Source organism: Salvia miltiorrhiza, chromosome 4 (genome assembly GCF_028751815.1).
Source record: "Salvia miltiorrhiza cultivar Shanhuang (shh) chromosome 4, IMPLAD_Smil_shh, whole genome shotgun sequence".
NCBI lineage: Eukaryota > Viridiplantae > Streptophyta > Magnoliopsida > Lamiales > Lamiaceae > Salvia > Salvia miltiorrhiza.
In genome coordinates, this window is record NC_080390.1 from 4,312,134 (window position 1) to 4,383,990 (window position 71,857).

The 71,857-nt window shown below is 36.6% G+C and overlaps 5 protein-coding genes and 1 pseudogene across 8 annotated transcripts; 1 reads left to right on the forward strand and 5 right to left on the reverse strand.

Moving 5' to 3' along the window:
- Positions 1–3,876: 3,876 nt before the first annotated feature.
- Positions 3,877–13,391, reverse strand: LOC131022876 (uncharacterized; annotated as a pseudogene).
- Positions 13,392–16,062: 2,671 nt separating this feature from the next.
- On the forward strand, positions 16,063–26,865 carry LOC131022302 (protein SEMI-ROLLED LEAF 2-like). The gene is made up of 19 exons (XM_057951749.1): positions 16,063–16,553; positions 17,297–17,371; positions 17,652–17,767; positions 18,557–18,671; positions 18,748–18,876; positions 19,385–19,432; positions 20,407–20,564; positions 20,673–20,869; positions 20,982–21,274; positions 21,486–21,635; positions 21,732–22,112; positions 22,197–22,346; positions 23,059–23,131; positions 23,726–23,853; positions 23,973–24,179; positions 24,266–24,397; positions 24,484–24,612; positions 25,894–26,124; positions 26,598–26,865. The coding sequence occupies exons 1-19, from the start codon at positions 16,419–16,421 to the stop codon at positions 26,712–26,714; spliced, it is 2,964 nt and encodes a 987-aa protein (XP_057807732.1). The 5' UTR covers positions 16,063–16,418; the 3' UTR covers positions 26,715–26,865.
- Positions 26,866–27,611: 746 nt separating this feature from the next.
- Positions 27,612–27,971, reverse strand: LOC131022877 (uncharacterized). The gene has a single exon (XM_057952421.1). The coding sequence runs from the start codon at positions 27,969–27,971 to the stop codon at positions 27,612–27,614; it is 360 nt and encodes a 119-aa protein (XP_057808404.1).
- Positions 27,972–29,896: 1,925 nt separating this feature from the next.
- On the reverse strand, positions 29,897–34,129 carry LOC131022303 (sugar transporter ERD6-like 5). Of its 4 annotated transcripts, XM_057951751.1 has the most exons (18): positions 33,921–34,129; positions 33,770–33,832; positions 32,556–32,645; positions 32,389–32,448; positions 32,121–32,186; positions 31,978–32,043; positions 31,828–31,903; positions 31,684–31,748; positions 31,504–31,596; positions 31,353–31,433; positions 31,193–31,277; positions 31,064–31,107; positions 30,927–30,989; positions 30,790–30,849; positions 30,660–30,710; positions 30,519–30,578; positions 30,326–30,440; positions 29,897–30,250 (listed from the first exon to the last, which is right to left on the reverse strand). In XM_057951751.1, exons 1-18 carry the CDS (start codon positions 34,041–34,043, stop codon positions 30,129–30,131), a joined length of 1,383 nt encoding a protein of 460 aa, XP_057807734.1. In that variant the 5' UTR covers positions 34,044–34,129; the 3' UTR covers positions 29,897–30,128. The 4 variants fall into 4 exon arrangements, with proteins under 4 accessions (XP_057807734.1, XP_057807736.1, XP_057807733.1 ...); XM_057951753.1 differs by lacking the exon at positions 32,556–32,645; XM_057951750.1 differs by lacking the exon at positions 31,828–31,903 and having other exon boundaries at positions 31,684–31,827.
- A 17,845-nt stretch (positions 34,130–51,974) lies between these two features.
- LOC131022878 (protein FAR1-RELATED SEQUENCE 5-like) lies at positions 51,975–53,354 on the reverse strand. The gene is made up of 2 exons (XM_057952422.1): positions 53,194–53,354; positions 51,975–53,097 (listed from the first exon to the last, which is right to left on the reverse strand). Exons 1-2 carry the CDS (start codon positions 53,352–53,354, stop codon positions 51,975–51,977), a joined length of 1,284 nt encoding a protein of 427 aa, XP_057808405.1.
- Positions 53,355–57,759: 4,405 nt separating this feature from the next.
- Positions 57,760–66,626, reverse strand: LOC131022304 (sugar transporter ERD6-like 5). The gene is made up of 19 exons (XM_057951754.1): positions 66,324–66,626; positions 66,064–66,126; positions 61,408–61,455; positions 60,793–60,834; positions 60,638–60,697; positions 59,952–60,017; positions 59,814–59,879; positions 59,658–59,733; positions 59,503–59,567; positions 59,334–59,426; positions 59,144–59,224; positions 58,976–59,060; positions 58,865–58,908; positions 58,727–58,789; positions 58,591–58,650; positions 58,466–58,516; positions 58,324–58,383; positions 58,136–58,250; positions 57,760–58,054 (listed from the first exon to the last, which is right to left on the reverse strand). Exons 1-19 carry the CDS (start codon positions 66,504–66,506, stop codon positions 57,942–57,944), a joined length of 1,434 nt encoding a protein of 477 aa, XP_057807737.1. The 5' UTR covers positions 66,507–66,626; the 3' UTR covers positions 57,760–57,941.
- Between the last annotated feature and the right edge of the window lie 5,231 nt (positions 66,627–71,857).

Below are 71,857 nucleotides of genomic sequence, written 5' to 3' on the forward strand. Positions count from 1 at the left end.
TAGGATTTCGGGTCTGGAATGCGGGCCGGGTCAGGTCCGCCACCAGCTGTTAAATTAAATATGTGAACATTATAATCATGTAATAATTTAAATTTGGCGCAGACAGATTTTGAGACAAAAATTAGAATAGCATATTTTTTTAATATGTTATTTAACATATACAATATAATAAATCATCTTAAATAAGCTATTGAGACATGAACATATACATATGTTCGATGAACAAAATTTCAGAAAAATATGTTATTTGGTGAATGGTACTGAGTATTGAAGAAGTCCAATGACGTGAGTTAGTGGGTGATTATTAGAGATAAATCTTGTAACATGATTTGGTTAAAATCACAACTTCCTTAATTAAAGGATATGTTTGTGCATGATTTTAGGAAGGTGGCGGTTAGATAAAATGATAAATTGTCTATATGACCCTTTTGTACGAAAATAAAGCATGATTAGATTAACAAATATAGGCCGTTAGATGGAAATGATCTATGGCTGTAATTAGTTCTTAGTTCTAAAAAAATATTGAAGTTTTCACAGGATCATATATATATATATATAGGGTCAGCTTCTATGGAGACCACTTCTTATATAGAGAATGAAGACCAAATCAAGGCCATTCATCTCAATCCAATCAATGATCCAGATTATTTCCTGATTTGATTTTTCATGTAATTAAATATTGGTTAATTACATTTATTTAATCCAAAAAGGGCAAAAACGTCCACTCAAATCCACGAATTATGGCATCTGGTTGAACAAATTTCGAAAATTACTCTCTTCCAATTCTGGGACCTGATCCGTCAATGAACATAATAGGTGAACATTAGTATGTTCATTTGTTTTCCTACGAACATTATCATGTTCATTTATTTTTCAACGAACACAGTACAAAAAAATCGATGAACATTTATTTTTTTTCTACAAACACACTACGAACACACTACAAACATGACAATGAACATTATCATGTTCATTATATTTTTCTACGAACACAGTACATGGAAAAAATCGATGAACAAGGGCGATAGGCGGCGTCCTCACCGGAGGAGCAAGAGCGGCGACGGCGATGTAAGATCTGGAAAATGGAGGCGGCGGCTGGGCGGATTTGCGGTCGTTGCTGCCGCCGGTCGAAGTACAGATGGGTGCATGAACTAGCGGAACAGAGGAGGAGGCGCCCACGACGATTGGGGAGGCGGAGCAGAGAAGGAGGCGGCGGAGCAACAGGAGGAGAGATAGAGGCGATAGGAGAGGCGACGGAGCAGCAGCATGAGAGATGGAGGCGATTGGGAAGGTGGCGGGGAGGGAGACGGCGGAGCAGTAGGAGAGATGGAGGGGATTGGGGAGGCGGCGGGGAGGGGGGAGAGTGATTGAGAGAGAGAGAGGTAGAGAGAGAGGGGGAATTGAGAGAGAGTGAGTGAGATTAGGGTTAAATAGAAAATGACATGCTTAACCTTTTGATTATAAAATAAATGAAAATTAATAAATTTAATCAATTAAATACCACCATTAGATTAAGTTAGATCAAGGAACCAGATTTGGTCTTCATTCTCTATATAAGAAGTGGTCTCTCTCTCTCGCTCTATATATATATATATATATATATATATATATATATATATATATATATATATAGGGTTGGGTTCATGTGGATCCCTATGCTTATAATAGATCCGTAGATCCAAATCTAGACCACACATTTATGACATGTGGCGCATCAAGATGGTGACACGTGACAAGGTATTTCAAGGCAAAATCTGGAGAGGGGAAAAATTGGAATGTAATTTTCGAAATAAAAAAAAAATAGATTTTCTCAAAATAGGTATATTTTAGATGCATAAAGTTTCATACGAGAATGCATAAACTTTCATATAAAAATTCATAAAGTTTCATATAAAAATGCATAAGATTTCACCCCACCCCACCCCAGAACCCCACCCCCTACCACCCCCCACCCCCCCCCAAAATTTTTTTTTTAATTTTTTTAAAAACTGATTTTCTGACCACTGACCCACCCACCCACCCCCCCACCAAATTTTTTTTTTAATTTTTTTATTTTCTCAAAAACTGATTTTCTGACCACTGACCCCCCCAATCACCCCCCCCCCCAATTTTTTTTTTTTGAAAAACTGATTTTTACATGCATAAAAAAATTACATGTTTTACATGCATATACTTTCGCATAGAAATGCATATACTTTCACACAAAAATGCATTATATTTTTTGAAAAAATATACTTTTTTGGGGCTGGAGGGTGGGTGGGGGGTTAGCGGTCAGAAAATCAATTTTCTTTTAAAAAAAAATTTTGGAGTGGGGGGTGGGTGGGTCAGCGACTCAACATTCAGAAAATCAGTTTTGAAAAAAAAATTTGGGGGGGGGGGGGGGGTGGGGATGGGTGAGGGTCAGTGGTCAGAAAATCAGTTTAAAAAAAAAATTGGGTGGGGGGTGGGGTGGCGAAAATACCAGATTTATTAAAATGAAATGCATTTTTTGTATAATTTAATGCATTTTTATGTAAAATCTTTATACACTTTTGTTTGATTTTATATGCATGTGAAACATGACTATTTTGTGGTGTGGTAATGGAGAGGGTTGGGGGGTGGTGTAGGGTGGGTTGGGGGGTGGTGCGGGGTGGGGTGGTGAAAATACCAAAACTGTAAAAATCAAATGCATTTTTCTGTTCAAAGTTATGCATTTCATGTGAAAACTTTATGCATCTTCGTGGGAAACTATATGCATCTAAAATATATCTATTTTGAGAAAATCTAAAAAAAATATATTTTTTTTAATTATTAAATCCGAAAATTACATTCCAATTTTACCCCTCTCCGTATTTTGCCTTGAAATGTTTGGAAACTCCTTGCCACGTGTCACCATCTTGATGCGCCACATGTCATAAATGTGTGGTCTAGATTTGGATCTACGGATCTATTATAAGCATAGGGGATCTACATGATCTCATTCCTATATATATATATATATATATATATATATATATATATATATATATATATATGGTGGTCATCGAAAGTTATTGCATATATGGCCATGAAACACAATTTATATTATATTAAAAAAATTAAGATTTTAATTTGAAATCAATTTCGATTTCAAAATTAAGTGGCTTATAATAAAATTGAAGGTTTATTTGTAAATTATATTCTTTATTTTTACTTTATTTTCATTTATCTTCTTTTTTTGGTTTTATTCTATCTAAATTTTGAAATTCAATTAATTATAATTTTTTTAATATGCATATCAAATTAAAAATCACGATAAGAGTTTTAATTTGATGTATATTTTATATAAATATTTGATTCAAAATGTAAAAGTTATATATATTTAAAGATTATTTTTTTAAAAAAAATCTCTCATTTCTCATCTTTTTTCAATAAATTTATTTTTCAATTCTCTTTTATTTTTATTTTCATTGTTTAACTTATTCTTTTTTACCTTTTCATAATAGTAATTTTTATTATTGTGATTTTTTTTTTCAATATTCAGCTCAAATATATTAAGTTAAAATTAATTATTTATTATATTTATAAATATAATAATTGAGTTGGTATCAATTTTATATAAATATAGAAATATAAAAACGTTTCCATTTAATTATGTCAAAGTATTAAAAAAATAAATCTAAACATGATTACCTCATATTATAATTCTATATAATAGTTTTATTAACAATTATACAAGACTACAAATATTTTACAATCAACTCTCATGATTTGCTAAAAGACCTTTCGTATTAAAAAAATTGTTTCTAACTAAAGTCATTTCCTTAATTTAATTCAAATTAATATGTAAACAAAAATGAAAACTCTTTTTATTTTTTCTGCACGTGATATTTAAAGGAGCATAATTCACCCATCTCATAACAAACAAAACTTCTGGTAAGTTCTGCTCTAGCACCAGACTTTTTAACCCTTGATTGATTCATTGGCCATAAGGTAGAGCCATTTTGCAAATATTCTGGACCTAAAATTTTTACATCCTCAGCTGCATTTCTACAGTAACTGTTTCAACTCAACACACCATTTCTACAGTAAATACATTGCTTATCAGTAGACAAGTAATTGTTCTTGTTCAGTTAGAAGCAGGAACGGAGTAGCGCAGACGGAGGAGAGTGCAGGAAGTCGCGCATTCATCACGCAACTCAAACTACGGGCACAAATGGCTCTTTCTTGCAAAAGGCCTGCTATCTAAACATCGTTTGGCTGAGAAAGGATTCACACGAAAGAGAGAGCAGCTCGAGAATAGGAAGAAGAGAAGAGCTCTTCGCTCTTGCTTGAAGCTTCAGTTACCACACCATGCAATTGTATCATAGAAGCTTAAGCTCAGGGCATATAAGAGTATCCTTTTTCTCCATTACTGCTCCCTTTAGAACTCAAAATCTATTGGAGATCGGAATTAATGCTTTTGCTTCTGAGAAACAAAACGGATTCCTTGCTTACCAAGTTCGAAATTCTTAACCTTTCCATCATCAAGAGAAACAGATACAATTGATGCACCCTCAGCCTCGAAGATATCAACCACGGTTCCCCTATGCCTGAAAAAAGAAAACAGAGAAAGAAAAGAGACATCAAAACCCATAAAACAAGAGTCTACTCCATAAATGGAGCTTTTGATGTAGATAATTAGAATGAGAAGTTGGAAACTATACGAATTATTGGCAGCCAATAAAAAGCTTCTAACACTTCTGAAATAAAGTCCCTAGTGGAAATGGACCTTTTGAGCATGCGCCTTACGAATAAGTTGGAACAGTTACTGTAGAAAATGTGTATTAAAGTCCATAAGTTTGATGGATTTTAGTGAAAATGTGTATTAAAGTCCATCGAAGTGAAGTGAAAGGATACAAATCCAAGATCTACAAATTCAATTCTCCAAAATGGAGTTTTGGGATAAGTAGGTATTTTAAAAGTCCATTTAGAACAACCACCAAAAACACAATATTTTCCATTTAAGATATGTCCCCGAACCAGCTGTAAATCTCACTAATGCATTGCTTGGATATGAGATAATGAGGACTTGAAATAACTCCAAATTCAAAAACAATCCGATTGAATTTGAAATTTAGGCCCCCATTCATATGTTCATATGTATCCAAACACAACTACAATGTATGAAGTCCAAGCCAGATCTCAGCCCTATAGGAATTTATATGTATGTTACTTAAAACCCAAATTTCTGGCAGAAGTGAAGGAAACTTACCAGGTATTGTTGGAAGACTGATGAATCTCAACTCTTTTCCCAGCAGCATCTTTCCCCAATTTTTGAAGTATCCAATTGGCATCGGTAAACTCCTTTATTGTGTTGTCTTCAAGCCGCTGGGATGTGTCTCCATCACCTAGTGCTGGTCTCCTTCGTTTCGACCTTTGACCCCTGGTATAAGTGATATCCTCCTTTCCAGGTAGTCGTAAAGCATTTGCATCACTTGAATTACTTTGATTTCCCGTGTTTGAGTTCTTTGGAATTCTAAATATCAAATGAGGCTTGTGACCCTCTGAAGACGCCTGTGACATGGGCGGAAAGCTACTATTTTCTTCAACCAACTCACTAGACATGGTAGGCACGTCATCTTCACTCTTGATTGAAGAATATTTGTTCCTCCGGCTAACTCGGACTTCTGGTCCCCTCCTTGCTGATGCACAATCTTCAGTACTTTTTTTCCCCAACAAAGAATGTGTAACCTGTGGATTATCAGATTCAAACACCTTCGAAAATCCTCGTGCATGTTTTGAGCTGATTACTTCTGAGTTGACATTTTTAAACTTTATCAGTGGACCCTCTTTTTCTTGAAATTTGGAGCTTTTCGTTTGACCATCATGGTTCATTTTGTGATCTGAAACATATAGAAGGCAACAAAACCTTTTAACAAGAATATATAGAAAATTATTGACTGAAGGATGACTGAGCAGTGAGCAGCATCTCTAAAATTCAGCATGCCTTGCCTTTTTTATCCGCATAATTAGTTGCAGTGCTGGCCTTCTCAACTGCTCTCATGATGTTTCAGTTGACTCGTATCTTCAGTGCCCACTGGAACAACATATTAAATTTGTTTAGTGCACAGTCTAAAATTATCAGTAAAACACATGATGAACAATCATTTCTGTGCAATGTCTTGTTATCATCATGTCCAAAAATACAAAATATAGTTTAATACAAACAACTCTATTTTCAAGTTTCCTTCATCCAAGTACAACAGTGTGCAACCAGTTTTACTCATTCACACATTTAAGTTATAATTCTATAAATGTATTAGAAGTTTCTAAGACTGATAACGTTTGGAAATCAAATAAGGACAGTCAGATCAAACATTAAGATTTCACTTGGTGCATATGGTAAGCAATTAATCTTGAGAAGTTTTCTGCAAGTCATGCAAACTAAAAGTACTGCTTCAATCTTCAAACCATCCCAATTTAGTGTGTCGAAAAGACCAAGTCACTAAGCAGTAACAGGCAAACATCATTTTTCAAGAGGACATATTTGTCAAGCCGTTCAAGGAAACATGTAGAATTGCATATATGCCTAAAATGGACGAATGACGTAAAAATAAATAAATCCAAGTACACAACATATTAACAATTGAACTCGGAATTTATTGAAAATGCTACAAAAGGAAACCTTCTTTACAACTAGCAAGGTTCTTCAACGTGTTAAGCCCATCTTTTTCATGTACCTCTTTACGTAAAACCTTAAAGTTTGAAGCTGGACTTAACTACTCAAAGTCTAAGGCATTTTTCATAGCTCCCAGATTTTTACCATTAAAATTCTCAAGTTTTATAGACCATCCAATATTTTTCTTTTGAATCTAAGAGCAGTAACAGATTTTGAGGATGAAAGTATAGTCCACGAGATACACGCCCTTACATATCACTAACTTGAAAGTCAAGTACCCAACTAAATACAGAGAAATAATTGCTTGTATTAGTCCTCTCTCAGTTCATCTGTATAATAGACCACAGCCCCTTACCATTATTTATGTAACCTCAAAGAAAGTATGCATTCAGAAAAGGTTTACCAGTTGAAGTAAAGTAAAGCAAAAGCATTCATATATAGCTAAGACCATACCATTTGAATATTGCCCCTTTTTAAGACTGGAAGCTTCAGATCTAGGAGGACTACTTGCATTCCTATTTCTTCCACCCAAATGTATGACAAGCTTTGGGCCCTGCCCAGTTTTCAGCTTTCCACTATGACTATCCTCGCTATTAGTCAAACTCTGCGGTTTGTGGTTCTTTATTTTGATAGTCCTTGATGTCTTAGTTCCGTCAGCTGCCATGACCTCACGATCATGTTTGTCATTAGAGATTGCTTCAGTCAAGATTCCAGTACCATATGAAGAATTTGCATGCTCTTCAGAAAATTTAATTTTTTCGTTCTTGTCATCACTGCTTTCGTATCCAGAAAGCTGGCCATCAGTGTGTCTGCCAAAATTCTCTGTGTCGGTTCCATTGGTAAAAGATATTTCATTTCCCTTTTTCTTGCCATACTTCTTCTTTGAAGATTTTTTCCCATATTCTTTAGTCCTTCTTGGTGATTTATCATCCCGCCCTTTGAGGGAAAACTTCAAAGAACGGCTATATTCTTTCTTTGGCAATGCAGGATCGCTGTCTTCATCATCTGAAAAAGGTGAGATGTCAAAAATTTCTTCCTGTGTAGGCAACCCAGCATCTGCTCTCAAGCTGGCTATCAAATCCCTATCAGCTTCATCTCTCCGTTTCCAAAGTTCCTGAACAGCCTCCTCAAGATTCTTAACCTGGATAGACATTGAAGTATAAAAATTAATGATGACAAAAATAGAGCCAATGACAAAGCTTGAAATTCAGTCCCGGGGAGGGGCAACTAATAGTACAATAAAAACAAGTATATTATGAATTACTTTTGCAAAAATCATAATTTCACGATAACATTGATAAATTTGTTATGTAAACCATTTAGCGTTAAACACCTAAGGGGGCGTTTACTTTGAAGGATTAGCCTTGATAGATACAAACAATAAGGCTAATCCCTTGTTTACTTTATTGGATTGAAACTTTGGGATATCCCAAGGCCCTTGATTATTTTTATCATTTAAGTTTGTTTTGCTTGATTCTTATCCCATCAAAAGGGTGGGATTGGAGTAATCCTACTCTTGAGGATAAAAATACCCAATCATCCATTTTATCAATCATGCAAAGTAAACGCCCCTTAATTGTTTAATAAAGTTACTTATAACATTTCATTTATATTCTTCATATTTGACAACTATTACATAATAACTTCACTATTAACACTTATAATATCCTCAATATAGTTATGTGACAAATTACGCAAAAGAAAATCTGCAACCAAAATTATTAGCAAATATGCTCTAATGGTTCACATAATACTTTTTGAACCTTAATTCACAAATCAAAACTTATGTAATATTTGATAATTCAAAACAAATAACAAAGAAATTAAAGTATGTACTAATTCAAAATTTCCAAGGAAACTAAAAATGTCCTACATAAAAAAGAAAAATAAAAAATGCCTAAAATTGCACAAAAAATAATAACCAAAAAATAAGTTAAAAGTGGGTTTATTAAAGAACAATCAAATTTTGGAGACGAATTTTGATCAATAAGAACACAACATTTTCTAAATTTTGAGTAAATATTTGGAAATTACTAAAATACTCCTAATTTTTTTATTTTTATTTATTATTATTATCATTATTTTTTTTTGGGGGGGGGGGGATCCCTAGAGAGAGCAACTTGATGTGTGGGATGCATTACTTGAAACTAATTGTGAAACAAGAAACCACCTGGCAGCTTTCTCCACGGCATGCAGGACAAACATATTGGAGATTTCCATCAACTTGAAATTGCATATATTTTGCATCACTGAGAAATTAACCAATACAATTAAAGAGAAATCAATATCTTGAGTAAGAGTCTCAACGTTACAAGAGGTTAGGGAAAAGTAAATAAGACAAGTTTTATGCAGATCAAAGGCAAACATCTAAAGAATAACTTAAGTTAATATAACAAAATGGTTCGGCTTATCATTTTGTGTTGGCTGTGAGAGTTCAAATTATAAACCTTAATAGTATGATATGGCAACTTAGTACAGGGACCTTAGGCCAATAGAGAAAACACAGTATAAGCTGATACTCGTAAAACCTGGAACTTGAGCTACACATGCAAGGCAAGTACTGAGCTAAGAATGAGACAAGACTCGCGGGGATCAAACAGACATATGCATAATACACAAGGGTAAATTGAACTAGTTGATCAGCCTCAGCAAAAAAAAAAAATTGAACTAGTTGATCAACTTCATGTGTCTACTCATGCAGATTAAGACGGGAACAAGACATTGCAAACCTTCTCCTAATTTCATGAACAAAAATTAACATTGTTCCGGATTTACTATTCCATTTTTCTGGGATTGTTGTATTCATGGTGATAGAAAAATTAAGACTGGAACAAGACATTAATCTCACTGACACAGCACTTCCTCCCCACCAACTTCTAAAATTTCTTCTCATTCTAACGGGCCCTATAACTGTTTACGATTATTCATTTTTCGTCCTCCACTAAGCAAGAATATACTCACATTATCCCATAAATAATTCTGGCCAAAAAAGGGGCCATATTTAACCCAAATTTATAAACCTTGCAACAGATAACATCACTTCTTAACCATATTATTTTTCTTCAAAAGTGTCCTAGATAACAAAATGATGTCACACAACTGATGCATACCCCTCCTCCCTCCTTCACAAAAACTACCTTATGGTGAAAGGGAGTTGTAATGAGTTACAACTTACAATGCCAGAACGAACATAAAGTGTTCTTCATTTTTACAACACATTAGGTAAGGGTGAATACAAATGCTCTACGGTTCAAAAGAACCTAACTTTTTTTTTAAATCACATGAACATTGGTTAAGAAAAGGCATCTCATCGCTCTTGCTTCGGATTCATTGTTTCTTTCCAACATCAATACTGACATGAACCCACATGGTGACTTGATACTTCTTGCAACACAAAATAAAGATGAAACTTTAAGTGGTGAGAGTAATCGTTGCAGGGTATTTGGGACCAAAAAATGATCTTGACTAAAGCACATCAATAGCATTAAAACCAAACGATCATCACATAACACAAAAGGATAGAACTATAATTTTAAGAAGTAAATGACAGAATCAATTACTAGATGAGAAGAAAAAGACCTGATCCCGTCACAAGGACAGTGCACCCAGTGTTGACAGATATCACAACAAACCATTGGAGTTGACTCGGAATCTCTATATACCTACAGTTTTCAGTGGAATCAATATATAATCAACTTGTACTGCTCCAACAGGACTGGCATTTGCTATATCATGTGTTTACTCCAGCATGGAGGCAACTTCACGAAAATGCAAATTGCACACAGAAATAAAATAATAGGTGGGCACTGAATTTTACCTTTAAACAGACAGGGCAATAGTTTCCCTTAACAAACAACCTTCCACAAGCATCGCAACAAGTATACCCCAAAAACCACCTGCAGCGGAATTAATTCACAATGAGAAGTGGAATACTTTAAAAAAATCATCTACCCCCCTTCTCTTCGCGTTGGACTATTTCACTGTAATAACTAACAAGTACTAACATTTTGCTCATCAAGACATCGACTTGTATTTTTTGAACATGAAGATCTCCAGTTCTTGTACATATGGTGATAATACATGAGGAATACAAGAAATCACATATGAAACTATAAGACCAACCCTTGATAATCTTGTAGAAAGTGATCCATGGAACACTACTAATCTACTAAGATGCCAAGTTCAGCTTCCCCAATATACATAGAATTAAATAAAGTGTAATAGCTGCAGTTCCAAACATAAGAAGGGAGTTCAGATTCAGATTCATATCAGGGTACCATTCCATAGTCCAATATCATGTAATATAGAGAATCCCAGAGACCCCAAAAAGAGAAAGAAAAAACATCTAAGAACACACAGAGAACAGAGAGGTACAAATTGGTGCATGAAAATACATACCGCACGCTTAGGCCATTTCCAGGGACAGAAGAACCGCAGCTGTGGCAATTTGTATGTTTCGGGCATAAGTAAGGCCCATGGCCAACATTCTACACAAATTGCGAGTGATATATATAAGCTCATAGGTTGTTCAGAAAAATTGCCAAAATAAGAAATTCAGTGCACCTTATGTGGAGGTTGCTGACAGTAACAGTGATGTGCACCATCACACCTCTTACAGAACATAAACTTATTTGGATCACCAGTTTTTCGGCAGACCTATAGTGATCAAAATACTAAATATAAGAAATATATCAAGGTCAATACAGCATTATTCCACCAACCTCTTAAGTGACTAAAGGCTGCATGGGAATTTTAACCAAATATAAAATAAATAAATAAATAAATAAATAAAAACGTGACATTAATACCTAAATCATCAAGAAATCACAAGCAAGACTTTTAGGTAATAACCAAAGTTCTTGAAATAAAAGATGAGCTAAGTATCCTCTTTATCAGTGCCTAGTAGCATGTCTCAGCATCTTCACCAAGATCCTACTTTAATAATTCCGACAAAAGTACTGAGATCACTATCTTTTAACATCAGAGAATATCAATACCCATTTATCGAGTAAGGATGTCTCCTTGATTAAACTCCTACTTTTAACTGTTAGGCAAGACAACTATTTCCGAAGTTAATTAATGGTCTCCGACAACACTTTATCACAACATCCATGACATGCTTTATCACAAAAGAGTAGAATACTTCTCCATATTGATTTCAAGTGACTGTCAAATATTACAATCTCACAAGTGTATCAAAAGAAATAACTACATGATTTTGTGACAAGGAATCTATATTTACCTCACAAATTCGACAAGAGGGGCAAGTCCACGAACTCCAGTGAAAAAGATCTGCAATAAACAATTGATCATAAAATATACAGGCATATCCCATCAGAAGTTTCTTTCACCATCAAAAGTACCTCTATTCCGAGACCAAGTTTTCAGACAGCTCCTGTGATACTTCTTGCCTGCAACTTTTGCAAGATAACATCTTTCTTTCCCTTTCACTTCCTTCATTTTCACCAGAGAAGCATAACCGGCAAACTACCTTGGAATTGGACTGGCCTTGCTCAGCATCTTTTGCTGAAACCTGCAAGACAACTCGATCAGAAAGTACCTCAATGAAATCAACAGCCTAATAAACTAATATTATTTTCATATTTACATGTCATCCTGGATAGACATGCGCAGCTTAAGAATAATATTGTAAAAATAACAGTATCAACCTTTACGTGGCTTCCAACACCATGAACAAATCTACCTGCTCGGACATGCAGCAGGTGGACATTAACCTTTATATGTATACTACGACAAGATTAATGAAGTCAAAACATGGGCTATGAGAATAATATCCATATACGGCTACACTCGTGGGGTTTAGGTTGGGGACAGTGCAATTGTTGAGTATAATTGACTTCAGGAAAGGCAAGAGAGTGATTTAAGCCATGTCCATCTAGAACATGAAGTGATCACTTACAACAGCATCCGTTATGTATCATCTCTAGGCAAAACAACTCACATGACATGACCAAACCACGGAGATAACGACACCAAATTTCAAAATTCAAATGACAAAACATTGAATCACTAACTTCATTGGCAAATTCGATAGCGAGTAATAGAAAACTCACCACCAAATCACCAGACCCGAACCTCCTCGAGTAATCCTCCCCAATGATCGACACAGCGGCACCTTGCTTCTGCAGTTTCACCCTCTTCACCTGGGATGAAGCAGCGGGCCCCGCCTCCTCGCCTCCAAATTGCGACCGCGAAGGCAGCTTAGCGGGTGAGACCGCCACCTTGGGCACCTCAACCTGCACCGTCGCATTCTCCCTGGCCTTAATCAGCCATGGATCATTCAAGAAACGCTCAATCGCATCAACCTCATGCAAGAATTCGCCCCTCCCCTTGTCGCTCTGCAACCTCCGCGGGAAACCCAGTGCGCAGAAACACACCCGCCGGCTGCATTACACAAAATCTCACATCACACACAAGCTTGCACGACAGTGGCAGAAATATATACAAAAGCGGTGGTATCTATATACGAAATTAGTAAAAAATAAATAAAATAATTATTTGGGCTGAGTCCATGAGATGAGATGTGTACCAGGTAATTGGGCAGGCGACATGAAATGCCATAATAACACGAGGCTGAAAGGGAGGGAAATTTTTGAGTGGTAATTATTTGTAATATGCAAAGGGAAAATAAAAAGAAATTAAAAAAATAAAAGGCGTGATGATGGGGAAAATAAAATTGGGAATTGAAATTCTAGGGTAAGAGAGAGAAGATAAGATTAATGGACATTGACGATTTGGGAATGCTAATGGGGCCTGCCTTGCAAATTTCAGATTTATACCAGCCTACATACTTTCCAGTTTGCACCCCTTCTTTTTCGGAATTTCTGAACTCGACCCTTAGAAACAAATACAGCAGTTTTCATATATTTTGGTTTGGTGTTCGTATTTTGGATTTATCCATTTCTAGACCATTTCAATTCCAAAACTAAGTGTTGATTGTAAATTTATGTTTTAGAATTCGAATTCACGACTAATAATTTTTGTAGTTGTGAATTCAAGTTTTAAAACTTAAATTCATAATCAACACTATTTCTAGTTGTGAATTTAAACTTTAAAGCTTTAATTAATTAGTAATAATAGTGTTTGTTGTGAATTTAAACTTCAAAACTCGAATTCACAACTAAAGCTATTACTCCCTCCGTCCCAATAATGAAGTCCCCTTTCTTTTGGGCACGGGTATTTAGGAGAATTAAAGTAGATGTAAAAACAATAGGGACCACATAATTAGTGTTTTAATTAGTATTATTTTATTTCTTAATTAACACCCACACAAAACACTCAATCGCTAAATCGCTAAGGAGAGAGCCGCCTCCTCCGGCAACTCCGCCGCCAGCCTCCCTCTGAAATTTGGCAGCCGCAGCGGTTAGCAAGGCCAACACAACAAGCTTCGAGTGAATAGCTAGCAATGGTTGAAGCAGAGACACTTGCTTAGGTGTTCGGTACATCTAATCCCTCTTAAACAAATAAAAATAAATTCCCAATGAATAAAACAAATAGATTACAACTCAACTATCAAACACAACGGAAAAAACTTTTCTTTCACAAGCACAAATTATGTGAGGGAGAAAACTACAAAACAAAGACTCAAAAACCACAACCACAACTTCCAGCAATATGTATTTAAGGTTATCTAAAGAAACCCTAGATATATTTCCAAAACCAACTTGCTGCATATCTACATGGCTGTAAATATTCCATATGAACCAGCTCCATGAAACATAAGATAATTTGGAAGGAAAAACATGCACATGCCAGAGATCTCACATGGATCTGCACGATATTTCCTTACCATAAGCAAAAATTCCGCAAAAAGAATGTTTTCATTAGTATCAACTGGAAACAACGAAGTACTCACACTGTCACTTTAGATGTAAAAAGGTCCTCCCAAGAAGTGTCTATTGAATGACAAATATGTGTTAAAACACGTGCCATTACAATCCCCCTCTTTGTCATTTATGTAAATAAAATTATCCACATATTGTTACTAATCAAAACACGTAAAAAATACTCCCTCCGTCCCAATAATGTTGTCCCATTTCTTTTGGGTACGGAGATTAAGGAGTGTGAATTTAGTGTTGTAAATAGAAGGCCCCACATGTTTAAGAAAAAGTAAGTAAAACTTAATTATCTTTGTTTCTCTTTCCTCACAGCTGCTGAAACCTTTCCCCCCCCCCCAACGTCTCTCTCCCTCGGCACTCTCTCCCTCAACATGCACTATGCAGACGCCGCACCGCCGGCGACACCATGCTTCACAGGCGCGACGCCGCCTTCTTTACCCTTCGGCAGCAACCCCCTCTCTCTCTCATCCTCACGCTCAAAACAACACACTTAAACAGACGATGTTGCTCACCTCCCCTCCGAATCACTTTCCTTCTCTCTAATTCCGGCGTCGGCAACAACCTTAATAAGATTTCTACTTTTACAAAGCTTTTGTTTTGAAACATCATGTGTTCTTATTCCCTTAATAAGATCCCTAATTTACGGTGAGCCCTAATTTCTGAAGAAAAAAAATAGACGAGAGGCGGAACAGTGGTGGAAGGGGGGAGGAGCTCAAAGGCGCCGGAACACAAAGGGTAGAGGAGATGGAGCTAGGAAGGTGGCGGATCCCTAATTTCCGATGAGCCCTAATTTCTGAAAAAAAATAGACGAGAGGCGGAACAGAGGGGGAAGGGGGAGGAGCTCAAAGGCGATAGAACACAGAGGGCAGAGGAGAAAGTTGCCGAGAACGGGAAATACACTGCCGATGGCTCACCCCAAGTCGAGATATTCTCCTCCGTGTCTGGAACGTAGGTTCCGCTCAGGAAGCCCTCCCAAGGGTTGACTTACTTTATAACTTAAATAAAATCAGCCCCTAATTAAGTTACTAATTATCCCCTAAAATTTACCCAATTTAGAAATGAGACAAGTTTATTGGGACAACCCAAAGAGAAAAGTGGGACAAGTTTATTGGGACGGAGGGAGTAGAATGTAAAGACATTCAAGCATACAATGTTCCCCCTTATTAATATGAAACATGAGTGGAAAGAAAGACAAACAATGGTTGGGAAAATTGAGATTTTTATTTATTTTTAATGATACGGACATACATGTAAAAAATAAGTGCACAGTATAATTAATGTAAAATCAATGGTTCAATATTTACAAAGATAGTTACTTCGGAATAATTTTTTTGGCATATTATAGACATCAAATTTTAATTTTAAGTGACATTGTTACTTGTTACTTTGTTAGTAGGGTACGAGTCCATTTTGATTATAAAATGCAGTCGTACAACCGCAGCAAGGCTGGATTGGCAAAACTTTAAAAATTAACTAAAATACAGAAGAATAATAAAGTATTAATTCTTTTTTTTTTATAAATGTTTTAACTATAGACCATTTTTGTATTTAACAAACAACAGCATGAATTTGAAGTAGTAGAAATTGAAGAACACAAAAAGTTACTAGCCGTCAACCTGCGTATGTGTTGGCCATGCAGACATATAAAATATACCCAAATAGCCAACAAATTTCTGAATCTCCCACCTTTTACCGTTTGAAGAAGTTGAAGCTCCTTGAAAAACCTCCCACCCTCCCCCCATTTCCTCAAATCAATCCCTAATCTAAAATTCCCCTCAAATCCACACTTTTCTTCTTCTCCATCTACAATTCTCATTCTCATCGGGCCTTAATTTGTATCTCCTAACTTAAATTCGCAATTCCACATCAACTGTTCCGATTCTGCTGTGTGGAGGAGGGATCGGGGGCTATAGTTTTGCTGAAAGGGCTGAGAAGAGGAAATGGGTGGGATGTCGAAGCGCATCATGCCGGTTTGCGACAGCCTCTGCATCTGTTGCCCGGCAATGCGGCCCCGATCGCGCCACCCCGTCAAGCGGTACAAGAACCTTCTGGCAGATATATTTCCTAAAAATTTGGTAAGTTCAATCTTATTCACACACTGGATCGCCGATCTAGTTCTTGTAAGAGGTGATCGTGGATGTTAAGGCTGACTTTGAGTCGATTGCGGTAAATTACATCTTGAATTGACATAGGATGCTAGCTAATTTTGGGATCTTGGATCTTTCATTGCACTGTATGATGGAAGAGTACATTGTGAGTTTTATTCACAATTTAATTAAAATGCAGACTAAGGCCCTGAAGGTTTCTGATGAGCAGAGGTGGAGTGGAAAATTCAGGTCATGGTGTAAAAGAGTTACTATGATGTAGGATTAATTAAGTCCACTTTTGTATTGGTTCATTTGGATTACTTATTTGTTTTATTCTCTTACTTCCTTTTTCGTCTTGAAGTTGTTCATTTGATCTAGACTATTCAAGATTAAGTGGACTGAAAGTGTAATTGAGTTTGTCAGTAACACTCTGAAGAGAATGTGTCTCTGCCTGGACATGAGACCATGTGGTCATGTTATCAAGTTTGATGGTAGGTCTGAATGAGCAACAGACATTTAAGCACATGTATGGAAGTTAAGTTAGAAGAACAAAGATACTTGATTTGATCGGCTTCAGAATAACTTCTGAAGTAAATTTCTTCCGAAGATATAGAGACCAGAAATTTGGAAGAAGTATTTAAACCCTTGAGGATCTCGTGTTACATTTGAAGATATTTATATTTCTCTTCTCAAACTTTTTCTTGCTCACCCCTGGCTCTCTCTTTTCACAGGATGAAGAACCTAATGATCGAAAAATCAGTAAATTGTGTGAATATTGTTCAAAAAACCCTCTACGAGTACCCAAGGTTAGGTTTCTATAATCACATGTACATGATTACTAGTTTCCTATACTTACACTTTATCATTATCTCTTCGGTGTAGTGTTCTCATTCAGTTCTTTTATCATTATCTCCTCAGTATAGTGTTCTCGTTTTTCTTATTTAGTAAAGTTTGTGATACTGATATGCACTGTAGAGTTTATTCCTTATTGTCATGGATCTGTTCACATTTGTCATTTTACAGTTTTAATGCTTTATATTCTCATTGGCTCTAAGAGACTGGAATTGACCGTTTGTGGTTTACCAGATTACAAGTTTACTTGAAGAAAGATGCTATCGGGAACTGAGAAATGAAAACATCAAGTGTGTTAAAGTTGTCATTTGTATCTACCGGAAGTTGATTGTATCTTGCCAACAGCAGATGTGAGTTCAATTATATTCTTCTTCTAGTTGAAATGTTATTATCCAATTTTTAGACTGTACATAATAGATTCTTACATTTGCTAATTGAGCTGAAAATTGAAGTTCTTACTTGACTCAGGTAGTAACAATGAATCAATCTATCATCATATTCCCTGTTGAACAAGTTATATAGAACACAAATTTGGATGACATCCAATCCAACAGTTATAAATGTCAGGGATCACTTTCTTCCAAGTCCCAACCATTTTCCGAGTTTGAAAAACAGAATGAAGTAAAATTCGATATCAGCATTTTCTGCTTCTATGATATTTCGTTTTTCTATTGTAAGAGATAATGTTCTGTAGATATGCCTAGTCTGTCTCCCTTAAAGTTTGTGCTTCAGCTTCTCAAATTGACTAATTGTTTTTTCTATGGTGAAAAGTAAGTCCACTGTCCTATTAGGCTAAAATAAGTTATAGACACAACATAAGGATGTGAGTACCTTAACCTTCAGCCAGCCCTGAAATAATCAATTATGCAATATTATTCATAAGTTTGTCATCAGGTGGTTTTTCTGGCCAGTTATTAAGAATTGCATCTTCATCAAGTATGAAAGAATTTAATCTAATGAGAAATAATATTCACGACCTAAATAAAATCATCTTGAATTGATGCTAGAATTGGAGTGTCTCTAGTTCTTGCTTGTAATTTAGAGTTAATATCTACCTCGTTCAAACATTTATGTTGTACTTTTCTATCCTTTATAAAGACCATTTAGTTTGGATTATAGTGCCATGTATTTTCCTGCAGGCCACTATTCGCTGGTAGTTTCCTCAGTATTATTCACATCCTGCTTGAGCAGACTAGGCAGGATGAAATGCGAATCGTTGGTTGCCAAGCTCTTTTTGACTTTATAAATAACCAGGTGGTATTCATCATTCTTTTGTCGTTGAGATCTGCATTTGTTGACTTAACTGACATGATAAATTTTCTATTTTTAGAAGGATGGTACCTATATGTTTAACTTTGAAGGTCTGATTCCGAAACTCTGCCTTCTAGCTCAAGAAATGGGAGATGGTGAAAGGATATTACAACTACGATGTGCTGGGCTTCAAGCGCTCTCTTCTATGGTAAGTTCACTTTTATTATACATCTCTAATTTCCAATAAAGCGCAGCCAACCAAGAAATGGTTTTTCTTGCAAGAGTTTTATGTTGACTAGGAAATGATCTGCCACCATGCCGCATTCCCGCTTTCTACAGTTCTTTCTTCTCACTAGGGGTATTTCTTGTCAAAGAACTTTCAAAATTCACACCTGTGGCAGCATGAGTTGAAAAATCTCTTGCACTTTTTCCCTCATTTTTGAATTAGCCTGTTTTAATTAGGCAGAATTCCCTATCAGAGTAGCTGCTAGCCTGTTACAAATTAGTGTCATTTACTTTGCATACTTCAGGCAATGAATCCTTGAAAAGTAAATTGCTTTATTGAGAAATCACACATTTTCTTGGAAATGCAAAACATGAAAGAATTAAGGGGATTTTGAAAGTTGGATCTTTTACTCATCTATGCTACTTCTACCCCCCCCCCCCCAAGTAGAATCTAATCATATTGATAACTTTGATGAATTATTTGATGGCAGATTTGGTTCATGGGTGAATTTAGTCACATCTCAACGGAATTTGACAATGTAAGTCTTTTCTAGTTTTAACTATTTTTTTTTTTTATGAAGACCCAATAGACATTATGTATCATACTTCATCTCTTCCACTTGAAATATAAGCCACACATACTAACCCTATTCACAAATATTTCTATGTTTAATTACGTTGCTCGACATCGACAAATTGAGGATACCATTGGAAAGCCCATGATGAGAACTTTCAAACCATATAAACATTACATAGTATCATAGTCAAAATTAGTCGGAATTAGAATGGAAATTTGTTCGCATTTATTTAACGTGCATGGATGATGACGTTGATTTAAATCGTTAGTCAAATGTCTGATTTGATTTTTTCTAATAGTTGATAGGGCTATCATCAAGGGGCATATTTGTATCATGTTCCTAAAAGAAAAATATGCAAACGAGAGTTACCTAACATAACAAAAGCTGAAGGGAATCCTTGTTCATTGGAAGTTGAATTAGATTCTTCAGTATAAATAGAAGGAATGCATCAATCGTATTATTCACTAAGTATGATACTTCCTCTCTTGCTTAGTTGGATCTCTATGGTGATTCAGATTTCACCTAGATGTAGTCATCAACAGTATAGATTAAGTCCTATCAGTTTTATATGTTTGGTCTCTATTGCATCAAATGGTCACAGTCTCGCAGATATATGTTCTTTTGGCTGAAACTTATTGTTAATCTAAAAAGAACTTTTGCTTGTTACTTTGAGGGGGGGTTTTCCCTCCCAAATTATGCACACTCAGTGATGGATATTACAAGATAATGGAGAGATATAGAAGAACAGATGGGTGTGTCCGCTGCTTGCCCATTTATGCTCTCATTTTTTCCTTAACAAGTTCTCTGCATATGTTAAACAACTTGCATTAGGTTTGAAGTTTGAACTATCATGCCTGCTTCTGTGTTCTTCTCATGAGGTGTATTATTTGCTACTTCACTGCTGAATAATTATTTCTTCTTTATCAAAAGATCAGGTTGTTTCTGCTGTCCTGGAAAATTATCAGGACACTGATAAGGAGACCAATTTTTCAAATAATAGTATTCAGGGAAACCAAATGCCTTTGTCATCAGATATCATGAAAAGAGATATTTCTTGGAGCAGAATTGTTAACGAAAAAGACTATTATACCACGTACTTTCTCATTCCAGAACTTCAGTAATCAGATTTTTTATTTTTATTTTTTTTCTTGAGTGCTTTGATTTGCTGTCACTCTCTTAGCAATAGTTTTCCTGTAAACAGAGCAGATAGTGGTAGCCCTAAATTCTGGTCAAGAGTCTGCTTGCTTAACATGGCAAAGTTGGCGAGAGAGGCTACAACAGTGCGGCGTGTTCTTGAAGCTTTGTTTTGTCACTTTGATCGCAGCAATCTTTGGTCTCCTGATCACGGGCTTGTCCTTCCGGTGCTTCTGGATATGCAATCAATAATGGAAAACTCTGGTCTTCATCTGTTCAATCTTCTATATTTTTTTTAATAATATATCTGTAAAGCCAGCCTTTTGTGATTCGTTGCCTTCTCAGCTCAGCATTTCTGGTTCTAATGACCTTGCAGGGCATAGCACTCATTTCTTGCTATCTGCTGTGATCAAGCATCTCGATCATAAGAATGTCCTGAAAACCCCCAATATGCAGATAGATATTGTTCAAGTTGCTATCTCCCTGGCCCGGGTAACAAAGGCCCAGCCGTCTGTGCAGATTGTTGGAGCATTTAGTGACATGATGAGACATTTGAGGAAAAACATACATTATACTCTTGATGACTCGGATCTTGGAGATGATACAATTCGATGGAATATAAAGTTTTGTGCTGCTATCGATGAGTGCCTTGTTCAATTGTCTTATAAGGTTATATATTTATTCTCCACCTGTTGCAATAAATACCAGCAGTACTGTGACAGTAAATTATTGGTTTCAGTAAGCAGGCTGTAGTGGAAATGCTGTTGTGACTGTAATCTACAAACCACTATCCAAAAAAGCACACTCTCATTCTCATGAGGACAATAATTTAATCAGAGGTCATAGAGAACCTAAAATAAGATCAATATTTTGATGGCAGGTTGGAGATGCTGCACCCATCTTGGATGCTATGGCTGTGATGATGGAGAGCATTTCGAGCATAACAGTTATGGCTAGAAACACCATTTCAGCTGTCTACCGTGTTGCACAAATTGTAGCATTCATACCAAATATATCATATCAAAACAAGGCATGGCTCTTCCGAATTCAGAAATATGATTGTCTCATTTCCAGTTCAAACTTATTACTGTAAAGTCATCCTTACATAATTTTTATATTTCCATAGGCTTTTCCTGAAGCATTACTCCATCAATTACTTTTGGCCATGGTCAGTTCAGACCATGAGACAAGGCTAGGAGCTCATCGCATATTTTCAGTTGTACTTGTCCCCTCATCTGTCTGCCCCCAAAGTCATGCTGATTTAGAGAGGACACTTTCCAGATCTGCTTCTTCATTTTCTTCTTCTGCTGCTTTATTCGAGAAACTAAGAAAAGAAAATTCTTTGTCCCTAAATATTGTTGACCAAGCTGATGACATTTTAAAATCTATGGAAGAAAAGCCCAAAGACCAGTCCTTGCTTACGCGACTTACATCCAGCTACAGTAGAAAGGCTACTTTTAAAAGGCATTCTCTACCTCCAATTTTGAGTAATGTGGAGAAGGAACTGGTAACTTACTGTAAATCCATTTTGAATAGTTATCCAAACTAACAGTAAAGTTCCGTTTGGTGACAACTGTATGAATTTCTGCAGAAAGGAATATCTCTGAAGTTAAAAAGCCGGCAAATCAGTCTCTTGCTTTCTTCAATCTGGGTACAGGCGATCTCTCATTTGAATACTCCTGCAAACTATGAAGCAATTGCACATACGTACAGCTTGGTAGTGATATTTTCACAAAACAAGGTAATTATTCATGTTGTGAATGTAGATTTCCAAGTAATGGTGGATATAAAGTTTAAGTTTTTTCATATCAAAAGTCCTCATTACTCAATTAGCTATTAAACTAATCCAACTTATTTATTGCTCAAGTTTTAGAAAGACTAATAAGTGGGAGAGTTATTGTAATAATGGCTACTTTTCAAGGGCATTCTAGAGCGTACTCTCTAATGACAATGGGTCACCACCTCAATTAATATTTATATTCAGTTTATTATGATGAAATATAAAACTTCTTCTTCAATCACCAAATAGTAATGAGAATATGTGTGTTATAAATAAAAGATTGCTTAGGAAGTTTCAGGGTATACTCGGCAAGGAGAAAATTGAGGATTCTATAGAAAGAATAGGACACGAGACTTGTGTATTCTATGAAACCGGACTATTACTTCTTATCTAACCTGTAGCTTTGTCATGTGCATAATCACAACCTATTTTCTTAACACATAAAAGATGTGCCATTAATCCATGCCTTGTAAATAATGTTTCTTGTTACAGACTCATATTTTGTAAAATCCAAACGATACTATTATCTCTTTTTCATATGCTTTCTAATGGATGATTTCCATGTCATAAATTTTTTCCCCATCATGTTGTTGCTTGCAAGAATTTTCCCCTGAATAACTTTTATATATTTATTGACACTTATTCTTCTGATGATTTCTTCATTGGGTATCAGAAAACGAGTCGAGACATTCTCATTCAAAGTTTCCAGCTAGCATTCTCCTTAAGGAGCACATCTCTTCAAGGAGGTCAGTTCCAATTGTTGAACTTGAATTGCAGATGTTTTTGTGAATCTATATCAGTACATTTATCATTTTGAGACAAAACAGTTGAGGGTGCATTAGACAAATCACCTCAAATGCTCAAAAGTGTACCATTGGACCTCTACTGTCAAGAGTATTTTGGTCTAGTTTTTTACTTATATTTTTAGGGATGGGGGTTGTCAGTGTTTGCTATATTGCATTATTTTTACCCCCTCTGGGCCCTTCATTAATACATAATTCAGCACAGGCTTGAGAGCTTCGCTCTATTATGTACTAATGAGAACTTCTTCCCTTCAAGATGCGATTTCAAATTCTGTATTTAGAGTTACAATGGCATGTTGAATTTGGATGATTTCGTGGTTTCAGTTGTACCGCTATTGCTAATATCGCTTTCCTTGAAAAAATAAACCGGAAAAGATGCGTAAAGGAGACATGTTGGATTTATTCTGGATATAGATAATATTGGTTACTGCTGTATTATCATTGTAAAGTGATACCAAGTATTACAAAGATAATTTATTGATGCACAGTTTTATTGTTAATGCAAAGTTTAATAAATCAATTTGCTCATTTTTCTAGGCTCACTTCAACCATCTCAGCGTAGATCACTTTTCACCTTGGCTACATCGATGATCATTTTCTTAGCAAAAGCCTACAGTTTTCTTCCTCTTGCCACCCATGCCAAGGCTGCCTTAAGGGATGAAATAGTGAGTTCAGAACTTTGTTCATTTTTTACCTGTTTCTTGCTTAGGCCTTTGATATTGCTTATGGTCTGAATGAGCACATGAATTATTACCACTGTTCTCTAATTGATGATTTTGAACAGATTGATCCTTTTCTCCGGTTGGTAGATGACAGCAAGTTACAAGCCCTAGATCAAAAAATAGTAGTAAGTGACATGGTCAAAATTTATGGGTCAAAGGAAGATAATGAAGATGCATTAAAGGCGCTATCCAAAATAAATATCAGTGATGAGCAATCTCCAGAATTTTTTGCTTCCACGATTTTGAAAGCTATGGGAAAGCTATCTGATGTAATGTTTTTATCTGGTTGGGTTATAAAGCATCCATCTCGGCTGGTTATATGATACTCTCTATAAATCTTGTAATGTATGTGCAGGCTGATTTATCCAACATAAAGGAACAGTTGCTTAAAGATTTTATTCCTGATGATAATTACCCGCTGAGAGCGCAGCTAGTTGCAGAAACTTCTGGGCAAACCTACCAACTGGGTTCAAAAGAACTTGCTGAGGTTGTTGTCTGGTCTTTAATGCTTTCTGTTTGTTTTAATCATTCGAAGTTATATCTCTTTGCCCATACTTACTAATTATTATGCAGGTTGAGCATTCGATATTCTCAACAAGTGATGACGGCCCAACTGATTCATTTGTTAGCCGAACAGATTCATGCTCCCAGCTGACACTGGAAAGTCCCAGTCTACTGGGTGTCGATCAATTTATGAATATGGTATGTTGGCATGTCTACTTGTATTATCCATGGTGTTCATTAGGTTGGTATGCTGAGACTTCTTCCAATACCATGCCCTAGCTGAAAGTGATGGGTGCTGATGAGGATCACTTTTGAAAATGTGTTCAAGGTTACATTGAAGAACATTAAATAATAATTTAATGTGAAAGTTATTAAGAAAATAATTCCTCATTGAGTTCTGACTTATAAGTCCTGAAACAGATTAAATTCTAATACAATTAATAAAATTCAATATGCTCAGAATGTTTTAGGGGCTTCAGTGCAAGGATACTTGCCTGAACCCATGGATTTTATTTGTGTTGTATATTGAACAATGGTATTTTAAATGAAGCTTAATTGCTTAAATGATAACTTCAGTTGCTAGTTTGTTAAGAAACTGTCTACTGCAGAAAATGCTCTGTCTTTCAGTGAATTTTTCTCTGGTGGATCTGGAATTTTTTGAAGGGATGAATGCTTTCTTTTTAACTTTGCCAATTCCATCGGCAGGAAGATTGGTCTTTATCAGTTGCAATTTTGAGGTTCTCATGTTGTTTAGAAATGGGGCAGGGTTCTATAGAGCTCGCTGAATTTTTGAAATATGCCCCTAAGTTTTTATTGTCTTTGTTTGCTCAGCTTATGATAATGAGAACACAGTGGAATTACAAAAGCCTTGTTTTAGGAAACAACAGACCCGTCTTATAGTGGGTTTTTGCAAATTGAGAGATTGTATGTTTATCACCCTGAGAGACTTTTTGGTCCACAATACGTAGATATCTGTTCCCAGATTCATAATATGTTATCTAGCAGAGAAATGTTTGAGATATTTCATGCTCTCACTTTGTTGCTTGGTGACTCAGTCACTGAGCTCAACTGGTCTTACTAAAATCTAGTCTCTGTCATGTCTGAAAGCCTGTGTAATCTTTCTAGATGCTTGAACCCTCATATTTCCTTTAGACAATATATCAATCAAATTCATCTCTTTATAAGCATTTCGGAACCATGTGGTGCCAAGTCTAAAAGGGTGGCTGAATGAATATCACAACTCTTAGCCTCACTAACTGATGACATTGAGTAGTTGAATTGAAGTTTCTTCATTTTCTCTTCAGGATCAGGGATAGCCTTATTGTTGATTTCGGAGATGTATGCATGCTAAGTATTTACCAGAACTGTGAAGAAAGTTCCTTTTTTATATATGCTGTACCCAACTCTGTGAAAATAGTGGTATGCAACTCTTGCATTTTGATGTCTACTGTAAATATACTCAAGGTGGAATTGATCCAGGTGTCTGAGACAACAAAAGAGGTTGCACAACTTTCATTTAAAGTCCCCTCTGACGTGCCATTCAAGGACATGGCAAGCCACTGTGAGGCTCTTCAGATTGGAAAACAGCAAATCATGTCCAACTTCATGGGTACCCCGTTGATTGAAGATAATTTGAGCTCCTGTAGTCAGGACAGTGCCCAGACACATGATATGTTGCCTCATTCAGGCCTTCAACCAGGAGACAGCACAGTGAGTTTTAACTACAAAATAGATCCTTGCCTAATTTTTCCATCATTTAAGTGGTCCACGGTTGGTTCATAAAGAGGGGGTTGGTAAAGAATATAGATCATTAGCTTTATCCACTCTGTCAATTGATCTATCATGAGTTTAAAAAACTAGATATTTTTTTATTTTTTTCATGCAACATTGAGAAAATGCATTCTAGGATCAAATTGATTATTCTGGTATCTGTGGCCCATTCAGTAGGACTGCGTTAATTCTTCATAATATTAAAAGTAGAAATTATTTGATAGGTTGTCCATTCAGTCAGCAACTTTCTTGTATTCTATCGAGAATATACTTCCCGTTCAATTTCAGCAGTAGACACAAAACTAACTTGTTACTGCTGTGTCCAAGTGCTGTTGCGAACTGATATATTTTTATGTGAAATGTCAGCTTGAAAATAGTTTAAGACGTGGTTTCTTGTGGAATTATCTTTGCAGATACTAGTGCCCGCTCTTCCCACGAGTTGCATAGCTGAATCTCAAGATGTTCCTGACTTTCTTCATTTGCCAGTTTCAAGTCCTTATGACACTTTCTTGAAGGCTGCCGGGGGTTGACGTTTATTTGTATAGTGGAGGTGCAAAATCTTGGGTAAAGCACATATATAGAAAGATATATATGTACATATATCTATTGTTTGGAAATAATGCAGGCTGGGTTTGGTCTTCAACGCTGATTTAATTTATTATAAGGGTCTCTCATTGCAAAGATTCTATTTACCATATGCCAGAGATATCACCAAGAACTGCCAGGGGGGGTTGGGTTGGGTTGGGGGTTTTATAGCACAAATTTCTCAAACGGTATCCACTAAAATGGTGGTGGTTGCTTGAATATTTCTTACTGTTTTTGGTGTGAGGAATTTGTAAAATGTGTGCCCAGCGCATTGGTTGGGAGCATTCATTAATTTATGTAAATTCAATTGTTATTGATTTTTAAAATAGTATTTTGTAGGAAAATAGTATATACACGATATGTAGGTAATTCATACCATATAACCCGGTCTAATTAAGATTAACTAAAGTAAGAATCTTATTCAATAATTCATGGTCATGTTCGAGTTTCATTTGGAACGAAAATTTCAATTTTTGAAATTATACATTTTCACAGCTAATAGTCTATATTTTAAAATAGGTTTGTAGACAGGTATTCTGTTACCAAAAAAATTTTGTCCATGCAGAAAAGGTAGAAAACAAGATCCTATATTTATTCTAAACTGGTTTTGCATACTGCTATAGAGCTTTTTAAGGTGAAGTTTCTCCTCAACTTCAAATCCTAGTTGTCTTAGAACTTGATACTATTTGCATTCAATCACTTCTTTCAAATAGTCACAAATGTAATTTGGGTGCAAAAAAATCTATGAATCATACATCGACATACACTGATATACATATATCACAGAATAAAATACATGATTAATTGATCTAGAAATTAAACTTATTGTATTGGTGTATATATCACCAAGGTTGTCCAGCCATAGACATCCATGCACAGTAAGCACATACAATCTTCTGTGACATATACACATACACAGCAAATGATAGGCTCATCAGTGTTAAATCCTTCCAATCCCCTTTTCTTTTGGGACTCAGATTATCTTGCAGCCCCTTTCCTATTTTCTCAACACCAAACAAAACTTTCTGCAACTTGATGCCTTTGTCTTCCTTAGCTCCCTTGTCTGTTTTCTCGTTGTCGGGGTTGCGATTCTGGCAGGAGACGATGGCGATCATTCGCGGGTTGGTTGCGGTGGTGATGAGTAGAAGTGGCTTGTGTTTGTGGTGGCATAGATGAGGATGGCCGAGTGAGAGAGCAGCCATGGATGAAGCAAGGCAGTTTATGGCATTAGATCTATTTTTCAAATGGTTTCTAATGGGAAATGGGAAGATATAATGTAGTTTGCCCTTTTCATTTGTATTGAGAAAATATCTGAGTAGTTGGATTGTTTATGTCAAGTTAAAAGGTGAGGTGTGGATAAGGAGAAGGTGTGTATGGGCCTCCTTGTTTTGAAAGCGAGCAAAAGGACGAGGAGTTTGTCCATGCAAACAAGCAACTTTTCTTCTACTTTCGTCTCATTTTATTTGGCCTAGTTTTTTTTTCGGATCGTCTCATTCGACTTGAGTTATTTCCTTTTTGACTTACCTTTTTTTTTTTAAAAAAAAGTAGTTATATCTCTTTTTTAAAGTATCATAACTATAAGTTTGATATTGTTGTAGATATAAATCTCCATTAGTATAAATATATTTTATGTATAAAGTAATGACTAGGTATATAATAAAACCCTAGATCTGTTCTATGATAGATAGAAGTCATTGATCCTCACAGTATTATTATCTCTCGTTTTTTCATCTCTAGTTTATAACTGCGAACAAGTTCTTTAGCTATGCAGATTTCGAGGTATGGATACTCGGCCTCAATTAATTTTATCATTGCTTCACTATTTATTTTTGTTGCTCATTTATTCGTTTATAATGTTCAATGTTGAAATACGCTATATTAAATATTTAATTTACAATAAAATTATTTGGAAGGTTTGTCTAAATTATGCGTAATTTATATCTAAAAAAAAGCTTTAATTCTTGTTATTGAATACCTTTATCCATTATCATTATATTAATAAATATTGTTGCTCCTGAAGTAGTACAATTAATATTCCTAAAGAATAAAACATATTGCTCAAGAGCAATTTATATTTTGGGTGATATGTGTGTATTCCTAATGGAAAACTATATCTTTATGTCTTAATTGACATTACTACATTAATGTGTTTAATTTTATTTTTCCTTTTGCAATTTTCGACAAATATCAAATATCACAAAATTTGAGTTTGTTTTCATTTACATATTAGGCAAGAACTACATGTCATGACTCGTGCCGATATTCATCTAATCTCAAGGCCAGGAGCCTGAGGGTAAATTGCATCTTGCACCTAGGTGCATGTGTACCTAGGTGCCGGATGATCGACACATCAGCATTTGATGTGTGAAAAATGCTGATGTGTCGATCATCCGGCACCTAGGTACACATGCACCTAGGTGCAAGATGCAATTTACCGGAGCCTGAGGGAGACAATAAAAGAAGGAAACAAAGTATTCTAGGATTGTGCCAAGACACTAATTTTCAAAGCATCATGTTTCGATTCATCATCATATTCATGATGTTTTTGTAGAAAAACTTTAAAATGAGAGGTTTGATTATCAAATGTTTGTTGCCCTCCTTAAAGTTCGATACGTGTGGATAAATCTAACCTCAGATGGCAAGATTTTAAAACCATGAGTACATACAAATATACAATTTTATGTACTCACTATTTCTAAAATCTTGCAATCTTAGATACAACCACTTATAAATCTAATCTACGACATCAAGAATTATGTTGGAATGCTTTGTTTCCTTCTTTTATCGTCTTCTCCATACGCTAAACCCCTTAAGATGAGATGAACATCGGCATCAAGAATTCACGACTCTCGCCAAATATTTTAAGTGCAACAACAAACTCAAGTATGTCATTTGTATTTTGTACAACATTGCAAAGGGAAAAAATAAAATAAAAAATCAAACACAATAATATCAATTAAGACATTAACGTTGTGTTTTCTGTTGGGATAAATTGATTTTCGTAACATGTAATATTATTTAGAAATACTAATTGTGCTACTTCGGGAGCAACAATATCAGTCAATATAATGATAATGAATAATGCAATTCAATAACAAGAAGAAATAATAAATACTCGAACAAAATATAGTATGAATAATTATTTTGAAAATTGATTAGTTGGAATTTTACCACAAGATCAAATTTTAGTTTCTGTTTATAATATTTCTCTGAGCTTGATCATACAATTGGTTAGACATCAATTCATACCAACACATCAAATATAATACCATGTCACAGTAACTACATCCAATCTGTGTATGAAAAGATTGGTAGAAACATAAATAAATAAATAAGGCTGTGAGTGGCAAGAACACTAACTAGTTGAAGGAGAGCATCGATTCTTGAATTTCTTCGAGCGTGCGACCTTTGGTCTCTGGAACCAGCTTTACGATGAAGATGATAGTGACGCCGCACACAGCTGCAAACATGAAAAATGTGCCTGCAAACACAAATATTCATCTCACTTAATTATGTAATACATGAAACTATGATGAAGCGGAATAACTCTACTGACCTGCTGAGCTCCACTGCGCTAGAAAGTTGAAGGAGTATGTAATGATCCATGAACCCAACCAGTTCACCACCGTCACCATGCTCCCCGCTACTCCCTTCACATTTATTGGAAATATCTGAAACAACGAAGCAATGCAGACGGATTTGGTGAGTCAACTTCAATTCAGATACACATGTTAGAGCACAAGAAGTACCTCAGACATTATGACCCACGGGATGCCTCCCATTCCCAAGGAGAAAGATCCTCCGAATATCTGATGGAAGCACAAGAAGATTACTCGGTGTTAGATTATCTTCCCTCCTTACAACTTGTGAGACGTGCTTCGTGTGATTACCAAGACACCAACAAGTGCAAGAACGGGACTTGAATCCCAAAGCTTGAGATCCTGCATAGATGAAAATCAGATTCAAGAATCAACCTTATTAGGAGTGAAACAAACTTGTATTATTGTATGTCATCATAACCTGTAATAAAAATGATAATCCGATGATAAAGCAACCCAAGAAAGTTCCTGCCACAGAGACCTACAGCAGCAAAAGGGGGGTTCAGCATCCCCATACAGATAAAGCAATACAGAGAAATAGTGTGTACACGTGATCACCAGAAGTAGAGGGCGTCGTCCAGACTTATCCATCAAGAGCGTCCCTAAAACAGTAACTGGGACCTGGAAAATGGAACGCATGAGACACTTGAGGAGCGGAGACTGCTAACAATCAATGAGATAAAAGAATCTGGGACCTGAACAATGACCATTGCTGTTGTTCCTACTCTATCCGAAAAGCCTGTAATAATCCACTGGTTAGTGAATAACAAGAGATTGCCTTGAGATGATCGGTTATCTGAATGACCTAGGAAGAATTGATTTACCTGCTGACAGAAATATAGCACTTGCATAGTAGGCAATCGCGTTGACCCCTCCGAACTGTTGCAGAACCATTAACCCTACCCCAACCTAGATGAATTTGGAAATCTATCATATTTCCAAGTTGTATAGTTTGTTGAGATCCAACATCCAAGAGAGCCTTACTATAAGTGAGTGAGCATATTTTCTTTGAAACAAGTCCATTAGGCCAGATTCCTTCAGTTGTTCGAGAGATCTAGTATATTCCTGTAAATGAGCAGCGTCTGAGTCAAATAAATAGAGGTTGTAGGAATTCACCAACTGCTCAAACACATACTCTGATTTCAGCTGCTTCTTCAAAAATATCAGCATTCCTCCCCCTAAGGCGCAGCAAAGATGCTTCACTACCATCCCATTTACCAACCTTAGCCTGTATAGAAGACAAGCGGATCTGACCAAGAGCACTCTCGAACCTTTCCCCTTACCTAACTTCAAGAAAATTGTAAAATGAGCTTACCAGCCATCGTGGAGACTCTGGCACGAAAAAGAGGCCCACAAGCTGTATTAGGCATGGAATAGTTCCTGAAATGACATTACGGCCTTTTTTATTTAATAACTCACTTGTGAATATGACAAAGACTGCCCGTGGAAACAGAATTACCTGTTAAAGCCAAGAGGCGCCAAGTGATGACATTACCAATGAGAAACATTACAGAGACACCACAGCATATCATCAACTAAAGGATTGGAAGCACTTTTATCTCAGTATCTATATCACAAAATCCTGGAGTAAAGAGAAAATTTCAGTTACCTGATTGGCAGCTGTAAATGCTCCTCGAAGATTCTTAGGCGTGATTTCTGCTATATATACAGGTACCTATTCCATTATCCACAGCTGAAAACGTTTCAAAGATTACAATATACAAAGCAAAATGAAGAAGAGGTTGCACGTACCACATATGAAAGAAGTCCGACCCCAAATCCTGTTGACAGCCTCCCGATATCAAGCCACAGAGCATTCTGTTGCAGCCAGTAAAAGAATGTTGATATATTAATGATATTGAAATTTCAAAAACCTCAGTTTGTGAAATCAAATACATACTATCGAGATTTCAAGTAAAATTATGATCTTCCCAACCATGAAAAAAATTCTGCACCTTTCAATAATTAAAAAAAAAAAAAGCCACACCCACACACTCATCGAAGAATCAGAGGTCGATACCTTAGACAAGGCTATTGCAAGCCATCCAACAAGATTGAACAACTCTGCGAACCACATTGCCTGCATTAGTTGAAAATTGATACAAGAGACGTCTAAAACTTTCCAGATTAATGGTGCATAATTTCATGAAATTTTCAACCAAAAAGTGGGGAAAAATGAAGGCTTACGCCTTTCCTTCCAAGGAGATCAGCTAACTTTCCACTCAAAACTGCTCCTACCATAGCTCCAATAGTTGATATTGACCCAAACAATGAATACTATCAAGTTGCAGAGACAAAATTTATTGTGTGACAGAGAAGTATGAATACATTGATCTACAGTAGCACACGTAATATTCAATTGTCATAGCAATCAAAAGGATCTCTGTGGGTTGGACTAGAATTTTCAGATTTTTTCCCTTTTATTTTTAACTTAAGAGATCAGTCTCGACACTTGCTAAAGAGTTAACACCACTTAATCAACATGTGTTTGATTTGTTTCCTTTTGAACCACCATTAGAGATGAAGCGTGTCTGAAAACATCATAACTAATGTGCTGGTAAGACATCATGCTTTTGTCTAGTTTAATTTAATAAATTGTAAAATGGTAGGGTGTGCTAGAGCAATGCTGATTGTTTTTAAATCAGAAATGCTTTTAGAGATTCAAGATTTTTAGTTTTAGTTTGCATATTTTGCAGCACGCAAATGCTCCAGAGATTTCTGAATCATGTTTATAATGTTATTACAAAAGCCTTCTCTACTAGTTCTTAATTCAGAAATTTCTTCAACCTGGGATCTTTTTTTCTACTTTGCTTCTCCACCATTTCAGTGTTGTCTCTAACTTGAATTCGAGATAAAAAATACTGTTTCTACTTTGCTTCTCCACCATTTCAGTGTTGTCTCTAACTTGAATTCGAGATAAAAAATACTGTTCGGGAAAAGATAAATAACAGAGAGGTCAACATTAATTGTTGTTTAGCAAATTTTACAAAACATAACCAGCAACGTAAGTATCCTTTTTCTTGCTCTCTTTCCTTGTTTGAAGAAAAGAGGGTGAAGAATTACTAGCTTTTTGTTTCTTGTTAGAAATGGATATTGGGCCCATTACTCCCTTAAAAGGCCTGATAAGGGAGAGGGTTGCCTCACCATATAAAGTGGCTCATACCACAATCTCCAATCCAATGTGGGACACTTTAATATTTCTGTTAGTATATATCCAAAAGGACCGATAGCTAAAGTGGAAGAAAGAAAATGTAAAGGCAACAAATCTCAATAGCGAAAAGCTTAAAGGAACAAACACATCTCAACATCATACAAAGGTCGCACTAACACACACACACTCACAAACACAGAGCAATAAGCTAATAAATAGTGGATTGGAAGAAGAAGAAAACAGGATATACCTCTGATAATGTGAGGCCAAGATCGGTGAGAATCCCGGATTGAGCAGGAGACGAAAACCCGACCTGCATCATGTCATGTCACTCATAGTGGAGTATTTCGAAAAGTGTAAAATAAAAATCGAAAAATGAAAAATAAGATGTAAAGGCTTACAGCACAACCAAAGACGTAGGATCCAGACACAGCGACGAAGGTGCTTAGAAGAAGAAGAGCGGTGGCGGAGGCCGAGGCCGGAAGCAAAGGGCGGCTGCTGCTGTTACTCACTTCATCAGCCATTTTAGTTGGAAGCAGGAAAGTGGCGTGGACTACTAAGACTCTCACAACCACATCGTCGTCTCATGTCGGATACATTTTGTATAAAATATTCGGCTACATAAAATCCGGTCATCAAAAGATAATTCTTGTTAAATTGATTGCGGTTAAGTTTTTTTTTTTTTTTTTTTTTTTTTTTTTTTTTTAAATTGTTAAAGGAAAAAACCCACTCACACTCTAGCTCCTAGGATGAAGCGCAGTCTGTTGGTAAGACGCTTCTCCTTCAACCAATAGATTTTTTGATTACCAGATTTTACATAGCGGGATAATATTATGAAAACGATAAAAATTTGAAGAAATGCTGAAAGTTCGAGATTTTTTAGGAGAAAATGAAAATTCAGAATATTTTATGAAAAATGCCGAAAATTCAAAATTTTTTAGAACAAAAACAAAGGTTGGAGACATTTTATGTAAAACGTTGAACGTATGGGACATAGTATTATTTCTATTTCTTATTGTATTTAAAAATATTATATATACATTTAATTATTTGATTTACGAAATTTTATTTTAAGACTTAGTGAAAGAAAAAAAAATTAATCAGTTGTCCAAATAATATATGGTTTGATATTATAACTTTCTCTTTACACATATATTACATTTTTTTTATGTTTCAACAATATTTACAATTTTGAACCTTGAGTCTAAAAATTATAAAAAATAATTATGATATGTGATATTTTTACAACTTGATATTTATTAGAAATGGATATTGAGCTCATTCCTCCCTCAAAAGATCTTATAAAAGAGAGGGTTGTCTCACCATATAAAGTGGCTCATGCCACTATCTCGAATCCAATGTGGGACACTTCAATAATATTCAAGCGTGAAAATTCACAGTTCCATACATTTTTTCCCTATATATAATAAAATGTAAATAGAGCTAGAAGAAAAGATATGAGAGAGAATTTTGGCGCTAAAAAAATTACTTTGGAAACTGGATTTTCTTATATACTGATATATTTAGAGAGAAAGAGAATATAAGACTACTCTCATTGGTGACTTTGTCACCAAAGTCATTGGTGACTTTGGTTGGCTAGCCAATCCAATGTCATAAGAATGGCATCGCCAGGTGACATTCTCTCATTGGGTGTCACTTAATTATATATTATATAATATTTAATTTTATATTATAAAATAAAAAAGTAATTAGGTCATGTGAATTTCACTGATGGAAGTATAAATAAGATGAAAGTTAGATTGTGTATTTGAAGGAGAGAAAAATAAATATTTTAATTGAGAGTTGGGTTGAAGGAAAGTCATTCATGGGGATAGGGGGTGTATTAGTTCAATACTTTAATAGATTTCTGCAGACTTTTAAAGTCTGGGTGTATTAGTTCAAGACTTTTAAAAGTCTATGAAAATCTGGGTGTATTCGTTCAAGACTTTTAAAAGTCTATAAAAATTTGGGTGTATTCGTTCAAGACTTTTAAAAGTCTATGAAAATCTGGGTGTATTCGTTAATCTATTGACTTTAAAGTTGGAATGACTTTCATTGATTTCGTTGAGAAAATAGGCATGAACAAATCTAAACGCACACCATGAAAATTCACAAATCCGGCAAAATTCCGCGCTCGCTGGGTGCCAGCATCCGCAGTCAAGAAGCCAGCGGCCGCTGGACCCTAGTGCTCGTTCGGCCGCGGACACTAGACCCTAGCGCTCGTGGCAAACGGGGAAAAAAGGAAACCAATATCAAAATTGATCACCTGGCAAAGTTGTCTTTTCCTTGGTAACGGATATGCTAGGCGAACCTCATTGAGGTCCACCGCTCTGATAGTGGCACGTCTACCCCGTTCAATTTACGCGGTTCAACTTGTATGGCGGACCGGACCGATTTTTTTAAAACCCTATACCACCGGCTTTTGTGTAGCGGCTGTTTTAGTTTTATTTTTTCGGACCTTTTATTTTTGCCTTGACGTTCGTGCCATTCTTTGTACACGTAGAGCATGTTTCCTCCATTGAAGAAAAGGTTCCGGGCCTTTAAAGAAAAGTCCTTCCAGTTTTTTTTTTTTTGTTCTTGTTACACTTGTAAGCTTTAAATTTTTTTTGTGTGTTGCCTTGAATGAATATGGCCGAAGAGTTCGCTAAGCCTCCGAGTACTCTTCTTAAATTTGCTTTGAAAACCCTTTCTGTTATGGTGAATAATAGAATCTTGTGCCTTGAATTTTTTTTGGATTGTGACAGATGTATCCACTAATTTCTTTTGTTTTTTTGTATGTGTGAATGTCATCCACTAATTTCTTTTGTTTTTTTGTATGTGTGAATGTCAGTAATGTTTATGTTTTTTTGTGAACACTTGTTACGTAAATACTTAATATTTTGAGCCCATTTGTGGTAAATATCAGCGATGGACCTTGTAACCTGAAAAATGTTTGGAGACGATAAAATTAAATGAAATATTTACGCCTTAATTATGAGTTTGTTATTTATTTATTTATTTATTTATCACTTGGGGAAGTTGGGGAGGGGCAGCAATGGGTTTGTAAAATACGTAAGCAATGTTTTGAGGAAATTTTAATGAATAAATTTCGTTTTCACTCCTGTTGTCTGTAAGGCATCATCGATTTTATGAATAAAGAAGAGGAATCGGTAGTGTGACAATTAAACAATTTTTATTTATTTATTAATTTACTGAAAAAAAATGTTTTTGAATTTCCCATACCACAATACATATATTTTCCTTGGTTAATTTTGAGTACAGTAATGGAAATATAAATCTCCTTTTTGCATGTTTGGAAGCTGTGGACTTTGCGTTTGTGCCCGAAATGTGGTATATACACGAAGTTCATGTGTTGCTATCGGAGTCCAACATGTCCATGTTGCGTAATTCCTGTTTTGGTCATCTACTTGATGTTGGGGAGATGCATTTTGTGGGAGAGTTGTACAATAACTTGTGTCAGAGGCTCCATAGTAACAGCCTCGAACGAATGTCATTACAATTTAACATTTCCGAATACATGGTGGAGTTTGGGTTAGTCGATTTTTGCCTAATGACAGGATTGAATTGCAAAGGTAGCATCAGCACACCAAAACATTCCAAATTCGAAGGTTTAGCCTTTGGCTCAAGGGCAGAGATTAATTTTGTAGATATTCACGAAGAATTTAGGAGAGAAAGCGCGAAGACGGGGAGAAATTCGATTCGTTGTTTGAAATTAGCATATTTATTCATTGTGTATGGATTATTTGGGTTGAAGGACCCGAATACTGATAAACTTGATTTGGGTTTCCTTCATTTGGTGGACGACATAATCAAATTTAATGATTTTCCTTGGGGTAAGGTAGCATACCAGAACCTTGTGAGTTGGACGCATCGAGCGAAGCAGAAAATTGAAAATCCTGAATCTGAAATGCCGAACGGTAAATTAGAAATAAATGGTTTTGTCTTTGCGATTCAATGTTGGGTGTTTGAGGTAATTCCCGCCATTGGTACATATTGTGCTTCATTGAACCATAACCACTTGAAGTCTTTTCCTCGCATGTTGAGATGGTGTGTCGCGACGAAAACAGAAGCTGAAATCGAAGACTTGTGGATATATTTCCTCTCGAACAAGGGTTGTGATCTGTAAGAAAACTTTCAGTACTTGTGGACTCCATCCATATTTAGTTGTAATTTTAGTTTCCTTGTATTAGTAGTTAATTACTAAATTAACTTTTAAACCTTCGTTTTGTATGCAGGTTCGGTTGCTTTTAACTAGGCCTGATGTGCAGAGGTTGTTGAGGCTTGGCATCCCATCGACGATGCATGTTGCTTCCCCAATTCCTGTTCTTGACGTTGACAGATGCGTTGGCCGAAAATTAGATTTTGACAATGTGAAGGACGAGGCTAATTGGTCGAATAAGTTTGTGAAGAAACGAAAGGTTTCACCCATTGGTGTTTATGGTGTGAAGAATGTTAAGAATGCTTCGCCGAGAGAGAAATCTTGTTGTTTGAAAAAGTCGAAACCTAAGGGAAAGTTGTCTGGGAGCCCGAAGAAAGCTACATCTGTAGCCGAGAGCCAATCTAAGATTTTTATTACTACACCCCAAAGTAGAACTCACGTGACTTCGGTCGATGGCAATGTGAGTGACCTTTATTTTTGGGAAGTCATTTTCCCGTGTAATTTTCGTTGTCATCATTTGTTGTTTAAACTTCTTTTATTATTATTTTTTGTGTGTATTTATTTGTGTAGGACATCATCTTAATTTTGATTCAATTGAAGAATCAGCTGGACTCGTTTGAAGCTTATGTGAAGAAGAAGTTTTCTGTTTTGGAGAGTGACATGTCAAAACATAATCCCACGGTGTTGAATGATACATCTTTCTGTACACGTTCTTGTTCTCCGGCTAGCTACCAACATTTGAGTGATATTGAAACGCATGTGGAAGCTCCAACTAAGCACGGACGATTGTCTAGGCCTTCTTTTTCTGCTGAAAAGTCGAAAAAGAAGGAGGCTGAAATGTGTTTGCCGTATGATCCCAATGAAAGTGATTTCATTTTTTCTGACCTGAAGCCGTATATGTTGTGGAATGCTGCCCCTGTTGATAGTCAGCGATAAAATCTTAATCTAAATTCATTGGGATCTGTATTTTTCCTTTATTGACTTTTGATTCAGCATTTTTTTTTGCATTAATATAGTTTTAGATTTGGTTTTGGTGCAGGTCAAAATTTTTAACTTTACCCTTTGAAGTTCTAAGGTTTGCTGATCGTAAGTGGTTTGAAGTGTTGTGGAAGCGCGACGGATGGTTGGATAATACAGTATGTCTGTACTTATGTATAATAAATTAGAATATTTGATTTATATAATCGAATCTAATACGTGATATTTATTTAAATCGTCCAGCACATAGACGCTCTGATCAATTTGCTAATAATCCGCTATGATAAAGATGCACTGATTTGTCGACCGAGAAAGTGGACCTGTCTTAAGATTAATTGCTGGGTAAATTGAAATTTTGAACTTAGTGTTAATTTTTAAGTCTTATGTTGATTATAATGCATTTCTGCCATTTATTTACTGGATGCAGCAAGCACTAGCGGACTCCAATTTTGCGGATGTCATGCCAACTATTATGTCATATGTCCGTGGTGAGCGACCCGTAAGCGGTGGTCTGAAATGGAAGGATGCTACACATATGTTTGGCGTGGCTAACATCAATGCATGTCATTGGGTTTTTTTTTTAGGTATCCCTTTTTTGAGCAACGCATCACAGTGTACAACTCGCTAGAGCAGTCATGGGATTGCATTGTGGCTCACTTTGCAAATGTTCGGCGGAATATTTCTAAAATTTGTAAGCTTGATGGTTTGTGGGAATTACCTATTTCGGGAAGGTCTCCCTTGAAAGGTAGTTGGGAACTAGTTGAGTACCCTGCTCCCCCTCGGCAAATGAATATGTCCGACTGTGGGATAATGGCAATGAAGTATATGGAGTGTCGGGCTTACAATGTTCCTATCAACGACATTGATCCTGAGCATTGTGGTGTCACACGTAAGAGGTATTGTGCGAAGTTATTCAAATTATCGGAACAGTTGGAGGGAGACGAGATGGACGGGATTTTGCGTCGTTGTGCAAGTTAGTGGTTTTTATTTAGCCACAACGTTTAGCTGGAGAAGTTTAGGACTTATTATGGAGTTTCCTTACATTTGCAACCTTGTTATCTTTAATGTTGTGTCTCTTGTTTTCGTGTGTAATGTTTCCTAAAGACTAAGTAGGTTTTGCATTGTCTCCTTTTAGATAAACTCTGATTCGACTTATGTTAACACAATGTATTTCGTCTGATACATTTGATGATTTTTTTGTTGACATGTCCCTATCAACTCGCCTTTTTTGCTTATTAAAACGCAAACAACGCGTTTCCTTTATTTCTATTTGAGCTATTCTTAAATTTACCCCTAAAGAATTTAAATGGGCCTTTACCCCTAAAGAATTTAAATGGGCCTTATGATAGCAACTCTCAAACCAGCAGGCCTCGTTTTTTGATTATGCCATTTTTACTGGTAATATTATTAGTTGTCGATCCACATTTATAGTCTGAAGGAAAATTGTAATTATTATGAAAATATTATCAATGTATTAGCCCATGTTGTATGGGTCAAATATTGAAGATTTACTTATTTACTTGTTTAATCATATATTATGAGTAACGTTGAATTGGTTACATATAAATTCTGATTTTAGTGAACGAGGCAATGAATTATGTAAGTGGGTCAAAAATCCTAAAACCGCTATCTAGTTGGAAGAATAAGTGTGAAGACATAATTTTAAATAATCAGTCGTGTAATGATAGTACGTTACATGAATTTTATACAGTCATTCAATATTGACCACGTATCGGCCTTCAACCCACACAAAGTATGTAATTTGGACGGCGATTGTGGATGCATCATCGAGGGTGCAGTGTCTGTCGAGGCTGAATGATATCATGTCCCCAACATTTATATCTTTCTGTACGCAGAATTCAGGCCATCCTCGACCAAGATATATCTTTGCTTCATTGTTCACGTCAAGTTCATGTACAATACCTACGGGCCAGTGGATGCCGTCTTTATCTTTAAGACCCACATGATTTGTAGCGCTGAAATATGGTAAACGCGATATTGAGGACGGAACGGCCTGCATTTGAGCAATTATGAACAAATTTAAGTGAATGACAAATTCTTCCTTCATAACCAGTGGTTTGTTGTATAATTTTGTAAAACAATTACTGTGGTCTTACACATTTGCTTGAAGGAGTGATGGGTTTTTGAGACATAGTACTCCAACGGGGAGTTTCCATCGATGATTGACCCCCATTAATTTGTGGGGTTTCCCCACCGTTGGCTCGAATGCCGCATGTGCATAGTGGTGGATACACCATCTCTCTTCCCTCGTTTCGAAAAACGTGGACATCGAAATCCATGTTCCGGCGCTGTAGGAAGACAAGAATAGTACGGCGTCGCAAACCATTTCTTTGGACAAAATGCCTCCAACCATGGCCGAACCGCTGGCGTTTGCTCCGACCGTCCTTTGCAAGCCATACTTTCTAAGCGCCGGCTGGGGTGTGAAGCGTTGCTGTTGCGTTGTCGAGAGATTCTAACCTCCGCGAGACAGCATGTGGCAACAACTATAGGAGAAAACAATATACGTAGTTAATATTGTTGGAAATATGGTTTTGGACCATATCTGAATTTAATTATTTAATTAAATATTCATTATTTAATTGAAATAATTATTGGATGTTAATCTACGTCTCGAGTAGATGAACGTGGTGTACTTGAAGTCTCAAAACCGATTTTCGGTGAGTGAGATATTGTATATCAAAGTTTGGGTGTTGAGAAGGGAAATAACACTTGTAATGTGTTGTTGTCCCACATTGGAAAACAAGGGAAGAATACTCTTGTATAAGAATAGCAATGCTCATGGAGCTAATAACTTGTGGGTTTGCTAGTGGGCTTGGATGAAGGCCTTGGCCTCGCGCGCACACACACACGCGCGCCGCCGACGGTCGATCGATCGATCGATCGGACGGACGCTGCCGCCGCCGCCGGACGGGCGGGTCGGGTACGGGCCGCGGCCAAGGACTTGGATCTTGGCAATTGGTGCTTTGGGTGGTGTTTGGGTCCAAACTATATAATTTTTTGGACAAAATACTTTTGGGCTTTTTGGATTGTTAATTCTCGGCCCAATTGTATTTATTTTCCAGCCCAACAGAAGCCCATCCGTTCAGCCCAAGCCCGCCCAAGTTTTTGAAGTTTTGAAGAGCTGCTGCAGTTTTCGAAACTGCTCATGCAGAATGAATTCTGAATTCAAAATGTTGTAACATCCAGACAGTTACATGGTGGATTAATTTCCCATTATGCAGCTTTAATTCCCCTCATGGTGAATGGCTTATAAATAGAGGTCTTAGGACATAAGCATGGACACACGAAAAATCTGCATATTACTCTCACTGCATACTGCTCATTTTCTCGATCCCAATTACGTTCGCCGGAGCTCGCCGGATTGTGGTGCTACATCCAACGAGACGTCGTCGTTTTACCTTTGGGGAAGATTCGCCAACACCGTGAGCACTACCGGGGTGATAATCTTCTTGCGGGAAGAGATTCATCTCGACTCGACGCTTGGTCACGTTTGTTTCACTTCATTGTAATTTCGTTCTAGTTTCTTGTTACTTCTAATCTGTTTATTTTCTTAGTTCAGTTTCTAGTTTCGATTGTTTCGTTTTTTGAGTTGTAAAGTTCCTCGATCGTGCATCCCGTTTGTAACAATCGCAAGAAGATTATTCGCTGCTGCCGCACGTTCGTGTTTTGGACTATAATTTACTCTAAAATTTTCGAAACCTAAATCCTTTGCTTGGAGAAATGGCGTCCACCATCCCTGCTGCCGGCACCGCCACCAACGACTCCACCGCCTCTGCCACCATTGGCTCGACCTCCTCCGCCACCATTGGCTCCACCGCCTCCGCCACTGTCGGCTCCACCTCATCCACCTTCTTTGGGTCATCCTTTGGCTCAACAGGTGGTTCCACTTCCACCATGGCCCCGCTGCAAACGTCGAGGACGTTGGGTCTTGCTGAGAAACCCTCTATTTTCTCGGGCAAGAACTTCAAGTATTGGCAAGAAAAGATGCTGTTCTACCTCACAACCGTGGGGTTTGCCGGTTTCTTGACGGAGGATGCGCCTCCAACCCCGAGTGAAGGGGAGACGAGCTTCGAGGTTCGTGCCGGGTATGCGAATTGGTGCCAAGGCGACTACTTGTGCCGTAACACCGTTCTCATGTCCTTGGACGAGCGGCTCTACAACGTCTTCAAGGTCCATAAGACCGCGAAGGAGGTGTGGGAGGCACTTGATCTCAAATATCAAGTGGACAAGACGAATACTACAAAGTATGTCGTCGCCAAGTGGTTGGACTACAAGATGGTCGACTCCCGCTCCGTGATGGACCAAGTGGAAGAGTTCCAAACTCTCTCACACGAAGTTCAAGCCGAAGGAATGCCCTTGGCGGATGCGCTACTTGTAGCGATCATCATCGAGAAGTTGCCACCAAGTTGGAGGAGCTTTCAAAACCTTTTGAAGCATGAGCGCTCGGAGATGTCCGTGGCGAACTTGGTGTCAAAGCTTCAAATGGAGGATCACGTGAGGAGTCGTGATCAAAAGGGCAAAGCGCCGATGGATGCAAAGGCTAATCTCACCGAGAAAGGCGGTCCTTTCAACAAGCGTGGTCGCCCTAATCCCAACAACAAGGGCAAAGGGAAGCAAGGTGGAGGACAACCATCAAAGTTCGATGGTGTGTGTTTCAATTGTGACAAGCATGGTCACATGGCTAAGGATTGCCGCAAGCCAAAGCGGAAGAAGGCGAAGAACAACGTCAACAACGTCGAGAAGGACTTTGGCGATTGGGACCAAGATGACTTTGCGGCGATGATTTCCGAGGTGAATCATGTTGATAGCCCAAATGCTTGGTTCGTGGATACCGGCGCTACCGTCCACATTTGCATCAATCGTGAGTTGTTCCACAACTACAAAGAAGTGGAAAACAAGACGATCATGGAGGCTAGCGAGCGGACTTCTCAAGTCCTTGGCATGGGAGATGTGGTTCTTCAACTTACTTCGGGCGTGGAGATCACCTTGAAGGATGTGCTACATGTTCCCACTGTCCGAAAGAATTTAATTTCGGGCATTAAGCTCACTAAGAAAGACTTTGAACTGTTTTTCAAAGCTGATTATGTTGTAATTCGCAAGTGGGGAAAGTTCCTTGGGAAAGGCTATGCCTCCGAAGGGCTTTTCAAACTTGGTGTGAGAGCTTGTAAGCCTGCCAAGGCAACTATCAATAAGAAAGAATCTACTTCTTCTGCTTACTTGATTGAGTGTTCCGATTTATGGCATTGTAGACTTGGACATGTTAATCTAAATGCTATAAAAAGATTAGTAAAAATGAATTTACTAAAAATTGATGAATATAACTCACAAGAGAAGTGTGAAGTTTGTGTTGAAGCCAAAATGGCTAAGTTGCCGTTTAAATCGGTTGAAAGGAGCACTAAACCATTAGAACTAATTCACACCGACGTTTGTGATTTAAAGTTCGTGCAAACTAGAGGCGGTAAGAAGTACTTTATCACCTTTATAGACGATTGCACAAGGTATTGTTACCTTTACTTATTGAAAAGTAAAGATGAGGCGATTGAAGCTTTTAAGAACTTCAAAAATGAAGCCGAGAATCAACTTGGATGTCGAATTAAGATGGTTCGAAGTGATAGAGGTGGAGAATATGTAGCTCCGTTTGCTGAATTATGCAATGAAAGTGGTATAATCCATCAAACGACGACTCCTTATTCACCACAATCTAATGGCGTTGCTGAACGCAAGAATCGAACTCTTAAGGAGATGATGAATGCCTTGTTGATTAGTTCAGGATTACCCCAAAACATGTGGGGGGAAGCTGTCTTAACGGCTAACTATATCTTGAACAAAATTCCACTCAAAGGGAAAGATGTAACTCCCTATGAGCTATGGAAAGGAAGGAAACCTTCGTATAAATACCTCAAAGTGTGGGGGTGTTTAGCTAAGGTAGAAGTGCCTTTACCAAAGCAAGTTACAATTGGACCTAAAACGGTGGATTGTACCTTCATTGGTTATGCACTTAATAGCAGTGCCTATCGCTTCATAGTGCACAAATCAGAGATACCCGACATACATGTTGGGACAACGATAGAATCAAGGAATGCTATATTCTTTGAAAATATCTATCCCAATAAGGATAAAGGTGTGTCTAACTCAAACAATAGAGTTGAGAGTGAAGCTACGAGTTCTAAACCTCTAGACGTAGCTAGTAGTTCTACACAAGTAGATGATGCCACGAGTTCTAATCCTGTACCACCTAATAGGAAAAGACCAAGGTCTAAACCTGTGGATGTAGAACCAAGACGTGGGGAACGGGTTAGAAAAGCTAAGGTTTATGGACCGGATTATGTTGTCTTAATGTTAGACGGCGAACCAGTGACGATCAAAGAAGCTTTATCCGGCTCTGATGCAGCTCTATGGAAAGAAGCCATAGATATTGAAATTGATTCCATTATGCAGAATCATACTTGGGTGTTAGTGGATCTACCACCTGGAAGTAAAGCTTTAGGATGCAAATGGATCCTAAAGAAGAAGTACAAATCTGATGGTACTATAGATAAGTACAAAGCCCGACTTGTCGTTCAAGGTTTCAGGCAGAAAGAAGGGTATGATTTCTTTGATACCTATTCGCCTGTGACTAGGTTGACATCTATTAGGATGCTTCTCGCTATTGCTGCTTTGCACAATCTCGAGATTCACCAAATGGATGTGAAAACTGCATTCTTGTACGGCGAGTTGGAAGATGAAATATATATGAAGCAACCTGAAGGGTTTGTAGTACCTGGGCAAGAGCACAAAGTATGCAAACTCCAACGGTCTTTATATGGATTGAAGCAAGCACCGCTTCAATGGCATTTGAAATTTGACGGCGTAATGTTGTCAAATGGGTTTAAAATCAATGAGTGTGACAAGTGTGTCTACATTAAGAATTCTAATAACGGCTATGTTATTGTTTGTCTTTATGTAGATGACATGCTCATCATGGGGAGTAATTCCCGAGTGATTCAAGAAACGAAAAATATGCTAAGTAAAAACTTTAGCATGAAAGATATGGGCTTAGCTGATGTAATTCTTGGAATTAAAATTCTAAGAAAGCCTGATGGTATTGCTATAACACAATCTCACTATGTTGAGAAAGTGTTAAAGAAGTTCAATGGTTTTGACAAGCCAATAGCTAAGACTCCATGGGAACCTAGTGTACATTTGAATGTACATAAGGGAGAACCTGTTGATGCGATAGAATATGCTAAGATTATTGGGAGCTTGATGTATCTAACAAATTGCACTCGTCCCGATATAGCATGCTCGGTCAACAAGTTGAGCAGCTTTACAGCCAATCCTAGTAATGAACATTGGAAAGCTCTTGAAAGGGTCTTGAGATATTTGAAATATACTCAGAACTATGCAATTCATTATACTAGGGAGCCCCCTGTACTTGAAGGGTACTGTGATGCAAATTGGATCTCTGATGCCAACGAGCGGTTATGTATTCACTGTGGGGGGTGGTGCTGTGTCTTGAAAATCCAAGAAGCAAACTTGTATTGCTAGATCGACCATGGAATCCGAATTCATAGCTTTGGATAAAGCTGGTGAAGAAGCCGAGTGGCTTAGAAATTTCCTCGAGGATATTCCATGTTGGTCGAAACCTGTGTCGTCCGTAATAATTCATTGTGATAGTCAAGCTGCTATCGGACGAGCACAAAATAATTTGTATAACGGTAAGTCGAGACATATTCGTCGACGACATAATACCGTGAGACATTTGATCACGAGTGGTGTTATCACAATTGATTATATAAGATCAATTGATAATATAGCCGATCCGTTGACTAAAAGTATCCATCGAGATCAAATGTATAGACTGTTAGGGGGAATGGGTTTGAAATCCACATCTTAAAGATGATCATAGTGGATACCCAACCATGATGACTGGAGGATCCCAAGAACTTGGTTCAATGGGACAACTAAGCTATGAGAATCTGTGTGTTGAACACTCGAGTTACCTATTCCTTGTAGAACAGTGAGTGTTCGAGAACCTGCATGTGGTGAGGTTAAGTCTTTGACTTTTAATAACTCTAGAATTCCTCAATGAGGACAAGTATAGCAGGATACTTGAGTTAAGAGTTACCTATATAAGTGTGAAGAGTGGCCGCTTCGATTGAAACACTTATGAATCCAAAGGGGTGTTCCAAGGCCTGTAATGGACACAAACGTAAGAACGAATGAGGATTGAAGCAATATTGTGTCAATATTATTGACTTAGTATACACCGAGGAGGACTAGTTCAAGGAACCATATCCATTAGGCCGCCGGTATACTCGATAAGATTGACTATGGTAGGTTCAAAGCCACAAGCTACCTTTCCAAATGCAATGTTGTTTCTTAAGAGGACTGAGCTAAGTGTCTGCATACATCTGCATACGGCTTTCTCACTCATGTGGGGGATTGTTGGAAATATGGTTTTGGACCATATCTGAATTTAATTATTTAATTAAATATTCATTATTTAATTGAAATAATTATTGGATGTTAATCTACGTCTCGAGTAGATGAACGTGGTGTACTTGAAGTCTCAAAACCGATTTCCGGTGAGTGAGATATTGTATATCAAAGTTTGGGTGTTGAGAAGGGAAATAACACTTGTAATGTGTTGTTGTCCCACATTGGAAAACAAGGGAAGAATACTCTTGTATAAGAATAGCAATGCTCATGGAGCTAATAACTTGTGGGTTTGCTAGTGGGCTTGGATGAAGGCCTTGGCCTCGCGCGCACACACACACGCGCGCCGCCGACGATCGATCGATCGGACGGACGCCGCCGCCGCCGCCGGACGGGCGGGTCGGGTACGGGCCGCGGCCAAGGACTTGGATCTTGGAAATTGGTGCTTTGGGTGGTGTTTGGGTCCAAACTATATAATTTTTTGGACAAAATACTTTTGGGCTTTTTGGATTGTTAATTCTCGGCCCAATTGTATTTATTTTCCAGCCCAACAGAAGCCCATCCGTTCAGCCCAAGCCCGCCCAAGTTTTTGAAGTTTTGAAGAGCTGCTGCAGTTTTCGAAACTGCTCATGCAGAATGAATTCTGAATTCAAAATGTTGTAACATCCAGACAGTTACATGGTGGATTAATTTCCCATTATGCAGCTTTAATTCCCCTCATGGTGAATGGCTTATAAATAGAGGTCTTAGGACATAAGCATGGACACACGAAAAATCTGCATATTACTCTCACTGCATACTGCTCATTTTCTCGATCCCAATTACGTTCGCCGGAGCTCGCCGGATTGTGGTGCTACATCCAACGAGACGTCGTCGTTTTACCTTTGGGGAAGATTCGCCAACACCGTGAGCACTACCGGGGCGATAATCTTCTTGCGGAAAGAGATTCATCTCGACTCGACGCTTGGTCACGTTTGTTTCACTTCATTGTAATTTCGTTCTAGTTTCTTGTTACTTCTAATCTGTTTATTTTCTTAGTTCAGTTTCTAGTTTCGATTGTTTCGTTTTTTGAGTTGTAAAGTTCCTCGATCGTGCATCCCGTTTGTAACAAATATTGTGAGGTTTGTGTGTAGAGTAAATACAAGGGCAGTGAGAGACAAAACTCACTGTGCACTCGGCAAAATCTCGGTGCTTCAATCAAACACATAAATTGATGACAATTGTGTCAAGTTTAGTCATATTAATAATGGGTATGGAATCTCCGGCCGTCGTCCGGTGAAATGAAGGAGTAATGTTCGGCGAAACGTGGAGACTAAAAATGCCAAGGAGTGTGTAGAAGTATTGCTTTATTGCTAAGCACATTTATATATGAATTCCCCTATTTGGTATTTTCCACGTAGATGACAATTTATGAACTGGGCGTAGCGTATACTGTTGGAAATTTAGTTCAATCATGTGTGATATGTATTTGTGCTAAAGAAATACAAGTAGCAGCAACTTTAATGTGAAAGAAAAAAAATAGTAGCGTATGAATAAATTTTTTATATGAATTGAAATTAACTTTGTAGGGATTACTAATTTTCATCGTAATAAATGATGTAAAATTGTTATTCATTCTTATATTAATGCGTCTAAACAAAATATAATAAAGAACTGAAAATATGCTCTATAGAGAATAAAATGTGAATCTTAAGAATCTTAAGATTCTTACTAAGATTCCAAAAATTGAATCTTCAAAAATTGAATCTTGAATCACTCTTGATTTGTATAAATTAAACTAAGAATCCTAATATTATTACTAAGATTCCACTTATTAAATCTTGATTCAATTAGTGATTTCTAGAAATTGAACTAAGAATTCTAACATTCCTCGTAAGATTCCACTAATTGAATCTTGATTCAATTAGTACTTTCTACAAATTCAACTCAGAATCCTAAGATTCCTCCTAAGATTCCACTAATTGAATCAAGATTCAATTAGTCTTGATTCACTCTTGATTTCTAGAAATTCAACTAAAAATCCTAAGATTCTTCCTAAGATTCCAATAATTGAATGTTGATTCACTCTTGATTTCCAAAAATTCAACTAACAATCCTAAGATTCTTACTATTTCTAGAAATTCCACTAAGAATCCTAAGATTCTTACTAAGATTCAATTTGTGGAATCTTGTGATTCTTAGTTGAATTTCTAGAACTCACTGATTGAATCAAGATTCAATTAGCTGAATCTTAAGAAGAATCCTAGGATTGTTAGTTGAATTTCTAGAAACCACTAATTGAATCAAAATTCAATTAGTGGAATCTTCGGAGAAATCTTAGGATTCTTAGTTGAATTTGTAGAAATTACTAATTAAATCAATATTAAGTTAGTGGAATCTTAGGAGGAATCTTAGAATTCTTAGTTGAATTTCTAGAAATCATTAATTGAATCAAGATTTAATAAGTGGAATCTTAAGATTCTTAGTTGAATTTGTAGAAATCGCTAATTGAATCGAGATCCAATTAGTGGAATGATTATTGTATTTTTGAGATTGTAATGATTATTGTAATGTTATACTTTATGATATCCAATTTGGGATTATGAATTCGAAGTAGGATTAGTGCAAATGCAATTGGGGGTTATGAAATTGAAGTAAATTTAGTCGCAAATCAAATCAAGATTCTTATTAAGAACCAAGATTCTTACTAAGCATGTTAGATTCTTACTAGTGAATCACTAATGAAATCAAGATTCTTATGTTATAATTCTAAGATTGTTACTAAGAATCTTATCTTAGATGAGTGAATCACTAATAAAATCAAGATTCTTAGCAAGAATCTTCGATTCTTGCTAAGAATGTTATATTCTTACTAGTGGATCACTAATGAAATCAAGATTCTTATGTTATAATTCAAAGATTGTTACTAAGAATCTTAGATTAGATGAGTGAATCACTAATAAAATCAGGATTTTTATAAGAATCTAACATGAAAATCTTGATTTGATTAGTGATTCACTAGTAAGAATCTAACATTCTTAATAAGAATATTGATTTGATTAGTGATACACTCATCTAATTTAGGTTTTTTAGTAAGAACCTTAGAATTATAACATAAGACTCTTGAATTGATTAGTGATTCACAAGTAAGAATCTTAGAATTATAACATAAGACTCTTGATTTCATTAGTGATCCACTAGTAAGAATCTAACATTCTTAGCAACAATCTAAGATTTATAATAAGTATCTTGATTTTATTAGTGATTCACTCATTATAACATTATTGATTGCATTTGCAGTACTCTTACTTCGATTTCAAAACCTCAATTGATTTCCCACTAATATCCACCAGTCTTACTTCAATTCAAAATTCTCAGTTGATTTCACACTAATCTTACTTCGATTTCAAAACCTCAATTGATCTCTAGAACCACACCATATATTTAGATATGTATATGTATATACACACACACATATATATATATACATAAATCTAATTAGGAATTACAGAATGGAATGTTATACGATATATATGAAGTGTTTTGCTCAATTCAGTGGTGAAGCCATTACAGAATGGAATGTTATACGATATAGTAATTGTGTTGGTTATTCGAAAAATTAAAAACTAAAAAGTATATATATTACTGAATTTATCACTTTTGTTAAATAACGAGTAACATTAAGAGTAGGATTCAGATTGTATTAATTTTTTAACTAATACAAATGATTATTGTGACGTAACAAATGATTGTCGCTATACATTTATGGTTATAGAGAAAAAAAGTAATTAGATCGTCACTGAACTTTACTGTAAAAAAATATTAACTACAACATAACATGTCACTATTATTTTTTGGGGTTATAAATGTTTGTGGACTCATAACATATATGTTTATAGTGACAACGGCATTATCGTCACTAATTTATCGAACTACAAATTACATAAAGCGTTACCATGATAAGACATTGTAAACATTTCAAATGTTTGGCCTCGCCCTCACTGATAATTAATATTATGGAAATTTAAAAAAAGGGATATTTATATTAAAATAACGGGGAAAGAAGATTGTTGGGTACGATAAAATATATCGGGAAACTTTAAATACTATTTGCTATTTAGAAATAAACATTGACTACTTTTTTTTTAAATAACAATTAGTCTTGTTTGAAATGAGAAACCATTTCGTGTTAAATGAATGAATCTTTCGTCGCCTGAAATTAAATCTGCAGTACACGGCGACACGAGAGGCAAATCTAACTAGGAACACGTTTCGACTTTGCATTGGCTGTTAGCTGTAAAAGGTAAGGTAGCTCGTAGTCACTACATAATATAATACTCCCTCCGTCCGCCAAAAGTATTCTGCAATTACTATATTTGGCGTCCGCAAAAAGTATTCCACTTTTCTTTTTAAGCCATGGTCCCACCATCCACCTTTATATTTTATCCTTACAAACACTCTTTATTTACAAAAAACCCACCCCAAATTCAATCTCAACCACACATCTCATAAAGTGGTGGGGTCCTTTCTCCACTACATCAACATCATCACACATTTTATTAAACTCCGTGCCCAGCCAAAGTGGAATACTTTTGGCGGACGGAGGGAGTAAGTTTTATAGGCCACCTTTCGAATTCCCATTGGCCAATGAAAACAAAATTACTGCACAGCCTTTGCACCATGTTACCATATTACATGGAAGATCTTAGTTAAAAATATTTAACCTGTCATACTGAAGACCCTATGGTGATTTTGCAATTAGACCCGAGTTCTAATATTTTGCTTCTAAGGGCCTCTATTCAATTTAAAACTTTCACTCGTGACTCGGGATTTTATAACCGATATTTGTGATTAAAGAGTCGTTACCCTAATTTACGTGATAATGACCACTAATCATAATCTAATAAACAAACACCATATTGCTAAACGTACCACTCATGACGCCTGTTTCTTCACTTGTGGCGTGCCTTTGCTTGCAATCGCGTCGCCACCTATTCAATATTAGGTGGTCTGGAATCTTATCGAGGTTCATGTGAAAAAATACCCTAAACAAATGGCGGCATAGAACACCCTCCGCTTCCCACATATGGCATGAGCATTTCGCAAATTGGCTTCGTTGGTTGAACCTCACAACGCGATATCCAGTAACAACTGTTCTAGATGACACCTTAAATTCCAACACCTCATCATTCATGTCTGGAGGTTCATGGGTTAGCTTAACTTCAATAGAATGTAACGCTTCATACTCAAACGACTTGAAAACATTACGCGTACAAAGCTCAGCTACCTGCAACAAAATACCACTACGATGAACAAGCATACCTGACAGACCACGACAATGTGAATCCTCTTCAAACTCTCTTCGTCGCCAGGATCTTTGCATTCGTTCAAAAGCGACAACAAATTCAATCACAGAAAAAGTACCGGAGCATAAATCTTTAAGCACTTTGTTCGTAACCTCACTTCGAGAAGTGGCATGTGAGCCGCCATAAAACTTTTCACTGGTGAATGCAGAACTCCACCTTCGACGAAGAGCGTACATGTTAGAAAACCACCGATTTTTAGAAAGATTATATTCCTCGATCATACCCTTCCAACAAATTTCAAATTGCTCGTCCGATTCACATCCGTTCATACAACGATACCACAAACTCTTGAACTCTTTGTTCCCGTTCAGCCTACCAAAATGCTTCACCGCATTCTTGTTAATATGCCATTGACAAAGCCTATGAGAAGCTACTCGAAACGACATATCAACACCGTTCATAAGAGCATGATCTTGGTAAGAGAATATGACACACGGCTCATTTTCATACATAGCTTCAAGAAATGTCCGAAAGAGCCACTCATAAGACTCACTCTTCTCGTTCGACAAGAATGCAATTGCAAACATAACGTTAGTCCGATGATGATTGATTCCAATAAACGGTACACATATGAGGCCATACTTGTTTGTATTGTAAGTGGAGTCCACAGATACTACATCACCAAAGTGTTGGTAATCTATCAAACAACGTGAGTCCCTGAAAAATAAATTTTCCAAGCAACCATTATCGCACACCTTCAACTTCCAATAAAATGAAGGATCAGTCAATCCCTTCTGCGTCAAATACTAGTACAACTTATTAGCATCCACATCTTTAACCTTCGCCAACAATCTTCTATCACGATTAATCTCATTGTACAAATCTTTTGGCAAGAAGCCCACGTTTTCACGGCTACCAGCTTCCTTCTCAACGAATCGATATGCACAACTAACACCAATCCCACTCGACGTCATTGCCATCATCAAGTTCTTCTAAGAATCTGATACATTACGTGCCGATCTAAGGAGGTAACACTCAGAGGGATCGACCAACTCATGATTGTGTTGTTTCGCAAAAACAGTTACCTTCCAAGGAGCATCATATTCCTCCCTACAGACACGCAACCGTGCTTTGCAGTTACTCCTAATTGTTTGCTTTGTGTACGAAGGTATTATACCACATGACCTCTTCGTATCGGGGTACCCTTCACACGAGTAATGATAAGCCTTCGCACGAACAACAGAAGTACTCGGGAAATAAGAATTACTTCCTTTCTTCACAGAAAACCCCATTAATCGTCCGTACTCGCAATACAATAGAAATACATCTTCCAATGTATCGATACAACGACCAACTTCGAGCCGTTCCTCTACTTGTTTAAGCAAACCAGCGACTGAATCATCAACACTACGAAATTCTTCTTCGGTGTCTCCGTTAGTGTCACAATCGGCCTCCTTCACACTAAAACCATCGCTACCATCGGAGGGCTGCTGCGCAGATTCAGACTCATCAATACCGTTGCACAACGGACTTTTCACACCATTCACAGGGCTACAATTCCCACTAAACTCTTCTAGGTTTTCATCATCAAAGAACGACTGGTTCAGATCGAAGCTCATACCTTCGATACTATATCTGGAAAAAAATGTTCAACCTATTAATTAATCACTACTGCAGAATTTTCTTCTTTAAATTTTTTTAGAAAATTTTGAGAAGAATCAGACAATATTATTAGACCAAATAAAATTTCATTACTTTCAAATAAAGAGGAACCAGTCCAATACAGTGCATAAAATTATACATTTACAAAAAGGTTCTTAAAATAAAAGATAATAGAAAAAAAAATATTTACTATTATTAGATATGAAAACAACATTGAAAAAAAATAATCAAAAAAATTTTTACATGAGAAGCTTACCTGCGCGAAACCGGAGAGATAAAGCGCGACTAATAATTGGAAATTCTTCAAGAAAGATTATATGATTTAAGTTACAATAAGTGGCTGCTATAACTCAAACAAAAATGGGGGTTCTCAAACAATTCAAAATAAAAACCTTTACTTTCTTACTAATATGCCTCCAACCATGAATGGAGGAAACATGATAGACGTGTCAAAATCATCAAACACTAATGTTGATGCAAGGCAAAAATAAAAGGTCCGAAAAAATAAAACTAAAACAGCCGCTACACAAAAGCCGTGGTATAGGGTTTTAAAAAAACCGGTCTGGTCCGCCATACAAGTTGAACCGCGTAAATTGAACGGAGTAGACGTGCCACTATCAGAGTGGTGGACCTCAATGAGGTTCGCCTAGCATATCCGTTACCCTTTTCCTTCCCCAACTATGTAGATGAAGTAGGCCCTATCTACTAGGAAAAGAAGTGATAGGTAGCAGTAACAGATACTATAAAAAAATATTGTATCTAAATATTAATAGTTGCTCCACTCATATATATTAAATGAAGTTGCCTTCACAAGGACTTAATCACGTCGACAAAGTTGGCCCGCTCATATAAAAAATATTAATAGTGTATCTAAATTATATTATAGTGTATCTAAATTAAAATAAATAATGACCCCTATCAGAGTAACTATGACAATATAGCATCATCTGGATATAAACCCATAGCTAATACAATGAATTCATCAAGTAGTCAGCGGTCACTGGGCTTCAGCGAGCTGGGTCTCAAACGCTCGCGTGAACCCAGCGCTCGCGGGGTCTGTAGGCTGCAGCGTTCGCGTGCTCGCAACGACCGCTGGCTTTGGGAATTTCAATTCGGAGAAAATCACGATAAATTCTTGCTAATTCATTAAAAATCCGACCAAGAATTCATTCAAAATCATGAAGAATCCGTGAGAATTCTATAAACTTTTAAAATCCACGGACTTTTAAAATCTACATAAATCTTGAACTAATACACCCCCTAAGTATAGATTGTTGGAAAATCTTTATAATACAATTTAAATTTAGTTAATGTTCCTAAGGGGACACCAAGCGTGCAAACTCTTTTTTTTTTATGAAATTACATTATAAATAATACAAACCACACACACATCCCACCTAGTGGTTATTGTGGCCGAGAGTACTCGAACCTGTGACCTCTTGGACAACAGGCAACCACCCTAACCACTAGATCATCCCAAGCGTGCAAACTCTTGTTTACTAATAGTGAGGTCCAGGGTTCAAACCCCACCGCTCCCCCTCCCCCAAAAAGTAAAAAAAAAAAAATTTAGTTAATTTTGCATTAAAAAACGTAAAACACCACTGTAATTAGTTATTAGTTAAATTTGCATTAAAATTTAGTTAATTTTGCATTAAAAAACGTATAACACCACTGTAATTAATTATTAGTTAATTTTGCATTAAATTAAAAAACGTATAACACCACTGTAATATTCTTCATGCGTGTAGTCAACAATTATTTAAATAAGGGTAAAATAGATATGTAACGTAACTATTTCAAAAAAATGAATAGTTTTGGTAAATACTTATAGATAATCGGGTAGTTTTAGTTACCACAATTATTTAATTAACTACCAAAATTTTGTAAAACTTACCAAACAGGCAGTTACCAAAAAAAAAAGAAAAAAAGAAACCCTAACTAACTCCACGCATCACGCACCCACTGCAGTGCCACTAACCCATAAAAATTTATAAAACCTGCAACATTTCCCCGCCGCCTCCATCAAAAACCTGCACGCAACTGCAATTGGGAATTGAAGCTTAAGCATAACATGGAGGGGAGCGTGAAACGGAAGGCTCATTTGATCGGGACGGGGTTTGCGCACCAACAAGGCATCATCGACTGCGAGGAAACCTTCTGCCCGGCTCCTCGCTTCGATGCGCTGAGAATGCTTCTAGCCCTAGCCGCACATCGCAACTGGCGTGTCTATCAACTCGATGTCAATGACAAGCTTCTATCCGGCGACATGGAGGAAGATGTCTATATGTCGCAGCCGGAAGGATTTGTCGCTCCAGGGCAGGCGGATAAGGTGCTAAGGTTAAACAAAGCAATTTACGGGTTAAAGCAAGCGCCGCGGGCGTGGTACACAAATCTCGACTCCTATCTTCAGAGAAACGGATTTGAAAGAAGCGGAAATGAGGCCACGCTTTACATGAAGAAGGGAGGACGCGACAACAATCTGTTGCTCCTCGTCTGCGTTTATGGCGATGATGTGATTTACACGGGACCATCTCGCTCTGATATCACCGAGTTCAAAGAGAGAATGGTTAGCCTGTTTAAGATGGAAGATTTGGGGCTTTTGCGTGAGTTTCTAGGGTTAGAGAATCAAGCAAGGAGACGACGGCGTGTTCCTCTCCCAAAGAGAGTTGGCAGCAGATCTTCTTAAGCGCTTCAACATGACAAACTGCGAAGCTGCGATTACTCCGATGAATGTCGGTGAGGATTTGGGGATTGAAGATGGTGCAAAAAAGGCTGATGCGAGGAGCTTCCGAAGTCTAATTGCAGGTTTGATTGGTTTGACGCGCACCAGACCCGACATCGCCTTCGCTGTTGGTAGGGTTTCTGAATTTGTGCGTAAACCGACGAAACAACATTTCAGAGCTGCAAAGCGGATCCTGAGCTACATCGCTGGAACTCGGGATATGGGGATTTGGTATTCCGATGCTGCTGAATTCAAATTGAGCGGCTTCACCAGCAGTGATTGGGATGGTGATAGGAGAAGCAGTTCTGGCTTCGTCTTCAGCTTTGGATCCGGGCGCAGTAACATGGAGATCGAGGAAACAAGGAGTGGTGACACTTTCCACATCCGAAGCAGAATATGTGGCCGCCGCATCTTCAGCGTGTCAAGCACTGTGGTTTAGAAGGCAATTAGCTGAGTTGGGTGAAGAAGAAGAGGAGGCAACTGAGATCTTCTGTGGCAACGCGATCACGAAGAACCCACTCTTGCACGGAAGAACAGAGCACATCGATACCAAGTTGGATTTCATAAGAGAATTGGTGACTGAAGGTTTCATCTCTTTGAAGTTTTGCAACGCTCCTCAACAACTTGCAGACATCTTCACCAAGCCGCTGCCATGGGAGAAGCATGCCGAATTCAGAACTCGGCTTGGAGTGTGCAGGTATGAATCCAGGGGCAACTGATGAATGAAGATTGCTGAATGCTGATTCAAAATTCACAGCTTATCCGTATCTAGACCTATTTTGTCTTTGTCTATTTTGTTCATATGCCTGACTTTGTTAGTACAACTTGTCACCTATTTTGGCTCTATATTTGCTTCCTGCTGAAAACATTTGGCAATCAAAAATTTTCTAATCAACCATGAATTTCAATTTTATTTACAACTTTCAATAATTAATGTTTTCTAATTCATTTCTACAGTCTGTTGTGAAATTTTCAAGAGTAACGAAGGAAAGAGATAATTGAACTCAACCATTTTCTTATAAATATGTTTGGACTCTCGACTCTTGAGTTCTACCTTCCATTAAATTTACAACATTCATTATGCAAAATTGAAGTAATTGGCTATACATTTTTCTCTCGAATGTGCATAAGAATCAATAGATATCCTTTAATGTAAAGATTAATTTGGTGCATGAAACTATATGATGGATGCTTGTATTTCCTCAAGCGTTCTGCCATTGGTTTCTGGAACCAGCTTAGTGACGAACACCATTGTCAAACCACACACAATTGCAAACACGAAAAAAGTGCCTGAACCAAAAACATCACTCTCAGATCCAGCTATTTTTACACTCCAAGAAGTGAAAATCACAAAGTAGAATCAAGACTCACCCGCAGAGCTCCACTGCGCTGCGAAGTTGAATGAATACGTAACAATCCAAGAACCGAACCAGTTAACAAGATTCACCAGGCTACCGGCTAAACCTTTTGCGTGTATAGGAAATATCTGAAATAATAGAGCAATGAGATGTATCAACTATCAAGTAGTTTTTCAACTTTAGTGAGTTGAAAGTCTGTACCTCTGACATTATAACCCAAGGAATAGCTCCCATGCCTAAAGCAAAAGCTCCCTTGAATATCTGATCAATGTATATAATTAACATCTTATTTATCTATATGGTAAAAAGTTAGATATGCTAAAAAAGTTCAAGATTGCATTACCAAGACGCCACCAAGTGCTAGAAAGGGACTGAAATCCCAAAGCTTGAAGTCCTATAATGGGAAAACATGGTAAAACTCTGTAATCAACCAAGTTGCAGCAAACTAGACTTGTGTATGTGTGTAACCTGTAACACAAATGATAATCCGATAGAAAAGCAGCCCAAGCAAGTTCCAGCAGCAGATACCTGCAACAGCAGCAGTATACATCTTTACAGAGATGAACAAATACCAAGACACAGAATTAGCCGCATGAGTAGTTACCAGTAGCAGTGGGCGTCTTCCAGATTTATCGATTAGGAGTGTTCCTAAAATGGTCATTGGGATCTAAAACATGGAAATATCTGTGAGTGTATCTAAATATTCTGTACGGAGGAAAATGAAATTGTGGAATCCACTAACCTGAAGAATAGCCATTGCGGTTGTTCCAACTTTGTATGAAAAACCTGCCATATAGTCCAGCAATTAGTGCATCTTTTAGTCATCTGAATAACTACGAAATAACTAGTTTACCAGCGGATGAAAATATTGAACTTGCATAGTATGCAATTGCATTGACCCCTCCAAATTGTTGTAGCGCCATCAACCCTACTCCGACCTGAACGAATTGGAAAATTTTCAGTAAAAAAATCTCAAGCCACAGAAATTGTGAAATTCAAGCAGGAATTGACAAGGCTTTACTATGAGAGAGTGAGCATATTTTCTTCGAAACAAGTCCATCATTCCGAAGTCCTTGACTTGCTCTGGAGTTCTTGTATGATCCTGTAATTGGTAGCGTGTGTGTATACATTGTATCCAAGTCAAACAGTTAGAACAGAAAAAAAGATTACCTAAATACATCCAGCAGTCGGAATATAATCCAAATAGTTACTCTGATTTCTGCTGCTTCGGTGAAAATATTGGTGTTCTTTCCCCGGAGGCATACCAAAGATGCTCTGCTCCCATCCCACCGACCAATCTTAGCCTATAAAGAAAATGTGTACAAACGATTCAGCAGCCTCTCGACTTACTGAACTTCACAAAATTCTTTACAAACTTACCAGCCATCTTGGAGATTCTGGAATGAAAAAGAGGCCTAGAAGCTGTATAAGACATGGAATAATTCCTGAAATGAAGTCACAGACTCAGTCTGTTTTCTTCTCTTGGCTAATGAGTAATGCCACAGCAAAGACTCTGCCCATGGAAATGAAATTACCTGTTAAAGCCAAGAGGCGCCAGGAGATGATGTTGCCGACAAGATATGTTATGGAGGTACCACAACATATTAACAACTAAATCATCAGAAACAGTTTATGTCAGTATCATAAAATGACTTCCTGAATTGAAAGAATGGCTTAGATTTTTTATGTACCTGATTAGCTGCAGTAAATCCTCCTCGGAGGTTCTTAGGTGTGATTTCTGCTATATATACAGGTACCTGTTCGTTTCAAAGCTGAAAACATTCATAGATTACAATATATAAAACAACTGGAACTAAAACTGTATGTACCACGTATGAGAGAACTCCAATTCCGAATCCTGTTAGCACCCTCCCAATATCAAGCCACCAAGCATTCTGTTGACAGCTAGTAAGACAATGTTAAATAAGAAAAGGACAGATAAATCTTCATCACATGAGTTCATAACTTCATATACATGTTTTTTCACAGAGAATAAGCAATAAAAGGAGATGGTAGGCCATATGTGCAAAAAAAGTATGCATAACTTTTTTTTTTTGTTGAGAAAATTCTGCATAGTTTGTAGTTTTGTTCAAGTAGATTGACATCTATTTACTTTTCAAAATTAAAATATAAATATGTTACTAACAACTTGACTTTTCACTAATGTGATGGCTCTATACATAAGTTCCTAACACTTAACTATTATTTTCATAATTGAAGCATTTCATTTCCCTCTAGTTCTGTAAACTCTTTCAATCATTAAAAGGTATGCTGCTGAATAACTGCTATAATGGTCCATATTCAATGGAATATGGTAAATGCTTGATTATGTACAGGTCTTCTGTGACTGAGGTTGATTTGTATTACCTTTTTGTAAAGATATTATTTTTAGAGGAAATTGTTTTTCCTGTCCTCTTTCCACTCGTAAAAACATTGTATCGAGTACATAAAAACATATATAATTCAGTTGAATCACTGGAAGTGTATAATGCAAAAAGAATTTGGATTTAGATACCTTAGAAAATGCTATTGCAAGCCATCCAATAACAATAAACAGTTCAGCTAATCCCATTGCCTGCATTATTTGGCCAATATTACAAGAGACAACAAATGAACATACATGCAACTGAAAAATACTCGAGTAGAATGTGAGAATGAATGAGGCCTTACTCCTTTTCTTCCTAAAAGATCTGCTATCTTCCCACTAACTAGTGCTCCCACCCAGGGACGGACCGCCCCCGAGAAATTTTTTTTGGGCATTCAGTATATTTAAGGTATTTTTTTTATTAAAATACGAGCATAATACTAATAATAACGAACAATATTTTCATAGATTATATAGTTTCAATATATCACAAAACTTTTTTTGGAAATTCCGTATATTTAAGACATTTTTTATTAAAAGGCAAGCATAATAATAATAATAACAAACAACATGTCCATAGATTATATATTTTCTATATATTACAAATTAGTTTCTATACATTATAATTTTTTTTAGCATTTCATACATATTAGGCATTTTTTATTAAAAGACATGTATAATAGTAATAATAACAAACAATATTTCATAGATCATATAGTTTTAAAAAACAAAATTATCCTTAAATTAAGTATATATGAGAGAATATAATAACCAAATACTCTTTTATAAAACAAAATTATTTTATAATATGTATAAACATATATCTATATATATTTTAAAATTAAAAAAAAAAAAAAAAACTCAAAATTTGGGAGGGGGCTCTAGCCCCCCCTAGCCCCCCCCCCCCCTGGCTCCGTCCCTGCTCCCACCATAGCTCCAATAGTTAATATCGACCCAAACAGTGAATACTGCAAAGTGGAATCCGAAAGAGGGGTATAAAAAATTAAGATGTGTAAGACCATGAAATATAATTTGTCCAATGTATGTAGTAAAAATATATAATCTGTAACAACTAAACAGTCCTGAAGCAACTTTCATGATTTGCAAATAAATTATTTTAGTTCATATGAGAAAAACTTTTTTTTTTTTAGACTCATATGAGAAAAATTTACTTAGCTAGAAGTCAGTCTTAAATTTTGAATACTTGGACATTCCATTTATAATGCAACCATATGTCCAAATTGTTTTAGTTTTCGATAAAATGTTTGAAAGATACACTTCAATCAAATTATATGTAGTACAGTATGCAACGATTTTAGAAGGTCAGATATGTCAAAGAGTTTTTAATGTTTTATTAAGACAGACTCAAATGAAATGTAAACATACTATAGCAATAAAAAAAACAAGTTAAAAGGTGTATTTTCTTATATTTTACCGTAGCAATTCTTATTGCACTTTTATTTTCTTGATTTCCTCTCCTTACATTTCCACCAGTTTGTAAGAGAACCAAAAAAACATTAACAGTAACCAAAAATCGATATTCCCAAGAGAGGAGAATGCAGGTTCTTATTCATCTATCAAACAACTCCAAACTATCGTAGGTCGTTTACCTTGAAACATCTAAACCTGCTTTTCGAGTTGATCACTAGTGAAATTTATTTAGAACTCATTCATCTACTAAATAGTTTGTTTTAATTATATTTTTCGAAGCTTGAACTGAAATATCTCCAATGGGATGCCCATGCAATCCTTTATCTCTGTAAATTCTTGATTACATAAAACAATCAATATAAATTCCATAATACTCCGACATTCCACAGTTCTTGTCACGACCGCACTTGCTAAGGATAGCAAATTCGGGGAAACCGCGACTAAGGGAGGGAATTTAGGAGCGGGAGTAAGAAAGGGGCATATTCGGTTTCTTGATGACTCGACTTGTATAAGGAAATCAATCGAAATATCTAGATATCAATGAAGGCCACAAGGGGACCGTACATAATATTATCCCAAAACGGGGTACTCAATAGTTTTAGTACATTATTAAATAATACATATTGTTTGACATAATATCTTAACATAATCAGTGTTCGCAGCGGAATAACAATTTGAGTATATGTATGAAGACATATACTCTACTCTGAGGTAATCATCCTAGTTTGACAAAGCTCCGCTTGCACACTACATCCTCGATCACCGCTCAACCTGCACATTTAAAAATACATGCAGGGCTAAGTACAAAAGTACTTAGTGGACACTTGCCGAAATTTACATACATGCATAATATTTTATTGTCAAGCCTTTCAACAGTAGTAAGATACGAGGGTTTTCCTTTAAAGACTCGTATTTACCAAACATAATATCATTTCTTTCATTAATAACCCGCGCAGGTATTTTATATCATTAATCACCATATCAGTAACTCGTGCCGAGAGGGAGGCCTCCCTCTACGGACACTATGATCGGCCAACCCGCTAGATGACTCACGATCACAAGGTGTACACTAATTCCGAAGGGATTTGCGGTCCCATCCAGAATCCGAATTCGATTAACATCAGATAGGCAATTAATAATAAAACATAAAGCATTTAGGCATTGACAATATCATTTAAATTCATAAGCATAAAGTCTTAACAATTCTAATATATAATTTTAGTTTATACGTAGAAAGCCCACCTGAATAGTAGACTCACGGTTTAGCTCTAACTCTGGTGCTTGACCTTTAATCCGAGAAAATAAAATAAGATTCTAATTCTAAAAAAAAAATCTCAATAAATGAGGATGCGTGAAATGATTATGCATGACTCATATTCCTTTAATTAAATTATGAGATGCTAATCCTATTTAAGGAAATAAAGCTCGTCTTATGAGGTCGGATTATTAATATTTAATAATCTACTCATCTTAAAAATAATCTAATTCACTTACTAATTAATAATTAGTAAGTCTTAAAATTTTCTCTAATTAAATTTAATAGAATAATTATGAAGACCCAATTAAAATAAAATAATCAAGGCCCAAAAGGAATTTAATTCGAGCCCAAAAGAATAAATTCGAAGCCCAGTGCATTAATAATATTAGGCCCAACATCAATTAATTTCTAGAGCCCAACAAATGAGGCCCAAGATAATAAAATCATGAAGCCCAATAAGTGAGCCCATCATCACCCTTAAAATAATTAGTAAATTATAATATTAATCTTATCTCGTCAAAACCTTAGACTCAAAACATTATCACATAACTATCATTTAGGTTCGAAACTATTTATTCGAACATCAACATGCGCATTAATCATAACTCGTTCTATTTATGTCATCAAGTCAAATATTCCGTCATTTAAAAACAAAACCTATAATATTACATAGATAAATTATATCATCATAGATCATGCTTTCTCATACATAAAACAATTTAATCATTTTCAAATAATCCATATTAATAAGTCATTTGAAAAGAAATAAGAATTTAACTCAAATTTATTTTAAAAGTTCATTTGTAAATAATCAAATGGAAGACTCCATTTAAATAATTAATTTAAGAGGTTAATATATAATTAAATTAATCAAGCTCAATTTAAATTAATAATTAAGAGCTCAAATAATTTAAATAGATATAAGCCCAAATTAATTAGATAAATTAAGTCTATCATGTTTTTCTTTGAATAAGGCCCAAACAATTAAATTAAAATAGGTCCAAATCCTTTAATTAAATCGGCCCAAACAATTTAATTAAATCGGCCCAAGAATTTAATTAAATCGGCCCAAGAATTTAATTAAATCGGCCCAACCCGGCCCAATTCCTAACCTAAATATACACACACACTAAATACACTCAAACACACACATAACACACCAACACACACAAGCTTCTCTCTCTCTCTAACTCTCGGACCTCTCTCTCTCTCGACTCTCTCTGCTCTCTATCGTTCTGCCGCCGCCGCTGCCGTTCAACGGCGCCGTCGCCGCCGGCGAGCGGCACGGCCTCTCCTTCTCTCTCCCTGAACTCTCCCCCCCCTCTTCTCCTCTATCTCTCTCGCTCAATCTCGGCCGCTGGAAAGGCACAGCAAGCGCAACCACGCCGCCGCTGTCATCTCCTCCGCCTCTCCTCCATGGCAGATCCGCCGCCGCCGTTCAACGCCACGGATGTTCACGGCCATCGCCTGGCCGTGGAAGAGCACGGCCGCCGCCTGCCCGCCCTGATTCTCTCTCTCGGTTTCTAGATCTCTAGATCGGAACAGGGCATGCGCCCTCTCTGCCGGAGTCCAAGCCAGGCCGCCGTCTCTTCGTCCTCCATCGCTGCCGTTCGTCGTCGGATTCGCTGTGAGGAGCCGAGCACCGTCTCACAAAGGTAAGCCCCGGATCTCCCTATTCTCATTTCATTTTAAATTTCCTCATCTTTTTCCCCCTTTTTTTTTTTTAAAATTAAAAACTGAAACTCCTCTTTCCCTTTCTTGGCAGATCGGAGACAACGGCAGGTTCACCGCCGCCGCTCCGTCGCCGGCGACGAGCCACCGCGGCTGCCGCCTCCCTCTGATCTCGACTAACATATACAAAACAGGGTTCAAGCCTCATATTTAGTTCACAAAATAGCATAGAATTTTGAGCAAAAATCAAATACTGTAAATGCTTATTGAAATCTAAAATTCTTTTCTTGAAACTGAACTAGTCTATAAATTTCAGTTCATATGTGCATATGTAAACATGTTGTGAAATATCAGAACAGCCGTATGAATTGGTATGAATTTGGTGGTTCCCTGAGGGTGATGATACCTTGAGTAGGTGGATAATAGTCTCTGCAGATATTGTATATCACAAAAATTAGGAATCAATTTGGGAAGAGAATGGAAAGATGCAGAAATTTCTTTGTTGCATTACCTTAAAATTGGCTGTGAAATTGGGCTGCAGTAGTTGAAAATCGTGGTGTGAGAATGGTGAAAGTGGCTGTGGTTTTAAAGAAAAATGGGGTGGTTTGGATGGATGAGGATTGTGGAATTTTTTTCAACTTACAGGTATGAACATTTCAGCTGGCATGTAAGACTGAAGAATTTCCTTCAGCATGCGCTCAAAATTCTTCAGCATGCTTAGGATTCAGCATGCTTAGGATTATATAAGTAATAAAATATCTAAGAGATTAATGTATTAATTATATGGTTCCAAACTCATTTAAATACATTAAGACATATAAGCCTAATTCTTATTGAAGCATAAAATCCATTTGAGCTTGCTTCTAACATAAATTAAATTACTCATGGGCTTAAGTAAACAATCGATAAAAGATTCATATTTAACACTTCAGTGTTAAATTCTCCACAATAAATTAATGGACTCAAAATATATTTTGAGTGCATCATCTATTGAAAATAAAAAAAATAAATCATCACATATATAAATTATCAAATTCATATAAGTTCGTATTTTATTAATGGATGCTGAACTCTAATTACCATAATAAATCCTTAAATCAGTAATTAAAAGTATATAATCCTTAATAAAAAGTCGGGTCATTACAGTTCTAAATATTTATTCATGTAAGCAAATTAAGCTCTCATAAATTCAAGAACAATCACAAGAGAGACTCACTTCCGCCACCGTTAATCCAAGATCATCCACAATCCCTGGCTGCGCAGGCGATGAAAATCCCACCTGCAACCATATCATAAATTCACAAATAAAAATAGGCCGCTTTAGATTATTAACAATAAAAGGATGCGCAAAAACAAGTCAATATTCGCAAAGACACACTCACGTGCATCGTCCTAATTAAATCCTAATTGTGATTAATAAACCCTAATTAGGAATTATGTATAAGAAAATTAAGTATTCATTCTTGTGAAACTCACAGCAGAGCCAAAAACGTAGGAGCCTGAGACCGCCACCACGGTGCTTAGGACAAGAACAGCAGTGGCGGAGTCGGAGTCAGAACTGCCCCGCCGCTCGCCGCCGCCGCCCACCTCCGGCCGTATCTCTGGAAGTAAAGGGGTACTGGTGCTGGTGACTTCATCGCTCGTGCTTACCGACTCCATTGCACGTAAATAGGCGAAATGATGAACAAAAAACTCCGTTCAAAAACTGTTGAATTGGTGAAAAGGGCGCAATTATAGCAGGAAAGTATAGAATTTGTATTAGTGGGAATTATTACCTATAACCCTTTTCTTATAATAACATAAATTTTATAGTCCACTTTATGATACATAATCATTTTAAGTATAAAAGATTATAATATCCTTTGATATTTTTATATTTTTATTTACTATTTTATATTTTACTTTTACTTAAATTTAACATTCAACATATTTTTTTTTCTTATTTCTTTCTTTTATTATTTCTTTTTCTTCTTCACATTTTTTATGGCACACAAATCTCGTAGTTGCCGCATCCCCGCCACCACATCGCTGCCGTCCAAGCGCCGTTTATCATTGTCGTCCAATCGCATCGTTCCAGACGTTGCTATGACTGTCATGGATGAGTTTCGAGCTCTACCATGACTGCCAACCATGAATGATGCAGCTCGCTGCTGCCATCCTCGAAGCTCGCTGTCGTCGGCTTCGCCGTGAAAATGAATTTGTTGCCATCGCGATCGAAGACCTTGAACACCTCCATTAGCTGTTTGTGATTGGGGACGACTTCTACACTAAAGTCGGACAACATGAGCTCCACAATTCATCAAACTCTATGGCACCATTGTCGTTGGCGTTGGAGGCAGAGATGATGTGGATTTGGTTGCCGGTTGGCTTGGGGCCAAGGGAGCAAAGGAGAGCCACAAGTCGCCTATGTCCGCTGCACGAACTAGGGCTTGAAGCCCCGCTAGCCCCGTCCAACCCGTTGAAGCTTGCGCCTACTGCTCGATTGAGTACTCGATGGAGTACACGATGGAGTACACCATCGAGTACTCGCCAGAATTTTGTTATTTTGTTCAGAAAATTCTCCACAGACAATGGAGCATGGAAGTGCAAATTATGAGATATGCAAAAAACATTAAAAATGGAGTCAGTGTAAAAGAAATTATATATGAATATTAACGATTATCTAACTTTAATCAAGGAGAAGAGATTTCATATTATGGTATTTTCATAAGAGAAATTATATATGAATGTTTAACACTCTCTTTTCTGCGGTGAGGCTGGCCAGATTGATCTCGTCGATCTGGGCCGTCGCTTTTCCCCACCAGCAGAGCCCCCTCTTTGCCATCCTCCCCGACCAGCAGAACCTCCCCCCTTCGCCGCCCTCCTCCACCAACAAAGCTCGCCCTCCAGTCTCTCTTCCTCGACCAAATCCACCAATCTCTCTCACTCGACCAAAACCACCAATTTCACCATGCTCAATTACAGATCTGCAAATTGAAAGACTTTAGGTGAAGTCGGTAGAGATCGAGAGGGGAAGTGATGGCGGCGGGGTTGGGAGAAGGGGAAGGCTCCGCCCACCGGGCAGGAGAAGTGGCAGTGGCGGCGAGTGAGGGAGGGGGACGGTCTGTTGGGTTGGGGGGGAGAGAGGGGGGGAAGGGGACGGTCTGTTGGGGGGGGGGGGGGTGGAGAGTGACAACACATCATCATTCTCAAATAAATTAAATGCCACATCAGTGCCACATAAGTCACGTAAATGACACATAATTTTTTATTTCGCCGGAGATATTCATCATGGAATTTTTACGAATAAATTATAAATCCATGTATTTTTTAGCCAAAAAAAGGTAATGATATAAATTAGAAAATTAACAAACTTGATCTATTTTATGGCAATAACCCCATATCATAAATTAGTTGTTTAATATTCTAGATGAAAGTCGAGATTACGTTAGCAAACTACTCCCTCCGTCCCAAACGAAATGTCATACTAAGAAGAAATGTCATAATATTAATAAGCTTTCAAAACTTTATTAATAAGTTTATCTAAATAACTCTTAATAGCCCCATTGCAGAAAAATAGATGAAGAAACCAAGTGTTCTTAATAGCCCCATTGCGCCTACTAGGTGTTTGAGAAAATGTCTAAGAAGAAATGAAGCTATTGTTATACTCCCTCCGTCCCAAACGAAATGGCCTATTTCTTTTCGGCACGGAGATTAAGAAATGTGTATAAAGTAGATAAAGTGGGTTGGTGGAAATTATTTAAATATTAAGTATAGAGAGAATGTGTATTGCCAAAAAAAGAAACATGACATTTCGTTTGGGACAGCCCAAAAAGGAAAACGGGACATTTTGTTTGGGACGGAGGGAGTACAATCTAATCATATACTTCCTCCGTCCACCAATCAACTTCCCATTTGCGTTTAAAATTTTGTCCACCAATTAACTTCCCACTCTGCTTTTTGGACATATATACCCTCCCTTACGTTTTAAATTACTACACTTTACCAATTGGACCCACTACACTCTACCATTAATTGTCTAATTAATCCAATTTTGATGTTAATTAAATGAAGTGGGATATTTCGAATTTTCCAGCTTATTTATTTATTTTCTGAATTTTTAGTTTATTTATTTATTTATTTTTGAATTTTCAGTTTATTTATTTTCTGAAAATTTATTTTCAGTTTATTTATTTTCCAGTTTATTCATTGATTTATTTTCTGAATTTTCAGTTTATTTATTTATTTATTTTCGAATTTCCAATTTATTTATTTCCAGTTTATTTATTTATTTATTTATTTTCGAATTCTCAGTTTATTTATTTATTTATTTTTGAATTTTCAGTTTATTTATTTTCTAGTTTATTTATTACCAGATTATTTTCTGAATTTTCAGCTTATTTATTTATTTAGTTTTGAATTTTAAGTTTATTTATTTATTTATTCCTAAATTTTCAGTCTATTTATTTATTTATTTATTTTCAAATTTCCAGTTTATTTATTTATTTATTCATTTTCTGAATTTTCAGTTTATTTATTTATTTATTTTCGAATTTTTAGTTTATTTATTTTCAAATTTTTAGTTTATTTATTTATTTATTTTTGAATTTTCAGTTTATTTATTTATTTATTTTCTGAATTTTCAGTTTATTTATTTATTTATTTTCGAATTTCCAGTTTATTTATTTTCTAGTTTATTTATTTCCAAATGATTTTCTGAATTTTTAGTTTATTTATTTATTTATTTTCTGAATTTTCAGTTTATTTATTTATTTATTTTCTGAATTTTCAGTTTATTTATTTATTTATTTTCTGAATTTTCAGTTTATTTATTTTCAAATTTTTAGTTTATTTATTTTTGAATTTTTAGTTTATTTATTTATTTATTTTCGAATTTTTCAGTTTATTTATTTATTTTCGATTTTTCAGTTTATTTATTTTCTGATTTTCCGTTTATTTATTTATTTATTTTTGAATTTCCAGTTTATTTATTTTCTGAATTTTTAGTTTATTTATTTATTTATTCTCAAATTTTTAGTTTATTTATTTATATATTTTCGAATTTTCTGTTTATTTATTTTCTGAAAATTTTATTTCCAATTTATTTATTTATTTATTTTCTAAATTTTCAGTTTATTTATTTATTTATTTTCGAATTTTCTATTTATTTATTTAATTATTTTCTGAATTTTCAGTTTATTTATTTATTTATTTTCGAATTTTCAGTTTATTTATTTTCTGAAAAACTTATTTTCCTATTTTCATTTTAATTATGTTTAAGTTTTTAGTTTATTTGATTAAAGAGTAAAAAAGAAGAAGAAAGAAATAGCGTATATGTTGGGAACCTTGTGGAATATCCTAACCCTTGTTTTGATGATACCAAAATTCATAGGACTTATATGTAATAGACTAGAATCGTTTTGAACTCAAGTGTTAGAGTTCGTTTCTAGTTTAGTTGCCGTGTCGAAGACTGAAGACTGAAGACTGAAGAACTGAAGACTGCAGTTACCAACTGAAGTATCAGTTGAAGAATCAGTTGAAGACTGGTTATTTAATGCGCGCAAAGGACTGATACTAAAGTCAAGTATCAGTTGAACATTCCTCCTAGGACTGATCTTCCAACGTTCAGAAGAATCCACGTACGCACAAGTACAGCCGCATTAAATGCAGAGATCTCAGAATATCTTATCTCTGCAGAGGTCATTCCTATCTGGTGGTTACTTTTCAAAGATGTCACATCTCCTGTCCATCAAAGAGAGTCGTTTCCACACAGACAAGGAACCTCGAAGATTGAAGTCTCAGCCCAAATTCGAATTGCTCTCCAACGGAAGAAATCTTGAGGACGATTTACGCCAACGGATCTATTCAAGAGTTCTCCTACAAATAGCGCTCGAGGATCACTTCAATCTTCACCGATTCAACGACATAAGCTGAAGCTCTGTCGAAATTGCTACTCAGCCTAAAGCTTAACCGCCCAAAGCTTGAATCGAAGAAGAGAATTCCAAAGCCAAAATCAGTCACTGCTGATTACATACATTCTCTTAGACCCTAGGCATATATCTGTTTACCCAGAAGCCGAAGGTCAAACTTGCTTCAAAGAACTTGTTCTTTGTAAGTATAGTTGGCACTCGTTTAAACCTCTCCTCCATAAGAGTGTTTGAGTGATTCGGAGTTCAGGAAGGTACTCTGAACTCTGAGTGAAAAGTCTGAGCACGAGGTGTGCTTAGCAGGGAAATCCTACGCGAGGTGTGTGGGTGCTGAAGAGGGGTTATCTTCAGTTTACGGTTATGTGCACCAGGCAAGCACACGGGTACAGTTTGCAGTGCACCAGTGAAGCACTTGCGGAGTGGATTGTTGGTCTGATCAACCAGCCGTGGATGTAGGAAAGGGTTTTTCCGAACCACGTAAAAGTCTCTGTGTTATTTACAGCTTTCAGTTTTATATTCTTACTTGTGCAATTTCAATTGATAAAACTGAACACTGACTAACAGTAAAGAGAAACCTTAATCCAACAACCTGCTCCACCGAGGCTATTACGAAACTAAGTTTAATTTCCGCTGCGTATGATATCAATCTGACTGAACTATCCTCTGATAGTAAGGAAGAGTGATATCATCTCTATCTTAGCAAACACGACTGAAGCCCTTACTTGGATCAGTTAAGTTCCAGCAACTTAACTGATAACTCATTACTGAAGAGCTTTCAGTATCAGTCGTCAACCCTGTTGGTCAAAACTGTTTTCAGTAAAAACAGGAGTCCTTGTTTGCGTGCAAAGTTTCGTTTCAATCTCTGACTGAGATCCCTCTGATTGAGGTCAGTAGATTGTTGTAAAAATAGCCTATAGGTGTATTCCCCCCCCCATACACCTATTCGAGACCCCCCGGACCTAACAATTGGTATCAGAGCAGGTTGTTCGCAAGAACTATCTGCCTCTGACTAGATTCTATTTGAACTAGATCCTTTGTCTTAAAGGTCTCGAAAAAGTTTTACTCTTTCTTTTTGTGCTTGCTAACTACTCTATCTGCTGTTAT

What these genes read in the sequence shown, in the direction of transcription:
- LOC131022302 (XM_057951749.1), top strand. Translation starts at nt 16,419, where the DNA reads ATGGGTGGGATGTCGAAGCGCATCATGCCGGTTTGCGACAGCCTCTGC. An exon ending in ATCAATAATGGAAAACTCTG is followed by an intron (nt 20,870 to 20,981) that starts GTCTTCATCTGT and finishes ATGACCTTGCAG; the next exon opens with GGCATAGCACTCATTTCTTG. An exon ending in GTTCAAAAGAACTTGCTGAG is followed by an intron (nt 24,398 to 24,483) that starts GTTGTTGTCTGG and finishes ATTATTATGCAG; the next exon opens with GTTGAGCATTCGATATTCTC.
- LOC131022877 (XM_057952421.1), bottom strand. Translation starts at nt 27,971, where the DNA reads ATGGCTGCTCTCTCACTCGGCCATCCTCATCTATGCCACCACAAACAC.
- LOC131022303 (XM_057951750.1), bottom strand. Translation starts at nt 34,043, where the DNA reads ATGGCTGATGAAGTGAGTAACAGCAGCAGCCGCCCTTTGCTTCCGGCC. An exon ending in AATATGCTCACTCACTTATA is followed by an intron (nt 31,278 to 31,352) that starts GTAAGGCTCTCT and finishes AAATTCATCTAG; the next exon opens with GTTGGGGTAGGGTTAATGGT. An exon ending in GACGACGCCCTCTACTTCTG is followed by an intron (nt 30,850 to 30,926) that starts GTGATCACGTGT and finishes TTGCTGCTGTAG; the next exon opens with GTCTCTGTGGCAGGAACTTT.
- LOC131022878 (XM_057952422.1), bottom strand. Translation starts at nt 53,354, where the DNA reads ATGACGTCGAGTGGGATTGGTGTTAGTTGTGCATATCGATTCGTTGAG. An exon ending in GATGTGGATGCTAATAAGTT is followed by an intron (nt 53,098 to 53,193) that starts GTACTAGTATTT and finishes TTTATTTTTCAG; the next exon opens with GGACTCACGTTGTTTGATAG.
- LOC131022304 (XM_057951754.1), bottom strand. Translation starts at nt 66,506, where the DNA reads ATGGAGTCGGTAAGCACGAGCGATGAAGTCACCAGCACCAGTACCCCT. An exon ending in AATATGCTCACTCTCTCATA is followed by an intron (nt 59,061 to 59,143) that starts GTAAAGCCTTGT and finishes CAATTCGTTCAG; the next exon opens with GTCGGAGTAGGGTTGATGGC. An exon ending in GATTATCATTTGTGTTACAG is followed by an intron (nt 58,517 to 58,590) that starts GTTACACACATA and finishes TTCCCATTATAG; the next exon opens with GACTTCAAGCTTTGGGATTT.